At 40.4% G+C, this 72,089-nt stretch overlaps 1 protein-coding gene and 2 non-coding genes across 3 annotated transcripts; all 3 read left to right on the forward strand.

Moving 5' to 3' along the window:
* Positions 1-1,924: 1,924 nt before the first annotated feature.
* LOC127083336 (fasciclin-like arabinogalactan protein 21) lies at positions 1,925-3,410 on the forward strand. Its single transcript, XM_051023643.1, has one exon. The coding sequence runs from the start codon at positions 2,160-2,162 to the stop codon at positions 3,369-3,371; it is 1,212 nt and encodes a 403-aa protein (XP_050879600.1). The 5' UTR covers positions 1,925-2,159; the 3' UTR covers positions 3,372-3,410.
* Positions 3,411-19,293: 15,883 nt separating this feature from the next.
* LOC127088862 (small nucleolar RNA R71) lies at positions 19,294-19,400 on the forward strand. The gene has a single exon (XR_007790674.1). It is a non-coding gene; the product is annotated as a small nucleolar RNA R71 (small nucleolar RNA).
* Positions 19,401-31,173: 11,773 nt separating this feature from the next.
* On the forward strand, positions 31,174-31,280 carry LOC127088863 (small nucleolar RNA R71). The gene has a single exon (XR_007790675.1). It is a non-coding gene; the product is annotated as a small nucleolar RNA R71 (small nucleolar RNA).
* Positions 31,281-72,089: the final 40,809 nt, after the last annotated feature.

The following is a 72,089-nucleotide window of genomic DNA, read 5'->3' on the forward strand; positions in this document are numbered from 1 at the left end:
TTCATCGCTTTCCATTACATTGCTTTACATATTCGTCCAATTAACTTAGAAATAATCAAAAGCGACCTAAAAGTAACCTTTTTCAAAAGAACAAAAATAAAATTCATCCAACGTCAAGTATTTTTTAAATCAAACTTAATTGAATGCAACGAATGTGCTTGATCCAATATCAAGTACCTCTTCCATTTAATTCACACAATCGTCATAGTCAACTTCAAACACTTGACCTAACGTCAAGTCATTTTCAAAACATTTTACAATAAACCAGATGAAAAAGGATGGGGTGTACGTACTTTTCTACACCATTTCTCGAGTACTTGGGTTGTCGTTCGTGCTTAACTTATGGCCCAATACTTGTCTCCCATTCAAAACACTTAAAAATAAATGAGTTTAATTCGGTCTTCATGGGATGAAAAAGAGAGACCATGATATACTTGTCCTTTTAGCTACCGAGTATTCTAATTGCCGACCGTACTTAGATTGTGGTTAGATGTTTGTCTCCCTCTAAGTACGAATGATTAAACTCGTCTAACAATTCATAAAACAAAATTGGGATGAAAAAGAGAGGTCAGGATGCACTTGTCCTTTCAGCTCCCGAGTACTTGAATTGTCAGTTGTACTTAGCTTGTGGTACGATACTTGTCTCCCACTTAAAATCAATCACAACCAATCAAATTCAATTTTTTCTTCTTAGGGCATTCAAAAGATTTTCATAAAGGACATGTTATTTGCATTCTACCGTAATATAAACAACATTTAAACCTCCTACACACGAGTATACAATCAACGTTTAACTACTAGAACGCGAACGCTAACACCGTTCAATCAAAACAACCAACACATACTTATTTTCTACCCCACGAACTACGAAGATCTGATTATCTCATTGCATTATGGGAATACGTAGGCACATGATTTCGAAATCTTGACGAACACACTAATTAAAAATTTATTTTCCCCTTAATGAAAACCAAGCGCAGGAAACCTTTAGATAATAACACCCATCCACGCAAAACAATCAAAACGGTTCTCGTTAAGTATAACGGATGTGAATGGTACTAATACATTCTCATTGCATAATCGACTCCCGAACCTGAATTTGGTTACGATGACCATCGTCTTTTTCTTTTAAGGATTTTATTGATATTTTCGCTTTCCTTTTAAATAAATAAAGTTCGGTGACTATTCTCTTACAACTTTATTTTCATTCCTTGGTGGCATTACGTAAGCACCATAAAATAGGTTTGCACTATTTTGGACCGTTTTAGTCATTGCTAAGATTGATTATGTTGCATATCGTTTAGAAGTACCTCTGGCTGCGAAGATACATCATGTTTTCCATATTTCGCAGTTGAGAGCATTCCATGGACCACTGTCCATGCCATACCTACCATTACAGCTGACTACATCTGAATTTGGTCCTATGATACATCCACAATTTGTGCTTGATTCTAGAATTTTACTTTAAGGCTCCATCACCATTCCCCAGGTTCTCATCTTGTGGGAAGGACCACCTGCTTCAGGTGCCACATAGGAATCTGCAGTTGACATTAAAACTATTTATCCTAACTTCAATCTTCACAACCTTGAGGACAAGGTTCATGCTAATGGGAGAGTATTGCAAGATTATCAATCGTTGGCAAGGCCCCACAAGAATGAATCAACACAAATGGATGAGTCAATGCAAATAGGCATCATAAGGAGTTGAAGAAAGAGATTTCGTAGCACTAGGTTAATAGGATATAGGACAAATTAAGAATGTGTATGAAATTTGTAGTATTCTCTTCCCCTTTTGTGAACCCATTGCTTGGGTAGTTGAGAAACTTCTTTCTGCTATCTTGTTGTGTCTGTGTATTGCATCCTTTACCAAAAGGTTATTGTAGTTTCACCATTTAAATAAAATTGATAACCAATCTTTCTCTCTTTGTGAGTTATAACAGTATGATCGGAAATGTCCATGGTTGAAATGGAAAGGTAAGTATATAAATTAGGCATGTTACTTTCATTCTATTAGGCTAGATAGTAGATTATAGACGATGAAAAACTTTTTTCTAATCTCTCTAAGCCACCATGGCTTTGACCCAACTAAATTCACACATTTATTAAGTTTAATTACAATTTTAATTTGTCTGTTCAAATTAAAAAGAACTTGAGTTCAAATGGTTAGCATTCTTAAAAGGCTACAAATATTATCCAGCCCAAACAAAACACCTCCACCCTGTAAAAGAAAACCCATTTTTTCCTCTCCCTCCAAAACAACCCTTCTTTCTTCCTCCACCTTCTTCCTCCTCATGGCTCCATCATGTTGTTGCTGGTTCCCAATCTACCTCATAGCCTCTGTCACACTAGGCATCATAGCAATCACCTCTGCTATCCACTCAAATTCCAAACCAACCCCTCAAGAAATCCCACCACAAACTCACACTCTCTCCACAAACGCAACACAGGCTCTCAAAAACGCAGGTTTCACTCTCATGGCTGATCTTCTTCACCGTTCACCACCCTTCTTTCTTCCACCACAAAACTCCACTTTCTTTGCCATCAAAGACTCCGCTATCACCAACACTTCACTCCCTCTTTGGTTCCTCAAAAGTCTCCTTCTTTATCACACTTTCACCACCAAACTCACCATGCAAGAGCTTCTAAACAAATCACAAGGAACCTGTATGACAACCCTTTTCCGTCAAAAGAATGCTTCCCTAACAAAAATCGAAACTTTGCAGAAAACTGTAGAGATTAACCGTGTTTCGATATCAAACCCCGATATGTTTCTTGGCCAACAATTCATCATTCATGGTGTTGTTGGACCTTTTTCTTCTCTTCGACGTGAAGATTTACAAGGTGGTTCCGATTTCATTCATTCACCTACTTGTCCTTCATCATCATCATCATCATCATCATCTAATACAAATTCAACATATACGGGTGGCGATTACAAGAAAATCCGTGAATGGAATCGAATTATTCACTTTCTTGGTTCAAAAGGCTATTCATCATTTTCAATTGCATTGCATTCAGTTCTTGAAGCGATTCTGAAAGAGTCAGTGAGTTATGGTTTTGCTTCAGTTACAATCTTTGCTCCACCTGATGTGAATTTACTGAGTTACCCTTCAGCATTGCTTCATAGAGCAGTGAAGATTCATATTCTGCCTCAGAGATTAACTTACAAAGAACTCAGTCTTTTTCCTGTCAGGACTCTGTTGAAGACTCTTATGCCTGATGATCATCTCGAAATTGATGGAGTTCTTGGTTTTATGGCAGGTGTTGTTATCAATGGGATTGAGATTGTGAAACCTGATATGTTTGTTTCTGAGAAATTTGTGGTTCATGGAATTTCTAGAGCTTTTAAGATGGCTGAGAGTAATGCTTGAAGATGTTTGAAATTTGTATAGTCCTTATGTTTTGATGCAATCATGTAAATTTGTATCATTGTTACTTTGATTCTTATAGATGCATTCATAGAACAAGTTAAACCAACTTAATATGTATGTTTAGATTTTCACTTTTGATAGTTTATGATCTTTATTTGGTGTTATTTGATGTTAGAATTTTATGATCTGCAGTTGCATGTTTTTGAGAAGTAGAAATTCCAATTCTCAAAACTGTGATAGGAACCGCAAATTGATTCACGCATACTAGTTTACAGTACTTTTGCAAATTGGATAGTTAATTCATCGAAATTCTTTCCCATAATTTGCAGGTTCCACTAAGAATTGCAAAACTTCACAAAAGGTTCATATGAAAGGTCATTATAACATTGGTAAAAGTGAAACAATAGTGACCACACAAAATCTATCAAGTGTTTCATAATCATTTCATTGTACATCAAATGTCTGAAATACGTGAAAAACTGGGAGGATAACTCAAATTAAAAAAAATGCTTAATTAAATATTTAATTATTTAATTTAATTTATAACTTAATTTATGATTTTAGTTTGGTCGCGTTATTCTAGATTTTAATATAAATCTTTAGAGGGAGTATGATACAAATTTTTTTAAGTTTATTTTAAAAAAAATTTAGCTTTGATATTATTGTATTCAAGGTGACGATTAAGATAAAGAAAGAGAAGAGGAAAGAAGATGAAGAAATGTAAAAAAATATTGATTCGCGGTTGATCTGTTCTCGTCTATCCTCAATATCAATGGAACTTGGGTGTTGATAAGGTGTAAACCATAATCCACCAAAATGGATGATTGATATTGAGGATGACTTGATCCATCCCGTGACCTTTGTGTGGCGTGACTTGCTTGATCCTTGAGTGTGATTGTTGCATCCATGCATTCATGCATTCATATGCATCCATATCATTAACAAGAAAATTTTCAAGGAACTTATGAGGTCTATTTGCAAATTTTCAGACATGGATAAGCAAAAAAGGAATACGAAGAAGTACAGTTTCAGACAACCCGACTTGAAAGAGTTAAGGAGTTTGACATCTTATGTATTAGATCCCTTGGAGTTCAAAGCTCGCCATGGAAAGCTTCTGTCTATTCTTTCTACTCAGGTAGATGAAGGTCTAATGAGTGTGCTAGTGCAGTTCTATGATCCTCTGTACCGTTGCTTCACTTTTCTGGATTTCCAGTTTTTGTCTACACTTGAGGAGTATGCCTATCTTGTGGGTATACCTATCCTAGATCAGTTGTCGTTCAGTGGCTTAGAGAGAGTTCCTTCTTCCCAAGAGATTGTTGATCTGCTTCACATAGATGTATCTGATATTGGTGCTCATATGACTACCAAAGGTGGAATTCAAGGTCTCCCATCTGATTTCCTCATTGCCCAAGCTACTTTGTTTGGGAAGGCCATGAGTGAGGACGCCTTTGAAGCCATATTTGTACTTCTCATTTATGGGCTAGTGTTATTCCCCAACATCGATAATTTTGTGGATGTGAACGCTATTAGGATTTTCTTTACTCTTAATCTCGTTCTGACTCTGTTGGGTGACACTTACTTTTCTTTGCATATGAGGAATGCAAAGGGTGGTGGTACCATTGTGTGTTGTTTGCCTCTGTTGTACAAGTGGTTTATTTCGCACTTGCCTCAGACGTTCACCTTCAAGGAGAACAAAGGATGTCTACGGTGGTCTACGAGACTTATGTCTCTCATTAATGATGATATCTTTTGGTATAACCGTGTGTATGATGGTGTCCAAATTATTGATTCTTGTGGTGAATTCTCCAATGTGCCTCTTCTTGGTACATGTGGTGGGATTAACTACAACCCTATTTTGGCTCGCCGTCAGCTTGGGTTCCCCTTAAAGGATAAACCTAACAACATTCTGTTGGAAGGTGTGTTCTTTCAAGAGGGTAAAGATCCTCAAAACTTGAAGGGTAGGATGGTCCGCGCTTGGCGCAAGATTCATAGGAAGGGAAGGAAAGAGCTTGGTCCGAAGAATTGTATTGCTTTGGAACCCTACACCTCTTGGGTGAGGAGGAGAGCGCTTGAGTACCGCATGCCTTATGATTATCCAAGACCTACCCCTATGGTTATGGTTGGGCCTTCAACCCTCCTTAACCAAGGAGTAGAGGAGTTGAGAGATGAAGACCGTTCGCGTGCTTGGGTCCGTGAGCGAGAGGAACTACTGCAGCAACTCAGAGATAAGGATGTTGTGATAAAATTTCTGGAGCATCAGATTATTGATGAGCCTGATGATGTGGTTACTTCTCTTCTTCCTCAGTCATCCAAGTTTTGGAAGATGAAGTATGATCGGCTCGCCAAGGAGAAGGCATATATGAAGGCAGCCTATGAGAGAGAAGTGAAGAGGCTTCGTGCAGCTTATCTTCCAGTCTCGAGAGCTTTGAATGATTGCTTCTAGGATTCCATAGGATGTTCATTTTCCTTCTCTCTTGTATTGTATTTGGTTACCAAAATTGTACTTCTTCATTGGTGTAAAAAAATTTCCAGATATTATTGCTATGAATATTCCATTATATGTCTAAAAGATCAATATTTCCAAATATTTGTAAATAGATCTCTATAAAGTTCCTCTGATAATAAATATAAATCATATGCACAAACATTGCATGCACCATATGCATAAGCAGGTTTTGTTCAGAGCTTCTTGATCAGTGGTCTAACTCTTTGTTTTTTATTTATTTTGAAGACAAGCTGACGCACCGGTATAACACCACGGAAAATTTTCCAAAGCTGATGGATAATCTTGAACAAGAGAACCGTGAACTGAAAGAGGAAGTAGCTAGGTTGACTGCCATGATGGAGTCAGTGCTGGCTGCTCAGAGCCAGTCTTCTCCAACTCCTGCAACTCCTCCCGCGAGGACGGTTATATTAGAGGTAGCTTCCTCAACTGTGCCAGCCGCCACTGCTCATTTTGCGCCAACTATGCCAGCCGGGTTCCCGTGGGGGATGCCCGCAAATTTTGTGCCTGAAGGTCTTGCTCCTACCTTTGCTTCTCTGTCGGCATCTAGCCCGGTCCTTGTTGTGCCACCTCCTGTTGTGCACATTTTACCTAAAGTCGAAGACACCATCTATCATTCTGAGCCGTCTGAGGGCCCATATGTCTATGAGAAGATGGACGCTATGAACGATCAATTCCTTGAGCTGCGCAAGGAACTGAAGACTCTAAGGGGGAAAGACCTCTTTGGTAAATCTGCTGCTGAGTTATGCCTTGTGCCCAACGTCAAGATCCCTATCAAGTTCAAAGTGCCTGACTTTGAAAAGTATAAGGGAAACACTTACCCTCTCAGCCATCTTGTGATGTACGCTCGCAAGATGTCAACACAGACAGAGAATGATTAACTCCTCATCCATTATTTCCAGGACAGCCTGTCCAGTGCCGCTCTCAGATGGTACATGGTTCTGGACAGCACAAACATCCGCTCCTTCAATGATATTGGCGAAGCTTTCATCAAGCAATACAAATACAATGTTGATATGGCTCCCGATAGGGACCAGCTGAGGGAAATGTCCCAGAAAGAGAAGGAAACATTTAAGGAGTACGCCCAGAGATGGCGTGAGTTGGGCGCTCAGATCGTGCCACCCCTTGAGGAGAAAGAAATGACCAAGATCTTTTTGAAGACCTTGAGTTCATTCTATTATGAGAGGATAATAGCTAGTGCTCCCTCAGACTTCACCGAAATGGTGAACATGGGAATGAGGCTAGAGGAAGGAGTCCGGGAAGGACGTCTATCCAGAGATGAAGGCTCTTCTGCAAAGTGTTATGGGGGTTTTGCAAAGAAGAAGGAGGGAGAGGCACATGTTGTGTTTTCCCATAGTAAATGAAGACCCTCTGTGAAGAGGAAGACTGTTCGCCCTGCCAGTAACCAACACCAGGTGGCTCATATATCACCTGCCTTCAGGGAAGCTCAACATTATCAACATCAACAACAACAACATCCACAATATCAACAACAACATCGTTCGCAACAGCAGACCTACCAGCCTCGAAACAACGACAACACCAGCACCAGCTACGATAGGAAGAGGGTCACTTTTGATCCAATTCCAATGACCTATGTTGAACTCTATCTGTCTTTGATTGATAGAAAATTGATTACTCCACGTGACCCACCCGCTGTACCGACCAACCCTCAGTGGTGGTACAAGCCTGAGCTACATTATGTATATCATTCCGATGCTCCCGGACATGATGTGGAGAATTGCTATCCCCTGAAGACCAAGGTGCAAGACCTTGTTAGAAATGGGATTTTGTTTTTCGAGGACGTAGGTCCTAATGTCAAGAAGAACCCATTGCCTGAGCATGGGAAAGCTGCTGTGAACATGGTCCAGGGTTGCCCTAGCAAATATAAAGTCCTGTATGTTAGTCATATCAGGAAATCTTTGGTTGGGATGCATAGACTGTAATGTGGATACAGTCATTACGAGCATGACCATGACAAATTCCGGGTGTGCACTGTCAATGAGAGAGGATGTGGCCAAGTCAGGAAAGACATCCAAGAGATGCTGGATCAGGGTATGATTGAGATACTTCAAAATCGCAATGAGGATGAAGTGGATGTTATTTCCCCTGTTTTCAGAATACCAGAGCCTGTTGTCGTCAAATATGATGGCAGCAAGAAGAAAGTTTTCCATCTCTTGTAATCAAGCCAGCGGGCCCTGTCCCGTATTCTTCAGATAAAGCTTTTCCATATAGGTACAATGAGATTATGCTCGAAGATGGTAAGGAGGTGTCGTTGCCCTCCACCTCTGTTGTGAGTATATCAGATGTTAGTGGTGTGACCCGCAGTGGTCGTGTTTTCTCGGCATCGCAGAAAACCCATGTAGACATCTTGAGAAGAACTGATGATGTTGATAATTCTGCCAGTCCTGTGGGGACTTCTTCTTCTCCGAATCTGACACTTGTTGTGAAGGGTGTTGACCCTACTGTCGTTGTGAAAGCTCATGTCCCTGTTGGCCAGCATGGCATTCTGAAAGAGGACTATGATGAGATGCTGAGGCTCATCAAAAGGAGCGAGTATAATGTTGTTGATCAGTTGCTTCAAACTCCATCAAAGATATATGTCCTATCTTTGCTGATGAATTCTGAGCCACACCGCGAAGCTTTGCAGAGGGTGTTGGATGTGGCATACGTGGATCACGATGTCACTATTGAACAGTTTGATAGCATTGTTACAAACATAACTGCTTGTAACAATTTGAGCTTTTGCGATGCTGATCTTCCCGAGGAGGGAAAAGACCACAATTTGGCTCTACACGTTTCTATGAACTGCAAGGATGATGCCTTGCCTAATGTGTTGGTAGACACATGGTCATCGCTAAATGTGTTACCAAAATCCACTCTGGCCAAACTTTCTTATCAGGGGCCTCCCATGAGGCAGAGTGGAGTGGTAGTCAAAGCTTTTGATGGATCGAGGAAAACTATGATTGGCGAAGTTGAACTCCCAATCAAGATTGGACCTAGTGATTTCCATATAACTTTCTAGGTCATGGATATTCACCCATCATATAGTTGTTTGCTTGGCAGACCATGGATTCACGAGGCAGGCGCCGTGACATCCACCTTACTCCAGAAGTTAAAATTCGTCAAGAATAAGAAGTTGGTGGTGATAGGGGAGAGAAGGCTCTCTTGGTAAGCCATTTGTCTTCCTTTTCCTATATAGACGCTGAGGACGAGGTTGGGACTCCGTTCCAAGCCTTGTCTATTGTTGAGCCTTCAAGGAAATGACCTTCTTCATTTGCTTCCTACAATGATACGAAGTTGGCCATTGAGCATGGTACAACTACTGGTTTAGGACAAATGATTAAGCTGGAAGATAATAAATCCCGGGCTAGCATAGGGTACTCTTCAGGCATTTCCAACGAGCGTGGTTTGCTCCATAGCGGAGGTTTCATCCACACCGTTGAGGACCAAGAGGCTGCTGCCGTTGTGGAAGATGATGAAGAGGAAGATTCTGGCAACTTTGTCATCCCTGGAGGAATCTGCAATAATTGGGTCGTTGTTGATATTCCAACAGTAATCCATAAGTCTACGTAATGTGTTCACTTTTGTTTAAAAACCCTTCTCCCATGCCAAAAGGAGAAGTGATGACATTGTTGGCACATTAATACAATGATATTCATTCAATAATTACATGTTAAATGTTTATTTTCCCAAATTATTTCCCCTTTTTGTTTTTTGCATGAAATTAGTGATCACTAAAAAACCCTAAAAAGAGATTAAAATCAATCTTTTTATCTGCATAATGATTTGCCTTGCTTGAATTCTGAAATCTCTTTTATATCCAAAATCATTATGCAGGTTGATCAAACATATTGAACATAATGATCCAACGCCATCTCCCAACTTTGAGTTCCCTGTATTTGAGGCCGAAGAAGATGATGTTGAAGAGATTCCTAATGAGATTACCCATCTGCTTGAGCACGAGGAGAAGATCATTCAGCCACATCTTGAGAATTTGGAAACAGTCAACTTGGGGTATGAAGATGGTGTTCGAGAAGTGAAGACTGGGGCACTCCTGGAAGAATCTGCGAAGAAGGGGTTGATTGAGTTGCTACGAGAATATGTCGACGTCTTTGTCTGGTCGTATGAAGACATGATTGGTCTGGATACTGATATCGTGCAACATTTCCTGCCTTTGAAGCCTGAGTGTGTGCTTGTGAAGCAGAAGTTCAAAAGAACTCATCCTGATATGGCAATGAAGATCAAAGAAGAAGTTCAGAAGCAAATTGATGTGGGGTTTCTGGTGACTTCTATATATCCTCAATGGGTGGCCAATATTGTGCCCGTGCCTAAGAAAGATGGAAAAGTCCGAATGTGTGTGGACTATAAAGACTTGAATAAAGCTAGTCCGAAAGATGATTTCCCTCTACCATTCATTGATATGTTGGTAGATAATACGACTAAATTCAATGTCTTCTCATTTATGGACGGATTTTTATGTTATAACCAGATTAAAATGGCACCCGAGGATATGGAGAAGACAACATTCATCACACCTTGGGGAACATTCTGTTATCAAGTGATGCCCTTCGGTTTGAAGACTGTCGGAGCCACGTATCAACGAGTTATGACTACCTTGTTTCATGATATGATGCACAAGGAGATCGAGGTATATGTTGATGATATGATTGCAAAGTCGAGAACGGAAGTTGAACATGTAGAGCACTTGTTGAAGCTTTTTCAACGTTTGAGGAAGTACAAACTCCACCTGAATCCGAACAAGTGTACATTTGAAGTCCGTTCCGGCAAGTTATTGGGCTTTATTGTCAGTGAAAGAGGTATTGAAGTTGATCCCGCCAAGGTCAAAGCAATACAAGAGATGCATGCGCCCAAAATTGAGAAGCAAGTCTGAGGTTTTCTTGGCCGCTTGAATTATATTTCCAAATTTATATCCCACATGACTGCCACATGTGCGCCTATATTCAAGCTCCTCTGGAAAGATCAGCGTCATGATTGGACCAAAGACTGCCAAAAGGCCTTTGACAGTTTCAAAGAGTATTTGTCCGAGCCTTCGATTCTGTCTCCGCCTGTTGAAGGGAGACCATTGATTATGTACTTAATTGTTCTTGATGACTCCATGGGTTGTGTATTGGGCCAGCAAGATGAATCAGGGAAGAAAGAATATGCTATATACTACTTGAGTAAGAAGTTCGCTGATTGTGAGTCTCGATACTCAATGCTTGAGAAGACATGTTGTGCTTTGGCTTGGGCTGCTAAGCGTTTGCGCCAGTATATGTTGAATCATACAACTTGGTTGATATCCAAAATGGATCCAATCAAGTATATCTTTGAAAAGCCTGCCTTAACGGGGAGGATTTCCCGTTGGCAGATGTTGTTGTCTGAGTATGACATTGAGTATCGAGCTCAAAAAGCTATTAAAGGTAGTATCTTGGCTGACCACTTGGCACATCAACCAATTGAGGATTATCAGTCTGTTCAGTACGACTTCCCAGATGAGGAGATTCTGTATTTGAAGATGAAAGATTGCGATGAGCCTACGCTCAATGAAGGGCCAGAGTCTGGTTCCTGATGGGGTATGGTATTCGATGGCGCTGTTAATTAATATGGAAATGGTATTGGGGCAGTGATTATTACTCCTCAGGGCACACATTTTCCTTTTATAGCAAGGCTAACTTTCAAATGCATGAATAATATGGAGAAATATGAGGCCTGTATTATGGGTTTGGAAGAGTGTATTGATCTTAGGATCAAACATCTTGATGTTTATGGTGATTCGGCCCTTGTTGTTAATCAGATTAAGGGTGAATGGGAGAAGAATCAACCTGGCCTCATCCTATATAGAGATTATGCGAGGATGATTTCAAATTTCTTTACTGAGGTTGACTTCCATCATATTCCTCGAGATGAGAATCGGATGGCAGATGCCCTTGCTACGCTTGCTTCGATGATTATGGTGAAATTCTGGAATGAAGTCCCCAATATTACTGTGATGCGCTTGGATAGACCAGCTCATGTATTTGTAGTCGAAGAAGTGAAAGATGATAAGCCATGGTATTATGATATCAAGTGCTTTCTTCAGAGTCAGATCTACCCGCCTGGGGCATCTGTTAAAGATAAGAAGACTTTGAGGAGATTAGCTGGCAGTTTCTACCTCAATGGTGATGTGCTTTATACCCTCCCCATGAGGGATCCCTAACAGACTGGCTAGTTCATCGGTACTGAATTGGTATTCAACAACAAACATTCTAAATTTGACAGTACCGACTGTGCTAGCAGTGTTAGGGTTGACAATATAAATTAAGGAACTTAAAAACTCGATTGTCAATCGCTCACAGGTGGGTTCTTTGATGGTAAAGAAATTATGCAAACCTAAGTTATCTAATAAATGGAAAATGCTATGAAAGATACCTAAAGCGTAAAGACAGTTTTCGTCGACATACCTTGTCGGGAGGATTTCCCGATTTTGCAACCGTTCAATGATTTTTCTTTGTCTCTCCCCCGGTTTCCCTCCTCGAAGAATGAATCCGTTGAACTCCATTTGAATGCTCTTGAAAAATGGATGAAGAAGATGAAGTGGTTGGTGAAAAGGTTGGATTTTTACAAAATCCGGCGGATGAAATCGAAAACGGAAAGTGGATTGTTGATTTGTGTGGTATGATGGTTAGGAAAGTATGAGCTTTTTGTGGGTTCAAGGACTTTTTTCCAAGGTGAAAAAATGGGTTTTGGAGGTTGTGAGTTGCAAAAATGGTGAAGGAAAGTGGTCTGCCCCGACCATTTATAGACGTTGTGGCGGGCGCCACAGGTCCTATGGCGGGCGCCACAAGGCAAAATCTGGCTGGGCCAGATTTTGGACCTTTGGTTTGGGCTTCGCTTGTCTTTTGGCTTTGAGGGGGTCTGGATAGCATTTGTCTTGTGATTCTCCTAGTTTCTTTGACTTGCATAATTTTATAAAAGTAAAAACGAAAATAAAAAGTGAAACTGAAACAAAAACAATAACAGAAATTAAATATAAATATAAATAAATAACTGAAAAAAAATTAAAATGCAAAATAAAATAAATATAAAACATATATAGATTAAAATAGAAGTACTAATGTACGGTAGTAGTTTATATAGTATCCAAATGCGATAATGTAAAATGAGTAATGCAAATACGATAAATATATGAAAGAGAAATAAAGTGAAATGGTGAGATCAGGTATTAGGGTGGTCGTCTTCCTGAGTGGATTCACGGAGCACGGCTATCTCCTGTCTGAGCTCGGCGATCTCCTGATATAGACAATCGGCTTCAGTAGCGTGAGTGAGATCAGACACTCCAATCTGTAAAGTTAGGTCCGCCACTTCCTGTCTAAGCGCTGCAATCTCTCTACGGCACTCAGCAATCTGGGTGCGTATGTCGGGTGTCTGCAATGAATGATTATTATAGAGAACAGTGATTCTAGGAGATGGTGGTGCAAGTGTGTATTCAGCAACTGGGGGCGATCTCGACTCCTCAACGGTCTCTCCTTGGCCCTCTAGAGCATAACTCCAATTCGCTGGATCATGCACACTGGTCATCATAGGGTCTGGAAATGCGAAGTAATGGATGGCCTCACTGTCGACTAGCAATCGGAACTGACATGGGTGGAAAGAGGCTCTCCTCATCAATCCTCTGGTCAAACAGAAATCGATGTCCATGGTAGTATATTCACAGTAGGTCCGAAGATGCAACAACTTGTGAGACAGACCCAAAGCGACAGCAATCTGTGTGACGATTCCACCAACATGGATGACTCCTTCGGTGGATCTAGAGATACCGCTGAGATTATTCAATAAAAAGTTCCCACATGCTACTGGGCGAGACTGGGATGCGCAAAATAATAGGAAGATCTCCTCTTCACTCAGTAGAGTCTCTGCATCCTGTCTTCCCAAGAAGGAATGTGCTAATATCATCTGAAAATATCTGAAGGCTGGGTTATGTATGACATAAGATAACTGTGTAGATGGATCCTGGCTTCCGCCGCCTGATATATCACTCCAAAACTTCTCCACTTCCTTACCCAGGAAATATCCCAAAGGTGTCTCCGGGATAGCATCAGGAGTAGTCTGGAAACCTAATAAGTCGCCGAACTCTTTCTGGCTGAAGGAGTACTCAACTCCAAAGAGCCTGAAAGCAGCATACCCATCTGGTCCAGAATATGGGTCGTAGTCAAATGAACTCAGGAACTCCAAAGTCAGGTTCCTATATGTGTTGCTCAAGTCATCAGCAAATTCGTCCCAATGGAGATGGTGGCTAAGGAATTGGATACTAGGTTCGATACCCAGTGCCTCCATACAATGCTGATCAGGGTAACGTGTGGGTGCCATAGGGCGCTGGTATAAAGCAATGTAGTGCTCCCTCTGAGCATTGTCTCTATAGGCAACATGCATGTCATCAAAACCCTGCATCCTGTAAAAGTTAGGAAAGTGATCCTGAAAATACAAACCATTCAAACTTTAGTCTCAATGCAAAATAGGATAAAATAAAATAAAAATAAAAATAAATGTAAATAAATGCGAAAAAAAGTAAAATGAAAAGAAAAACCATGGGTTGCCTCCCACGCAGCGCTTGTTTAACGTCATTAGCTTGACGGTTAGAATTTATACACCTGTAGTAATGGTAATTGGTGGATCAGTCAGGGTGTGGCTCGAGTAGTATGTTGGAATGTCTCCTCCTTCGTAGAGCTTCAGTCTTTGTCCATTTACAAGGAATGGACTACAGGTATCGTTCTTGATTTCTACGGCTCCGGATCTCAGAATCTTGGATACTTCGAAGGGACCAGTCCATCTTGAACGTAGCTTTCCAGGGAAAAGTCGTAACCTAGTGTTGAAAAGGAGAACAGAATCGCCTACATTGAAGTTTTTCTTTACTATTCTTTTGTCATGAAAGGCTTTTGTCCTCTCTTTATTATTTTTGCATTTTCGTAGGCAGATTGCCTAAGTTCTTCTAATTTATGAATGTCCAGGATACGCTTTTCTCCAGCGGCTAAGTAGTCTAAATTCAAAGTTTTAATGGCCCAATAGGCCTTATGCTCTAACTCGAACGGTAAGTGACAAGATTTTCCATAAACTAGTTGGTAAGGAGTAGTTCCTATAGGGGTTTTGAAAGCGGTTCTATAGGCCCATAATGCTTCTTGAAGCTTCTGAGACCAGTCTCTCCTAGAAATAGAAACAGTTTTCTCTAGGATCTGTTTTATCTCCCTATTAGATACTTCTACTTGGCCACTAGTTTGTGGGTGGTATGGTGTTGCTACTCTATGCCTAAATCCATATTTTCTTAAAAGTTTGTCAAATATTCTCGATATAAAGTGTGATCCTCCATCGCTTATGACTAAACGTGGTGTTCCAAATCTAGGGAATATATAGTTCTTAAATAATTTGATTACTACCCTAGTGTCGTTTGTGGGTGCAGCTATAGCTTCAATCCACTTAGACACATAGTCTGCAGCTACTAAGATATACCTATTTCCTAAGGATGGTGGAAAAGGTCCCATGAAATCTATACCCCATACTTCGAAGAGTTCTACTTCCTGAATGTTTCTTAGAGGCATTTCATCACGTCTTGAAATGTTTCCAGTGCGTTGGCATCTGTCGCATTTGACAATGTAAGCATAGACATCGCGCCACATGGTAGGCCAGAATAGGCCAGCTTGAAGAATCTTGGCGTATGTCTTAGAGGTGCTCGCATGTCCACCATAAGGTGCAGAATGACAATGCTCGATAATATTTTTTACTTCTTCTTCTGGGACGCAACGGCGAAAGATGCCATCTTTACCCCTTTTGAAAAGGAGCGGTTCGTCCCAATAGAAGTTTCTCACATCGTGGAAGAATTTCTTCTTGCGGTAGTAGTCAAGATCAGGGGGTACTATATCAGCAGCTAGGTAATTAACGAAATCTGCATACCAGGGTACGTTATTTATTGCTAAGGAATTTTGGGAATGCTCATAAGGATCTAGGTTATTTGCTTCAATGGTTTCTACTTTAGCTATCAGTCTATCATAGGCGAAATCGTCATTTATGGGTATTAGTTCAGGTTTTAGATGTTCTAGCCTAGAAAGGTGATCGGCCACTACATTTTCAGTGCCTTTTTTATCTCTTATATCTAAATCAAACTCTTGTAGTAATAGAATCCATCGGAGTAACCTGGGCTTGGCATCTTTTTTACTTAATAGGTAACGAATGGCAGCATGATCGGTGTAAACAATAATTTTTGCTCCTACTAGATAAGATCTAAATTTGTCTATAGCGAAAACTACAGCGAGTAATTCTTTTTCGGTTGTTGCGTAATTAAGTTGGGCAACATCTAGGGTTCTACTGGCATAATAGATGGCATGTAACTTTTTATCTTTTCTTTGTCCTAGAACGGCTCCAACTGCATAATCACTAGCATCGCACATTATCTCAAAAGGTTCCGACCAATCGGGCGGTTTCATAATGGGTGCTGAGATTAATGCTTGCTTTAAAAGATTAAATGCATCATTACATTTTTCATCAAAAATGAATTCAGCATCTTTCATTAAAAGTCCGGTTAACGGTTTAGTTATTTTGGAGAAGTCCTTAATAAAACGCCGGTAGAATCCAGCGTGTCCAAGAAAGCTTCGGACTTCTCTGATTGTTTTTGGTGGTTTTAGGTTTTCTATTACTTCTATTTTAGCTTTATCTACCTCTATACCTTTTTCGGAAACTATATGTCCTAAAACTATTCCTTCGGTCACCATGAAATGACATTTTTCCCAATTTAGCACGAGGTTCACCTCCACGCATCTCTCCAGGATTTTCTCAAGGTTAGCAAGGCAATTGTGGAAATTGAATCCGCAGACCGAGAAATCGTCCATAAACACTTCCATGATACCATCAAGGTAATCTGCGAAGATTGACATCATGCAGCGTTAGAAAGTAGCTGGGGCGTTACAGAGACCGAAAGGCATTCGTCTGTAGGCAAAAGTTCCATAGGGGCATGTAAAGGTAGTTTTTTCTTGATCTTCGGGGTGAATAGGTATTTGGAAGAATCCAGAGTATCCATCTAGATAGCAGAAGTAAGAGTGTCTGGCTAGACGCTCCAACATCTGGTCTATAAATGGTAAAGGGAAATGATCCTTCCTAGTTGCTTTATTTAATTTTCTATAATCTATACACATCCGCCATCTTCCTTCTAAATGTTTTGCTACATGTTCGCCTTTATCATTTTGCACGACTGTGATGCCTCCCTTTTTAGGTACTACATGCACAGGGCTCACCCACTTACTATCCGAGATCTGGTAGATTATACCTGCCTCAAGCAACTTAAGAACTTCCTTCTTAACAACATCACTCATTATAGGGTTTATTCTTCTCTGATGCTCCCTAGAGGGTTTTGAATCTTCTTCGAGCGAGATCCGATGCATGCATACGGATGGGCTTATACCTTTCAGGTCAGAAATATTATATCCTAAGGCTGAGGGATATCTTTGTAAAACGTCTAAAAGTTGGTTCGTTTCCTCTTGGCTCAAGGTAGCACTGACTATAACTGGACGGTTCATCTTTTCATCGAGGAACTCATATCTCAGGTTCTTAGGCAGCTCCTTAAGTTCTAAGGTTGGTTTCTTAGGGCATGGTATAGGATCTGGAGTAAGGGATAAACATTCATGAAGGTTATCATCGATGTAAGATTCTTTAAAGTCATCATCTTCCTTTATGGGGGTTGATGGTAACTTGATAATTTCTTTTTGTTCTAATTCTCTAACACATTCATCAATGATATCTAAGGCATAACACGAGTCTCCCATCACAGGTGCCATAAGAAATTTCGAAAGTATAAATTCTATTTTCTCGTCACCTACCTCAAATGTCAACTTTCCTTTCTTGACATCTATTATGGCTCCTGCAGTTGATAAGAATGGTCTACCTAGAAGAATTGGTATATCATTGTCCTCTTTGATGTCCATGACGACAAAATCAGTAGGGATAAATAGTTGACCTATCCTAACAGGAACATCTTCTAAAATGCCTATCGGATATTTGACAGATCTATCGGCTAACTGAAGTGACATCTTAGTGGGTTGTAATTCTCCTAAATTTAATCTCTCACAAACTGCTAGAGGCATTAAGCTCACACTAGCTCCTAAATCTAGAAAAGCTTTTTCGATGACATGATTACCCAAAAGGCAAGGAATGGAGAAATTTCCAGGATCTTTATCTTTCTTTGCTAATTTGTCCTCGGAAATAGAATTACATTCCAAAGGCTTCGGATCGTCAAGTCTACGTTTGTTGGTAAGGATGTCTTTCAGAAACTTTGCATAAGAAGGTATTTGGATGATGGCTTCTATGAAAGGGATTTCTACATGAAGTTTTTCTATAACTTTAATAAATTTTTGGTACTGTTTATTGATCTGGGTTTGTTTGAGTCTTTGGGGATATGGTATAGGTGGTTTATATGACGAGGGTGGTACGTAAATTTTATCTTTAGGTTCTTCTCCTTTCTCTCGACCTTCCTGGTTTTCAGATTCCTCTGGTTCCTTTACTTTGTCCGGGGGTTTGGTACATTCCTTAGAAGTTTCGGGTTCACTTAATCTTGGGTTTGGTGGCTCATCATAAGCGTTCCCACTTTGTAGGGTAATGGCATTAGCTTGTCCTCTCGGATTTTGTTGAGGTTGTCCAGGGAATTTTCCTCCAGGTGTAGTCTGAGGGGCTTGGTTTAAAGCTACCTGAGAGATCTGGGTTTCAAGCATCTTGGTATGAGTAACTATTTGGTCAACCTTGGTTCCTAACTGAGTAATCAATTCGTTAACATGAATGTTTTGGTTCATGAACTCCTTGTTTTGTTGGGTTTGAGCGGTGATAAAATTTTCCATAATTTTCTCAAGGCTCGGCTTTGGTGGTACAGGTTGCATAGGTTGATTTGATCTAGGGGCTTGATAACTAGGTCTCGGAGGTGCATTATTTTGAATAGGGTTATTGTTTTTATAGGAGAAGTTAGGGTGATTCCTCCATCCAGGGTTATAGGTATTCGAATATGGGTTCCCTTGGGTGTAATTCACTTGCTCGGAGTGGGTTTCGTTTAATAGACTGCATTCTGCGGATTGGTGTCCTTGGGTTCCACATATCTCACAATCCGACGAAACTGCGGCTACAGTATTCGGGTTTATGCACATATGCTCGACCTTAAGGGCTAATGCGTCCATTTTAGCTTGCATCATGTCTATAGAGCTTAGTTCATGCACTCCTCCTTGGGCTTCCTTCTTCTCAACTGTCGCTCGTTCGACTCCCCATGATTGATGGTTTTGAGCCATTTCTTCGATGAGGGCACTAGCTTCAAGGTAAGGTTTGTTCATCAGGGCACCGCCTGCGGCAGCGTCGATGGTCATCTTTGTGTTGTAATGGAGTCCATTATAGAAGGTTTGAATGATTAACCAGTTTTCTAAGCCATGATGTGGGCATGTTCGTAACAACTCTTTATATCTTTCCCAAGCTTCGAACAACGATTCTCCTTGGTTTTGGGTAAATCTAGTTATATGGTTTCGAAGAACGACGGTCTTACTCGGGGGAAAATATCTAGCAAGAAAAACTCTTCTAAGGTTATCCCAAGTCGTAATGGAATTGGGTGGAAGGGAATCTAACCATGATAGAGCTTTATCTCTGAGGGAAAAAGGAAATAATCTTAAACGTATTGCCTCAGGAGAAGCTCCATTGGTTTTAAAAGTATCTGCTAATTGAAGAAATATTTTTAAATGTTGGTTTGGGTTCTCGGTAGCGAGACCCGCGAATTGTCTCTGTTGCACTAGTTGCAACAGGGACGGTTTAAGTTCAAAATTATTGGCTGGGATGATTGGGTTTACTATACTAGAACTAGGTTCTTCGTTAGATGGTTGAGCGAAATCCTTAAGAGGTCTTTGGTTTTGATCTTCGGCCATAGCTCTCTTAATTCTATGAAAGAATAAACGTGCGCGAGCGTAACGTTCAGGTTTCGCCAGAGGGTTTACTAAACTTAAACTTTCGGTGCTGCGAGTTCTTTGCATCGACCGGCGGGAAATAACCTAAGTCTAAACGGTATAACAACAGGAAAATGAAATTTGACGAAATTGGTCCCCGGCAACGGTGCCAAAAACTTGATGCATTGTAAATCTTGATGTTCGCAAGTGTACGAACGCGTCAGAGTAATATAAAAGATTATCGAACCACAGAGACCAAGTGTCAATCTATCGTTATCTATTGTTATGGTGTTTATCAGAGGCAATTAAAATAGGTGTTTTTGTAGTGTGCAATTGAAAAGTAAAGTTTTAAAATAAATTTAATTAATAAAGACAGGGTCGAATGTAATTCACATAATTAAATGATAATCCAAGTACTTGCTAATAGAACTACTTATGGGCAATGTTTCCTACTTTGAAAAGAACTAATTTAACAGGAACTGTCGCTTTCGTGTATTCAGAACCGAGTTGTACTCCCTAATCAAACCCTCTTATTGTCACTTATAAAAAGGCGCGCATTGCGTTAGAGTAGTAAACCTATTTTTAAGAAATATAGTATCTTGACTAAGTTGAAAAGTATTATAACCTGGATTTCTTAACCAAAAGAGGTTCTCACGAACCAGACTCTAAACTTATAAACGCGTCCGAAAATAGTTTCAAAATATCTTTTCTTCTTGATGTTAAAAACTCCTAATGAACTAGACAAAGCGCTTTCGCTGTTTTTAAAATAGTTAAAAACAATTAAGTTTAAAAAGACGTTGGACGACTTTCGATCTTACCCAACGGAATTGAAGTGCGGGAAAACTTAATTTGAAAGTTAAAATAGCCCTTTAAGTGTTTCTACGAACAATTGTACGGATTACTGGTTTAATTACGATCCTTACATTCTAGCCTTATAAATTTAGCTAGACATGGTAAAGTAAAAGTGCATTAAAATAAATAAAAGTAGTGCGAGTGCGGAAAGTAAATAATTTAAAGCGAGTGCGGAAAATAAATGAAAGTAGTGCGAGTGCGGAAAATAAATAATTTAAAGCGAGTGCGGGAAATAAATAATTTAAAGCGAGTGCGGAAAATAAATAAAGTAAAAGCGAGTGCGGGAAATAAATAAAGTAAAAGCGAGTGCGGAAAATAAATAAAGTAAAGGCGAGTGCGGGAAATAAATAAAGTAAAGCGAGTAATAAAAACCTGCTCCAATCGGAGGGCTGAGTAAATTGCAATGCGGAAAAGAAAATGGCGGCAGGATTAACTTCCTTCCAAAGTGCTCCAAACTCGAGTACAGACTCTATCACAGACTCAATTACACAATTGTGGTAACACTCCAATGCGAAGCGATTACCACTTTATAAAACTGAATATATGCCTAAGTGAAACAAAGTTGCTTCTGATTTCGCCTTGTTCCAACGTTCGGATCTTCGTCTGCTCTAAGTTTGGGTGATTGTAAAACTGAATTCGCGTTTCTATTTATAAGCAAATAAAAAAGGTGGAATTTACTTGGATGCCGTTCAACTTGAAAATAGAGGAAACTGTTTTCCTCTTGTGGCGCCCGCCACAAGGCCATGGCGCCCGACACAAGCACAAAGTGGGGCGCCTTAGTGGAAGTGGTGGGAAAATGTGGGAGTTGATGGAAGTTTGAATTGGACACGTCATGGCTTGGACTGTGGTGCCCGCCATTGGGTAGGCCATAAGAGCAAAATGCTGATTTTTAGGGTTTTTGGCTCTTTTTCGCTCCTTTTCTCTATCGGGGCTCCTATTAAGGTAAAAACCTGAAAACAAAGGAAAACACAGTAATAACACAACAAAACGATAATAAAATAACTAGAATGCATGCGAAATTGGAGTCGAAAATACGTAAATTTTAGTGTGATCAAACTCTCCCACACTTAAACCTTTGCTTAACCTCAAGCAAAACATTGAAAAGCTTATAAAAGAAAATTTGTGAAAACGAGTGCTTCAGGTGAAAATTCTAAGTTCAAGTCAGGATGCAGTGATAGGTACTAACTGAGTGAACTAAGGGTATCATGATGGCACTAATCCGCAAATACGGACATAAACTTCATTCCTATATTAACCAACCCATATTATCCCACAATACCTAGGCCTGCCTCTTCATCTCTTTTCTGTCCTTTTCATTCAGGCGCAATCACATTAAGCCCGTTATCCGTACATACTTCATAATAGAGTGGCCTGTTAGTGATTATGATCAGAGCATGGGATTTCTGGCACATAAATATGTGTAAATCCTTTTCTGGACCCAACTGTAGTTGTGGGGGATCGGATCGTAATCCGTCCTACCGAGTTCAGTGCCAGATACCTCTGAACCAACTAACAGTGAGTATTGCTTTTCTTTTTCTTTTTCTTTTTATTTTTGTAGCAATTTTTTACAATTCTTTGGTTTAAATGACTTTGTGAGGGTCACCTATACCGGAGTTGCCTTTTTGCTTTTTTTTTTTTTTTTGTTTTTCTGGATCATTCACTTATTTGCATCGGTCCCCTACGTAGAGGATACGTAGGCCGGAGCTGACTGCTGAGATAAACTACTAAGGACTTATACGGAGATGATGATTAAGGCCATGGTATATGGGGTTTCGAGAATGATTCCTATATTTACGAAGTCTATGGTGCTAAAACAGATACTGATGTTTCGCAAAATTCTCCCAAGTCACCGCATCCTTACTCAAAGCATGTCCTTAAAACCTGAAAACTTTCGAAATAACACTATTTTCTTTTTGCAAAATTTTTTTGGTGGGGCTAAAGGTATGGGGAGGTAAGATTGTACTAAGGATCTACTATATTTGGTGACTCGTCAGACTCATGCATTATACTAAAAAGCAAAATAAACAACTGAAAGGGAAAAACAACTAAAAGGAAATAAACAATCTAAAAAACAGCAAATAAACTGAAAATAAAAGGAAAACGATAAATGCTCCTCCCACACTTAAATCGAACATTGTCCCCAATGTTTCGAAATAAGATAAGGGAAGAGTTACCTGGCAACCTATTGCTGACCACTAGTGCCCTCGCCATCCTGAGGTGGACGACGGGAACGGGTACGACGACGGTCTCTCTGATCCATCCTCGCCTGCAGGGCATCCTGAGCGGTCCTCACCTCTCGAAGGTGACCTAAAATGGTACCCTGAGTGTTTTCGACGAGTGCCATGTGTTGCTGGTGGTATTGTTGTTGACGGGCTTGTGTATTTGTTATCGTAAGCATAGACTGTAGAACAGTCTCGTAGGACCTGTCTGTCCTCCGCTGCGACTCTTGCATAAAGCTCATGTTGTTCGCCATTTGTTGCTGGATGGTAGAGAGTAGGTCATCTCCCCTCTGCTCTCTAGCCATGTGGTCTCGCCACATCTCCTCTGTAATATAGAAGCCAGGAGTGGTACCTGCAGAAGAAGAAGATGGTGTGGTGTGTGGTGGTGAAGGATGATGGGGGGACACATGTGGTACGGGAGATCTCTCTCTCCGATCATATTCATCATCAGTGTCTGGTCCCGCCTCATCAGGAATGTTAGGAGGAAGAGGACCCAAAACAGGTGGAGCATCTAAATCGTAGGTCCAATTCCTCTCATCACGTATATCTGTACGTCTAGTGCAAGGTAGAATAACAGATGGGATGGCTACACCATGAATCATAAGTGTATAACCTCCTTCTCTCCTTGAGCGACACAATTTCATGTCTCTCAGAAATTTTAAATTAATTGTGCGAGGAGGTAAGGGGTTTAGGGTAGCCATCTCATTGTTCAAGTTAAGTGCCCCGAGCAATAGACGTAATCAAGCCACCAAAAGAAGTCGGTCCCGCCTTATTCAGAGTTAACATCATATGGGCGAGCATAAACGGAACCGAATTAATTTTCCTATTTGTGAGGCTTCCTTGCAAATATAGAAGCTCTCTAGCGTTAACCTTATTTGGATTCTCCCGGCCAAAAATAGTGCATGCCAACAGATATCTAAAAACTCTGATGGCCGGGTTATGGATGGTTGAGGCAAGAACTCCTTCAAAAGAGTTAATGGAAGTGTTTGATAAACGCTCCCAGAAGGAAAATACCTCAACAACCCATTCGGAATCCAAAGGGGCCTCACAAATAGCACCCTCCCCATGAGGGATCCCTAACAGACTGGCTAGTTCATCGGTACTGAATTGGTATTCAACAACAAACATTCTAAATTTGACAGTACCGACTGTGCTAGCAGTGTTAGGGTTGACAATATAAATTAAGGAACTTAAAAACTCGATTGTCAATCGCTCATAGGTGGGTTCTTTGATGGTAAAGAAATTATGCAAACCTAAGTTATCTAATAAATGGAAAATGCTATGAAAGATACCTAAAGCGTAAAGACAGTTTTCGTCGACATACCTTGTCGGGAGGATTTCCCGATTTTGCAACCGTTCAATGATTTTTCTTTGTCTCTCCCCCGGTTTCCCTCCTCGAAGAATGAATCCGTTGAACTCCATTTGAATGCTCTTGAAAAATGGATGAAGAAGATGAAGTGGTTGGTGAAAAGGTTGGATTTTTACAAAATCCGGCGGATGAAATCGAAAACGGAAAGTGGATTGTTGATTTGTGTGGTATGATGGTTAGGAAAGTATGAGCTTTTTGTGGGTTCAAGGACTTTTTTCCAAGGTGAAAAAATGGGTTTTGGAGGTTGTGAGTTGCAAAAATGGTGAAGGAAAGTGGTCTGCCCCGACCATTTATAGACGTTGTGGCGGGCGCCACAGGTCCTATGGCGGGCGCCACAAGGCAAAATCTGGCTGGGCCAGATTTTGGACCTTTGGTTTGGGCTTCGCTTGTCTTTTGGCTTTGAGGGGGTCTGGATAGCATTTGTCTTGTGATTCTCCTAGTTTCTTTGACTTGCATAATTTTATAAAAGTAAAAACGAAAATAAAAAGTGAAACTGAAACAAAAACAATAACAGAAATTAAATATAAATATAAATAAATAACTGAAAAAAAATTAAAATGCAAAATAAAATAAATATAAAACATATATAGATTAAAATAGAAGTACTAATGTACGGTAGTAGTTTATATAGTATCCAAATGCGATAATGTAAAATGAGTAATGCAAATACGATAAATATATGAAAGAGAAATAAAGTGAAATGGTGAGATCAGGTATTAGGGTGGTCGTCTTCCTGAGTGGATTCACGGAGCACGGCTATCTCCTGTCTGAGCTCGGCGATCTCCTGATATAGACAATCGGCTTCAGTAGCGTGAGTGAGATCAGACACTCCAATCTGTAAAGTTAGGTCCGCCACTTCCTGTCTAAGCGCTGCAATCTCTCTACGGCACTCAGCAATCTGGGTGCGTATGTCGGGTGTCTGCAATGAATGATTATTATAGAGAACAGTGATTCTAGGAGATGGTGGTGCAAGTGTGTATTCAGCAACTGGGGGCGATCTCGACTCCTCAACGGTCTCTCCTTGGCCCTCTAGAGCATAACTCCAATTCGCTGGATCATGCACACTGGTCATCATAGGGTCTGGAAATGCGAAGTAATGGATGGCCTCACTGTCGACTAGCAATCGGAACTGACATGGGTGGAAAGAGGCTCTCCTCATCAATCCTCTGGTCAAACAGAAATCGATGTCCATGGTAGTATATTCACAGTAGGTCCGAAGATGCAACAACTTGTGAGACAGACCCAAAGCGACAGCAATCTGTGTGACGATTCCACCAACATGGATGACTCCTTCGGTGGATCTAGAGATACCGCTGAGATTATTCAATAAAAAGTTCCCACATGCTACTGGGCGAGACTGGGATGCGCAAAATAATAGGAAGATCTCCTCTTCACTCAGTAGAGTCTCTGCATCCTGTCTTTCCAAGAAGGAATGTGCTAATATCATCTGAAAATATCTGAAGGCTGGGTTATGTATGACATAAGATAACTGTGTAGATGGATCCTGGCTTCCGCCGCCTGATATATCACTCCAAAACTTCTCCACTTCCTTACCCAGGAAATATCCCAAAGGTGTCTCCGGGATAGCATCAGGAGTAGTCTGGAAACCTAATAAGTCGCCGAACTCTTTCTGGCTGAAGGAGTACTCAACTCCAAAGAGCCTGAAAGCAGCATACCCATCTGGTCCAGAATATGGGTCGTAGTCAAATGAACTCAGGAACTCCAAAGTCAGGTTCCTATATGTGTTGCTCAAGTCATCAGCAAATTCGTCCCAATGGAGATGGTGGCTAAGGAATTGGATACTAGGTTCGATACCCAGTGCCTCCATACAATGCTGATCAGGGTAACGTGTGGGTGCCATAGGGCGCTGGTATAAAGCAATGTAGTGCTCCCTCTGAGCATTGTCTCTATAGGCAACACGCATGTCATCAAAACCCTGCATCCTGTAAAAGTTAGGAAAGTGATCCTGAAAATACAAACCATTCAAACTTTAGTCTCAATGCAAAATAGGATAAAATAAAATAAAAATAAAAATAAATGTAAATAAATGCGAAAAAAAGTAAAATGAAAAGAAAAACCATGGGTTGCCTCCCACGCAGCGCTTGTTTAACGTCATTAGCTTGACGGTTAGAATTTATACACCTGTAGTAATGGTAATTGGTGGATCAGTCAGGGTGTGGCTCGAGTAGTATGTTGGAATGTCTCCTCCTTCGTAGAGCTTCAGTCTTTGTCCATTTACAAGGAATGGACTACAGGTATCGTTCTTGATTTCTACGGCTCCGGATCTCAGAATCTTGGATACTTCGAAGGGACCAGTCCATCTTGAACGTAGCTTTCCAGGGAAAAGTCGTAACCTAGTGTTGAAAAGGAGAACAGAATCGCCTACATTGAAGTTTTTCTTTACTATTCTTTTGTCATGAAAGGCTTTTGTCCTCTCTTTATTATTTTTGCATTTTCGTAGGCAGATTGCCTAAGTTCTTCTAATTTATGAATGTCCAGGATACGCTTTTCTCCAACGGCTAAGTAGTCTAAATTCAAAGTTTTAATGGCCCAATAGGCCTTATGCTCTAACTCGAACGGCAAGTGACAAGATTTTCCATAAACTAGTTGGTAAGGAGTAGTTCCTATAGGGGTTTTGAAAGCGGTTCTATAGGCCCATAATGCTTCTTGAAGCTTCTGAGACCAGTCTCTCCTAGAAATAGAAACAGTTTTCTCTAGGATCTGTTTTATCTCCCTATTAGATACTTCTACTTGGCCACTAGTTTGTGGGTGGTATGGTGTTGCTACTCTATGCCTAAATCCATATTTTCTTAAAAGTTTGTCAAATATTCTCGATATAAAGTGTGATCCTCCATCGCTTATGACTAAACGTGGTGTTCCAAATCTAGGGAATATATAGTTCTTAAATAATTTGATTACTACCCTAGTGTCGTTTGTGGGTGCAGCTATAGCTTCAATCCACTTAGACACATAGTCTGCAGCTACTAAGATATACCTATTTCCTAAGGATGGTGGAAAAGGTCCCATGAAATCTATACCCCATACTTCGAAGAGTTCTACTTCCTGAATGTTTCTTAGAGGCATTTCATCACGTCTTGAAATGTTTCCAGTGCGTTGGCATCTGTCGCATTTGACAATGTAAGCATAGACATCGCGCCACATGGTAGGCCAGAATAGGCCAGCTTGAAGAATCTTGGCGTATGTCTTAGAGGTGCTCGCATGTCCACCATAAGGTGCAGAATGACAATGCTCGATAATATTTTTTACTTCTTCTTCTGGGACGCAACGGCGAAAGATGCCATCTTTACCCCTTTTGAAAAGGAGCGGTTCGTCCCAATAGAAGTTTCTCACATCGTGGAAGAATTTCTTCTTGCGGTAGTAGTCAAGATCAGGGGGTACTATATCAGCAGCTAGGTAATTAACGAAATCTGCATACCAGGGTACGTTATTTATTGCTAAGGAATTTTGGGAATGCTCATAAGGATCTAGGTTATTTGCTTCAATGGTTTCTACTTTAGCTATCAGTCTATCATAGGCGAAATCGTCATTTATGGGTATTAGTTCAGGTTTTAGATGTTCTAGCCTAGAAAGGTGATCGGCCACTACATTTTCAGTGCCTTTTTTATCTCTTATATCTAAATCAAACTCTTGTAGTAATAGAATCCATCGGAGTAACCTGGGCTTGGCATCTTTTTTACTTAATAGGTAACGAATGGCAGCATGATCGGTGTAAACAATAATTTTTGCTCCTACTAGATAAGATCTAAATTTGTCTATAGCGAAAACTACAGCGAGTAATTCTTTTTCGGTTGTTGCGTAATTAAGTTGGGCAACATCTAGGGTTCTACTGGCATAATAGATGGCATGTAACTTTTTATCTTTTCTTTGTCCTAGAACGGCTCCAACTGCATAATCACTAGCATCGCACATTATCTCAAAAGGTTCCGACTAATCGGGCGGTTTCATAATGGGTGCTGAGATTAATGCTTGCTTTAAAAGATTAATTGCATCATTACATTTTTCATCAAAAATGAATTCAGCATCTTTCATTAAAAGTCCGGTTAACGGTTTAGTTATTTTGGAGAAGTCCTTAATAAAACGCCGGTAGAATCCAGCGTGTCCAAGAAAGCTTCGGACTTCTCTGATTGTTTTTGGTGGTTTTAGGTTTTCTATTACTTCTATTTTAGCTTTATCTACCTCTATACCTTTTTCGGAAACTATATGTCCTAAAACTATTCCTTCGGTCACCATGAAATGACATTTTTCCCAATTTAGCACGAGGTTCACCTCCACGCATCTCTCCAGGATTTTCTCAAGGTTAGCAAGGCAATTGTGGAAATTGAATCCGCAGACCGAGAAATCGTCCATAAACACTTCCATGATACCATCAAGGTAATCTGCGAAGATTGACATCATGCAGCGTTAGAAAGTAGCTGGGGCGTTACAGAGACCGAAAGGCATTCGTCTGTAGGCAAAAGTTCCATAGGGGCATGTAAAGGTAGTTTTTTCTTGATCTTCGGGGTGAATAGGTATTTGGAAGAATCCAGAGTATCCATCTAGATAGCAGAAGTAAGAGTGTCTGGCTAGACGCTCCAACATCTGGTCTATAAATGGTAAAGGGAAATGATCCTTCCTAGTTGCTTTATTTAATTTTCTATAATCTATACACATCCGCCATCTTCCTTCTAAATGTTTTGCTACATGTTCGCCTTTATCATTTTGCACGACTGTGATGCCTCCCTTTTTAGGTACTACATGCACAGGGCTCACCCACTTACTATCCGAGATCTGGTAGATTATACCTGCCTCAAGCAACTTAAGAACTTCCTTCTTAACAACATCACTCATTATAGGGTTTATTCTTCTCTGATGCTCCCTAGAGGGTTTTGAATCTTCTTCGAGCGAGATCCGATGCATGCATACGGATGGGCTTATACCTTTCAGGTCAGAAATATTATATCCTAAGGCTGAGGGATATCTTTGTAAAACGTCTAAAAGTTGGTTCGTTTCCTCTTGGCTCAAGGTAGCACTGACTATAACTGGACGGTTCATCTTTTCATCGAGGAACTCATATCTCAGGTTCTTAGGCAGCTCCTTAAGTTCTAAGGTTGGTTTCTTAGGGCATGGTATAGGATCTGGAGTAAGGGATAAACATTCATGAAGGTTATCATCGATGTAAGATTCTTTAAAGTCATCATCTTCCTTTATGGGGGTTGATGGTAACTTGATAATTTCTTTTTGTTCTAATTCTCTAACACATTCATCAATGATATCTAAGGCATAACACGAGTCTCCCATCACAGGTGCCATAAGAAATTTCGAAAGTATAAATTCTATTTTCTCGTCACCTACCTCAAATGTCAACTTTCCTTTCTTGACATCTATTATGGCTCCTGCAGTTGATAAGAATGGTCTACCTAGAAGAATTGGTATATCATTGTCCTCTTTGATGTCCATGACGACAAAATCAGTAGGGATAAATAGTTGACCTATCCTAACAGGAACATCTTCTAAAATGCCTATCGGATATTTGACAGATCTATCGGCTAACTGAAGTGACATCTTAGTGGGTTGTAATTCTCCTAAATTTAATCTCTCACAAACTGCTAGAGGCATTAAGCTCACACTAGCTCCTAAATCTAGAAAAGCTTTTTCGATGACATGATTACCCAAAAGGCAAGGAATGGAGAAATTTCCAGGATCTTTATCTTTCTTTGCTAATTTGTCCTCGGAAATAGAATTACATTCCAAAGGCTTCGGATCGTCAAGTCTACGTTTGTTGGTAAGGATGTCTTTCAGAAACTTTGCATAAGAAGGTATTTGGATGATGGCTTCTATGAAAGGGATTTCTACATGAAGTTTTTCTATAACTTTAATAAATTTTTGGTACTGTTTATTGATCTGGGTTTGTTTGAGTCTTTGGGGATATGGTATAGGTGGTTTATATGGCGAGGGTGGTACGTAAATTTTATCTTTAGGTTCTTCTCCTTTCTCTCGACCTTCCTGGTTTTCAGATTCCTCTGGTTCCTTTACTTTGTCCGGGGGTTTGGTACATTCCTTAGAAGTTTCGGGTTCACTTAATCTTGGGTTTGGTGGCTCATCATAAGCGTTCCCACTTTGTAGGGTAATGGCATTAGCTTGTCCTCTCGGATTTTGTTGAGGTTGTCCAGGGAATTTTCCTCCAGGTGTAGTCTGAGGGGCTTGGTTTAAAGCTACCTGAGAGATCTGGGTTTCAAGCATCTTGGTATGAGTAACTATTTGGTCAACCTTGGTTCCTAACTGAGTAATCAATTCGTTAACATGAATGTTTTGGTTCATGAACTCCTTGTTTTGTTGGGTTTGAGCGGTGATAAAATTTTCCATAATTTTCTCAAGGCTCGGCTTTGGTGGTACAGGTTGCATAGGTTGATTTGATCTAGGGGCTTGATAACTAGGTCTCGGAGGTGCATTATTTTGAATAGGGTTATTGTTTTTATAGGAGAAGTTAGGGTGATTCCTCCATCCAGGGTTATAGGTATTCGAATATGGGTTCCCTTGGGTGTAGTTCACTTGCTCGGAGTGGGTTTCGTTTAATAGACTGCATTCTGCGGATTGGTGTCCTTGGGTTCCACATATCTCACAATCCGACGAAACTGCGGCTACAGTATTCGGGTTTATGCACATATGCTCGACCTTAAGGGCTAATGCGTCCATTTTAGCTTGCATCATGTCTATAGAGCTTAGTTCATGCACTCCTCCTTGGGCTTCCTTCTTCTCAACTGTCGCTCGTTCGACTCCCCATGATTGATGGTTTTGAGCCATTTCTTCGATGAGGGCACTAGCTTCAAGGTAAGGTTTGTTCATCAGGGCACCGCCTGCGGCAGCGTCGATGGTCATCTTTGTGTTGTAATGGAGTCCATTATAGAAGGTTTGAATGATTAACCAGTTTTCTAAGCCATGATGTGGGCATGTTCGTAACAACTCTTTATATCTTTCCCAAGCTTCGAACAACGATTCTCCTTGGTTTTGGGTAAATCTAGTTATATGGTTTCGAAGAACGACGGTCTTACTCGGGGGAAAATATCTAGCAAGAAAAACTCTTCTAAGGTTATCCCAAGTCGTAATGGAATTGGGTGGAAGGGAATCTAACCATGATAGAGCTTTATCTCTGAGGGAAAAAGGAAATAATCTTAAACGTATTGCCTCAGGAGAAGCTCCATTGGTTTTAAAAGTATCTGCTAATTGAAGAAATATTTTTAAATGTTGGTTTGGGTTCTCGGTAGCGAGACCCGCGAATTGTCTCTGTTGCACTAGTTGCAACAGGGACGGTTTAAGTTCAAAATTATTGGCTGGGATGATTGGGTTTACTATACTAGAACTAGGTTCTTCGTTAGATGGTTGAGCGAAATCCTTAAGAGGTCTTTGGTTTTGATCTTCGGCCATAGCTCTCTTAATTCTATGAAAGAATAAACGTGCGCGAGCGTAACGTTCAGGTTTCGCCAGAGGGTTTACTAAACTTAAACTTTCGGTGCTGCGAGTTCTTTGCATCGACCGGCGGGAAATAACCTAAGTCTAAACGGTATAACAACAGGAAAATGAAATTTGACGAAATTGGTCCCCGGCAACGGTGCCAAAAACTTGATGCGTTGTAAATCTTGATGTTCGCAAGTGTACGAACGCGTCAGAGTAATATAAAAGATTATCGAACCACAGAGACCAAGTGTCAATCTATCGTTATCTATTGTTATGGTGTTTATCAGAGGCAATTAAAATAGGTGTTTTTGTAGTGTGCAATTGAAAAGTAAAGTTTTAAAATAAATTTAATTAATAAAGACAGGGTCGAATGTAATTCACATAATTAAATGATAATCCAAGTACTTGCTAATAGAACTACTTATGGGCAATGTTTCCTACTTTGAAAAGAACTAATTTAACAGGAACTGTCGCTTTCGTGTATTCAGAACCGAGTTGTACTCCCTAATCAAACCCTCTTATTGTCACTTATAAAAAGGCGCGCATTGCGTTAGAGTAGTAAACCTATTTTTAAGAAATATAGTATCTTGACTAAGTTGAAAAGTATTATAACCTGGATTTCTTAACCAAAAGAGGTTCTCACGAACTAGACTCTAAACTTATAAACGCGTCCGAAAATAGTTTCAAAATATCTTTTCTTCTTGATGTTAAAAACTCCTAATGAACTAGACAAAGCGCTTTCGCTGTTTTTAAAATAGTTAAAAACAATTAAGTTTAAAAAGACGTTGGACGACTTTCGATCTTACCCAACGGAATTGAAGTGCGGGAAAACTTAATTTGAAAGTTAAAATAGCCCTTTAAGTGTTTCTACGAACAATTGTACGGATTACTGGTTTAATTACGATCCTTACATTCTAGCCTTATAAATTTAGCTAGACATGGTAAAGTAAAAGTGCATTAAAATAAATAAAAGTAGTGCGAGTGCGGAAAGTAAATAATTTAAAGCGAGTGCGGAAAATAAATGAAAGTAGTGCGAGTGCGGAAAATAAATAATTTAAAGCGAGTGCGGGAAATAAATAATTTAAAGCGAGTGCGGAAAATAAATAAAGTAAAAGCGAGTGCGGGAAATAAATAAAGTAAAAGCGAGTGCGGAAAATAAATAAAGTAAAGGCGAGTGCGGGAAATAAATAAAGTAAAGCGAGTAATAAAAACCTGCTCCAATCGGAGGGCTGAGTAAATTGCAATGCGGAAAAGAAAATGGCGGCAGGATTAACTTCCTTCCAAAGTGCTCCAAACTCGAGTACAGACTCTATCACAGACTCAATTACACAATTGTGGTAACACTCCAATGCGAAGCGATTACCACTTTATAAAACTGAATATATGCCTAAGTGAAACAAAGTTGCTTCTGATTTCGCCTTGTTCCAACGTTCGGATCTTCGTCTGCTCTAAGTTTGGGTGATTGTAAAACTGAATTCGCGTTTCTATTTATAAGCAAATAAAAAAGGTGGAATTTACTTGGATGCCGTTCAACTTGAAAATAGAGGAAACCGTTTTCCTCTTGTGGCGCCCGCCACAAGGCCATGGCGCCCGACACAAGCACAAAGTGGGGCGCCTTAGTGGAAGTGGTGGGAAAATGTGGGAGTTGATGGAAGTTTGAATTGGACACGTCATGGCTTGGACTGTGGCGCCCGCCATTGGGTAGGCCATAAGAGCAAAATGCTGATTTTTAGGGTTTTTGGCTCTTTTTCGCTCCTTTTCTCTATCGGGGCTCCTATTAAGGTAAAAACCTGAAAACAAAGGAAAACACAGTAATAACACAACAAAACGATAATAAAATAACTAGAATGCATGCGAAATTGGAGTCGAAAATACGTAAATTTTAGTGTGATCAAACTCTCCCACACTTAAACCTTTGCTTAACCTCAAGCAAAACATTGAAAAGCTTATAAAAGAAAATTTGTGAAAACGAGTGCTTCAGGTGAAAATTCTAAGTTCAAGTCAGGATGCAGTGATAGGTACTAACTGAGTGAACTAAGGGTATCATGATGGCACTAATCCGCAAATACGGACATAAACTTCATTCCTATATTAACCAACCCATATTATCCCACAATACCTAGGCCTGCCTCTTCATCTCTTTTCTGTCCTTTTCATTCAGGCGCAATCACATTAAGCCCGTTATCCGTACATACTTCATAATAGAGTGGCCTGTTAGTGATTATGATCAGAGCATGGGATTTCTGGCACATAAATATGTGTAAATCCTTTTCTGGACCCAACTGTAGTTGTGGGGGATCGGATCGTAATCCGTCCTACCGAGTTCAGTGCCAGATACCTCTGAACCAACTAACAGTGAGTATTGCTTTTCTTTTTCTTTTTCTTTTTATTTTTGTAGCAATTTTTTACAATTCTTTGGTTTAAATGACTTTGTGAGGGTCACCTATACCGGAGTTGCCTTTTTGCTTTTTTTTTTTTTTTTTTTTTTTTTCTGGATCATTCACTTATTTGCATCGGTCCCCTACGTAGAGGATACGTAGGCCGGAGCTGACTGCTGAGATAAACTACTAAGGACTTATACGGAGATGATGATTAAGGCCATGGTATATGGGGTTTCGGGAATGATTCCTATATTTACGAAGTCTATGGTGCTAAAACAGATACTGATGTTTCGCAAAATTCTCCCAAGTCACCGCATCCTTACTCAAAGCATGTCCTTAAAACCTGAAAACTTTGGAAATAACACTATTTTCTTTTTGCAAAATTTTTTTGGTGGGGCTAAAGGTATGGGGAGGTAAGATTGTACTAAGGATCTACTATATTTGGTGACTCGTCAGACTCATGCATTATACTAAAAAGCAAAATAAACAACTGAAAGGGAAAAACAACTAAAAGGAAATAAACAATCTAAAAAACAGCAAATAAACTGAAAATAAAAGGAAAACGATAAATGCTCCTCCCACACTTAAATCGAACATTGTCCCTAATGTTTCGAAATAAGATAAGGGAAGAGTTACCTGGCAACCTATTGCTGACCACTAGTGCCCTCGCCATCCTGAGGTGGACGACGGGAACGGGTACGACGATGGTCTCTCTGATCCATCCTCGCCTGCAGGGCATCCTGAGCGGTCCTCACCTCTCGAAGGTGACCTAAAATGGTACCCTGAGTGTTTTCGACGAGTGCCATGTGTTGCTGGTGGTATTGTTGTTGACGGGCTTGTGTATTTGTTATCGTAAGCATAGACTGTAGAACAGTCTCGTAGGACCTGTCTGTCCTCCGCTGCGACTCTTGCATAAAGCTCATGTTGTTCGCCATTTGTTGCTGGATGGTAGAGAGTAGGTCATCTCCCCTCTGCTCTCTAGCCATGTGGTCTCGCCACATCTCCTCTGTAATATAGAAGCCAGGAGTGGTACCTGCAGAAGAAGAAGATGGTATGGTGTGTGGTGGTGAAGGATGATGGGGGGACACATGTGGTACGGGAGATCTCTCTCTCCGATCATATTCATCATCAGTGTCTGGTCCCGCCTCATCAGGAATGTTAGGAGGAAGAGGACCCAAAACAGGTGGAGCATCTAAATCGTAGGTCCAATTCCTCTCATCACGTATATCTGTACGTCTAGTGCAAGGTAGAATAACAGATGGGATGGCTACACCATGAATCATAAGTGTATAACCTCCTTCTCTCCTTGAGCGACACAATTTCATGTCTCTCAGAAATTTTAAATTAATTGTGCGAGGAGGTAAGGGGTTTAGGGTAGCCATCTCATTGTTCAAGTTAAGTGCCCCGAGCAATAGACGTAATCAAGCCACCAAAAGAAGTCGGTCCCGCCTTATTCAGAGTTAACATCATATGGGCGAGCATAAACGGAACCAAATTAATTTTCCTATTTGTGAGGCTTCCTTGCAAATATAGAAGCTCTCTAGCGTTAACCTTATTTGGATTCTCCCGGCCAAAAATAGTGCATGCCAACTCTATTTGGAAGTATGTACGGATAACGGGCTTAATGTGATTGCGCCTGAATGAAAAGGACACAAAAGAGATGAAGAGGCAGGCCTAGGTATTGTGGGATAATATGGGTTGGTTAATATAGGAATGAAGTTTATGTCCGTATTTGCGGATTAGTGCCATCATGATACCCTTAGTTCACTCAGTTAGTACCTATCACTGCATCCTGACTTGAACTTAGAATTTTCACCTAAAGCACTCGTTTTCACAAATTTTCTTTTATAAGCTTTTCAATGTTTTGCTTGAGGTTAAGCAAAGGTTTAAGTGTGGGAGAGTTTGATCACACTAAAATTTACGTATAAGCTTTTCTATTTGGAATCACAAAAATATGAGACCAATTGCAAAATGTTTCTTTTAAAATCTAGTTTCATAATCTGATTTTTAATTATTTTTGTGATTCGATTTAATATTTTTTGTGAATTATTTTGTTTCTATTAGTTTTTAATTCATTTTAATTACTTTTTGATATCCAAAAATTCCAAAAATATTTTCTTAACACATATGGATGATGATAAATCTATGAAAAATATTCTCATCAATTTCTTAATTGATTTGAGATTTATTTGAGATTTTAGTTCATTTGTGTTATTTTTCTTGATTTTTAATGGTTTTAAAATAATTTCTATTTTCCAAAAATGTTGAGAAAATTTGTCAAACTTTGTTTGACCATGTTAGACTTATGATGATTCAATTGGATTTATTCAAGTTGATTTGAATTGAATTTGAAGTTTGACCATACTTTGTTCATTTTATTTTATGTATTATTTTAATTCCAAAAAATACCAAAAATATGTTTGACCTTTATTGACTTCTAATCTTCATTTCACTTCTGTTTACCATTGGTTGATGTTGATTTCATTCACATTTGATCATTGTGTTTTAATTATGTTATTTGAATTCTCATTTTGTTCATTTCATCTTCATCTCTTTTCTTTTTCTTTTTCTTTTGGCCAATGAGTTAATGATTTGTGGTTAGTATTGACATATGAGAGGCTTAACCTTCTTTGGTCCAAATCAAATTCAACTTGATCAAAGATCAAGTGAATTGCTTTGTGTCCAAGATAGGTTGCTTCTTGGTTAAGCAAAAAACCTAAAATCCATACAAGGTCTTTCTGCCTTTCTTTTGGCATGGCAAGTTATAGGAGTTTGGCTTACTAGTCATGATCTCTAACTTGTGTTTATTTGCCTATAGTTTTATTGACCGGCCTCAGATAGGTGTGACTAATATATTAGTCCATTTAAGATTGCTTAACATAGCGCTAAATTGTCTTATGACACACTAACACTAACTACTAATTACTAACTTTAATTCAAGCATTTAATTCTTGCAATTTGCTTTAATGCAATTTAATTTCTTGCTCATTTATTCATATTGCCTTTTTCCTTTGCTTACTTGAGCTCATATTTTATGTTTATGCTATTTTCCTTTTGCTCACTTGAGCTCATTATTGTGAATAAATATATTGTGGCTTTGTGTTTGTTTTGTGATTGTTTGTGTGAACCCAATGCAAAAAGGAGAAAGGACTTAGAATTAGGACCTTACCTATGCTTAAAGGAGTTCAAGAGCAACTAGGCCTCATGCCTTTAGAATGCTAAAATTGATTGAAGAGCAACTAGGCCTCATGCCTTTAGAATGCTTAATCTTGAAATTGACTTGAAATGACCCCTAATCTAAACTCACTTATTGTCCATTTCCTCTTATTGTATTGTGAACTTTTTGATTGTTTGTTCTTGTGTGATAGGCCATCTTGAGATAGTAAGAAGAACCATTGTCATGAGTAGCCAAGTTAAGAAAGACAAGCCAATTGGAAGATCATAGGAGCTTGATTGAATATTTGTTTGATTGCTTGAGTTAATTGCTAAGTCCAAAGGAAAGGAGCATCTTGAATCATCTTTATGATCTCAAGAAAAGAACTCCAAAGGTTTTATCTCTTCTCTCATCTTTGCATGTTTAGGACTAGCCCTTCTCTTCTTCTCTCCACTCTAACCCAAGCCAAACTCATTTTTGTGCAAACATTGACATTGTTTTCAAATTAGAAACCTAGGCCATATGCCTTTGATTTTTCAAACTCTTTTCACTAATACTCATTGTAAATGAACCTTAAGTCAAATTTGACCTTATTTTGTGAATACTTCTAATTTGTAAATACAACTCACTTCAAGTTGTTTTTGTGGTTCCAATGGCCACCTTTGTTAAAACCTTTTACATAAACATTAGTCATTAGGTTTGAGTTATCATAGTGGTTGATGTAAACCTCACCTTATCCTTAGTGATTGGACTATAAGTCTTTCATACTTATTATAGGGTGGATCCCTCACTAGTATGTTGAAGCTCTCCTCACATGGTGGATTGTTGCTTTAGGTTGAGTTTTCTCCCTTTGATAACAAACGGCCTTAAGGCTTTTGATCAAATCAATTCACCCATATTTTGAGATTTTTACCCCGAACTACGAGGTTTTGATCCTACCTTTGTGATGGTACGTAGGCATTGGGTTTATCCATTCAAACAACAAAATTGTAAATAATTTGTATATTCTTTTCTCATCTCCCCAATCATGTTTGCACAAATATTTTCACAAATACCAACCTACAATACACTTTGCAAAAAGGGCTCCCTTAGAGTATTAAGGATGTTTTGGGTGCTTAAAACCTTCCCATTGCATAACCAACCCCCTTACCCAGATCTCTGACATTTTTATTAGTTTTTGATTTGATAAAACTTCTTGGTTTTTGTTCGCTTTCTAACCTTTCCTTTGGATAAATAGAAGTGTGGTGGTGTTTACCATGGAAATTGGTAAACAACCGCTGGTCCTCCCTAGGCTTAAAACAAAGGGTTACTTGCAGGATCGACCAGTTGATCCTAAGACATGTGCTAGTGCAAGTGAAGCTTGTCCAAACTTCGACAGAATGACTTTGTGAGGAACGTCTCCCAACAAAGTGTCGAACAAGCGTAGGGTTTTCCACACAAACGGTTTTAGAAAATGTTATCGCCTATAGGTGACTCGTGACCGACAATTCTATAACATTCAAAAGATGTATACTACAAACACGCTTTTGGTGAACTCTATGATCGTGATAGAGTCAGTGTCGACAGCATAAACGACAACGTAAAATAATAACTCAAAAGCAAAAGAAATTAAGATAAAATGTTCAACGGGAACAATTGAAAATTAGGGAAGTTGCATTGAAATAAATGTGGTGATTCACGTACATAACACTCTCAGAAAAACTCTTGCTTCCTCGTGCTGGGAATGGGAAGTTTTCTTACAAGTGATTTCGTAGTACAAAGTGAACACCCCGAGCCCCTTGTGGGATACTCCTATTTATACTAAACTAGAGGAAACTACTCATAAGCTAAACTCCTAGAAACTAGCAGATGTTATGTCACACGATCTGCACAACCGCCGCACCCATGTCTTGCTAACTGCTCCACCTTATGGCGCTTTTATTCCTTTTGAAACCGCTGTTTATTTTAAATTTCAAATTTCTCCCGCCCAGGCGTTAGGGCGATGTTGTCTTCTACATATTGACGCCAATTCTCTAAGTCCCAAACCTTGCGTTGGTCGACAGAATGGTCTATCGACGAGGCCAACTTTCCCCGTCGGCTTCGTCCTTTGATTTGATTTTTTCCTTCTTATATCTTTTGGTAAGGTATGACCCCCACATTCACAGGACTCTTTCATTAATTGTGCTTTCAACATGCCTTAGAAATATTGCATGGTAACAAAATGCCCCCCAGAGATGCCATTTTCGACTGTCGATGTTGATGAGATGATGGCATCTCTGAAACTGTCGATTATCCCTCATTGTTTCTGCTTCTACTTAGTGGGACCTCAGTTTACCCCACGTCGGTGACGTCATATAATCATGATGAACATTTTTGTTTCTCCTCGAGCCGCACAAAATCAAGTCTACGTCATTTCACGTCTTCACGATTGAACGTGTTTGCCTTTTCGCTTACCTTTTCCCTTCCACGTGTCCGTAGGCATGGGAACATGGGTATACGTGTCGGCCATGGAAGTTTAACCGCTCCCTCTTCTTTGCTCAGGGTTTAAGGGCTATAAAAACCTCGTTCTTTCTTCTTCTTCTCTTTTTTGCTCTTCTTGATTCATAATTCACTCGTTTTTTCTGCTTTTTGTGAAATCTCTTCTACTCCAAGACGCGAAAATCCTCTATTCTCTCCATGAAAAGCTCTACCAAACCTTCAGCTGCTACCCTCACACGTCCCATCAACATTGATGGTAGGGAGTATGTCTCTGAGCCTCCATTGGCAGAAGAAAAGGAGAAGATATGGCGTTCTCAGGTATTAATTCCTCTCTCTCTGGCTAATGAACCCTTAGCGTTCCTAGGTCCTCTCCCAGAAAACCGACACCTAGAGGTTACCAAAAATAACTCTTCCCTTTTTCCCGCCAGTCACATTTCTGAACCTGTGATTTCTGCTCAACAACCTTTCTCCATTCGATACGTCGACAAGAACTTCAGGACCGCTCCTCCTAGGAATTGTCCTAAGTTTTGTGCTTGGATGGACCGGTTGGAAACGGAAAAAATCGACCACTGGAAACGGACAGGCACTTATACCCTCTTATAGATTGCCCGCTGTGGCCCTCCCCAGTCTTGTGGCATGTTATTAGCCGCCCTTCAATTCTGGGAGAGTTCGACCAACTCCTTTCATACTAAGTGTGGCATGATCACGCCGACACTTCTAGACATTGCTGCCATCACTGGCTTGAGACCGATTGGCGAAGTCTTTGACTGCGAAGCTGTAGCGCCGGTTTCCCTGAGGTTCGACGTTGGTGACTCTCGCAAACCAACGTACAACAACTTCATTGATCATCACGCCACTTCTGTAGGCCCTGTGACCGACGAGGAACACGTGGCTTTCTTGACCCTTTGGCTGTCCCGCTTTGTCTTCTGTTCAAGGTCTATGCAGGTAGCCAAGCATTTTGCTCTCCTGACAACTCAATTGCACCAAGAACGTGACGTTGCTTTGGGCCAACTGATATTAGCCTCTCTCTACGAGTCTCTATCTGAGGTTGTCTGCCAGATTAGACTCTTCGACCCTGAGAACTCCAGAAAGAAGAACGTATTGGTCCATGGTCCTTTCTGGTTTCTGCAATTGTGGTTCAATGCCACTTTCTCCAAAGATGTAGCCCCCTATGGGATAAGGAGGGTTGCGTGTCCCCCAGAGGAACGGCATGTTATCTGGAAACGGTTGATCCCCTTGACGCCCATCGACAAGAACTTTCCAGACCTTCGAGTGTTTCGCCCCATCTTCGACATCATGTTGACTCGTGTCGATTTCCTACCCTCCATGGCTCCTTTTAGCCGTCGAACTGAGGGTCCTGAGTGGCTCACCAGACCTTTCCCTCCTGTCGACGGGGAACATAGGACTGAATCCTTCCTCATTTGGAGGCGTTTTTTAGTCCCTCGCTTCTTGTCGGCGGAGACTGCCAGTAGCAATCCTGGCCTAGTGGCTTACCAGCCTAACCTTGTGGCCAGGCAATTTGGCCTTTGCCAATTCATCTCCAAATCCCTGTTTTCCTCTCAAGAGTTGCTTGCCAATATCCTCTGTGGCCAACCTTGGAGTGAGGTCGAAGAAAAACTTGAAAATATTTGGAAAAACCAACCACGTCTTCCTTCCCTTTTGTTTCGACCAGCCTACTACTGTACTAAATAATTCCATGATTGGTGGCAGTTCTATTTTACCCTTTATGTTGGCGATCCTGATGCCAAACTTTCTGAATTAACTGAGGCTTTTGTTTGTTTGCAGGCGAAGTTGACAAAATGTAAGGCTCTCCATGTCAAACAAATTTGTGCTTTCAAGAATTACTTCCAAGTTGTGTATCGACCAGATAATCTTCGTGGGACCATCTGGGAGGTTGCGGTTGAACTAAAAGCGAAAATAACCGACCAACTTCCAAAACTCAAAATCCCTGATCATGTGAAAGATAAATATTTTTACACCCTTCACTTTGGAAAGCTTATGTTTCCTCCTCTGCCATCTAGTCCACTGGCTTTGGCCTTTGGTCCTTTGGTTCTAGTGTCGTTCTATTGTCCCATTTCGTACATAACGAATGCCTCTAAAAAGAAAAAAGCCGACAGAGTGGTCCCAACGAAGTATTATCTGCCTGAGTACTCAGGACCGCTTCATATTGATCCTCAATATGTTAGCGTGTTTGAAACCACGCAACTTGGTAACATTTCTCTGGAAATTTTAACACTCCTGTTTAGCCGAATCTTGTTACTTACTTGCGTTTCCTTTATTTATTTGCAGCGCTCCCGCTAAATCCCGCAGGTTCTGTATCTGTTGACCAACCTGCTCCCTCGACACAAAAGGCTCAGGTTCGACTCTGGCTGCCTCACTATTTCTTTTGACTTTTACTTTTATTCTTAGCCATCCTTTCCTTTCTTGCAGGCTGCTCCTGAGCAATCTTCTGACGATGATGGGCGTCCCATATCTCAAGTCTTAAAGAAACCCAGCTCTTCAGTATGCTCCTCTCTGAAGCATCTCCATTCGCTTTTGGTTTTCTAAAGGGGAACATTATGTGGTTGCTAATGTTTCAGTTATGTGCAGGGTCAACCACATTCGACAGAACCTACTGTCTCTTCCGCCTCCAAAAAATCCAAAAAACACAAACGCTCTGCTCTCGCGGGCACTGAGGTATTTCTTGTCGGCTTGTCCGCTCTTTTGGCTAAACTATTTGCTTATAACCTCTCTTCGTGTCTCCAGCATACCTCCCACAATAAATCTAAAAGCCATCATGGCCAAAAAAGGAAGAAACATGACTCTCCTTCCAAGAGTGGCGACAATAAAAAGAAGAGGCCATATACAACGCCTCCTTCAGAGGTTTCTGTCGAAGATGCCGACACTCCTGTAGTCGATGCTTCCACCCTTGGTGCGGTCCCTGCTCCAGTCGTGGGAGCTTCACCGTCGATTGGTCCCTCCCCCGCTACTTCCTTGGGGAACACAAATCAGGATGCAGTCTCCCCTGCATTGACACAGGTATTTACCCGTATTCCTATTTATTCCTTTGGATTTTTTTTGTTGCGTTTCTCTTACACAATTTTCTTTCTACAGGCTGATGCTTCTACTGAGCCGACTCAGCCTGTTGCTGACTATACTCCCGCGTCGCCGGTTCCTTCTCTAGCTCACCCCTTTCAATTTGTCGACACCGCTGGTGAGTCCATTGAATTTCCCCTCCAGATTAGTGACAGTGACTCTGATTCAATCACTAGTCCTGCGACGCATCTGGACTCCAGTTCGACTAGTTCTGACTCGAGAATCTCTTCAGCTTCCTTGCAGGATCCATGGGAGCCAGTCGGTGTCGACACCAACAAACAACAATCCTTCCAGGCTACTCCTTTGTCGACTGCTTCTCCCCCTCAAACTACTCCGTCAACAGCTTCTCCTTTGACCTTCCCGGGGCTAGCGATCAAACCTTCTTCTTTGGAAGCAATTGCCAGGCTACACAATCTGGTGAAATCGCGTGATGTCTCCTCAGACTCTGATCAACTCCATTCTGGCAAAGTGGGCCCTAAGGCGACGAAGACTAAAGTTCTCATGGACAAAATTCGCGTTCACGCCTTAAATGCTGACCTTCCCTTCGTGCTCATGCATGAACCTGCTGTCGGTCCAGAGGTCCTGAGCGCACTTGCCCAACTAAAGGATCTCCAACTCTCTGATTATGCAAAATGTGCAATGGCGACTCTAGAACAAATCCTGGTGCCTATGTTGTGCCATATTGACAATGTTCGGAACACTGAGCGCCAGATTGCTGATACTGAGGCCTCTGTGAAGGAGAAATGGGAGTTGGTAATGCATGCCGACGCGGAAGTCACCAGTATGTTGAGGACTGTAGAGGAGCGGCAGAAGGAATTGGCTTCCAAACAAGCAAAGGCCACTGAACTACGTCAACAAATTGATGCCCTTCGGCGTCAAATTTCCACTTTGGATAATGAGTTGGAATCGATTGTTAAAGAGGAGTCCTATTTTGTCGACGAAGTCCTGAAACCTGCTCAGGCCACTATGGAACAAACTACCGGTGATGCCTTAGCGGTCGGTGAAGAACTCATGGCCGTCGAAGGGAAGCTTGAAGAGCTTAAAGCCTACGCCGACACTTTGGAGCCTGCATCTCTGCACTATAATTTTGAACTTAAATCCTTCCAATCCAAGTTCGGCCAGATTTGACCGTAAAAGAATTATTTTTTGTAATGTTTAAACAATGGCTTCTTGCCACATTAATGTTATCTTCCTTACTTTCAGCACTGTATATTTATTTTCTGTGCCTTTGCAGCTGGTATCTAACATAACTATCTCCAACTTTATTCTTTCGACATTTATTTTAGGCTGCCAAAATTTTGACCTCTTGAAGGAGAGGCCTATATTTTTTCGAATACTTTCCATTTACTCTTAAAATCCGCCTGTCTGGTGCCAGCTCTTCGACCTCATAGGCGTTGTTAGAAAATACCTGCAGAACCTTAAATGGTCCTTCCCAATTTGGGGACCATTTACCCAGAACTCTATCATTTCTGTCCATAGGAAGGATCATCCTCCAAACCAGGTCGTCGACAGCAAACACTTTCCCTTTCACTTTTTTATTGTAGGCACGAGCGACTTTCTCTTTCTGTCTTTGTAGAGAGTCTAATGCTAGCATTCTTTCTTCGTCTACGTCGACTAATTCGTCTATCATCATACTCCAGTAATCTTCAGAAGGTATTTCATACTGCCTTTGGGTCTTGACTGCCTGTACCTGAATTTCTATTGGCAATACTGCGTCATGCCCATAAGTCAGTCAAAATGGGGTTGTTCCAGTAGCTTCTTTTGGTGACGTTCGACACACCCACAAGGCTTGGTCTAATGTCTTATGCCAATTCCTTGGCTTCTTTCCTATATGTTTCTTTATTAGGCTAATGATAACCTTATTAGCAGCTTCGACTTGGCCATTCGCCTGTGCATAATAGGGAGTAGATGTCAGTAACTTGATGCCCATTCCCTTTGCAAATTCTTGCAATTTTCGACCAGTGAAAACTGACCCCTGGTCGGTTGTGATAGTTTCTGGGATGCCAAATCTGCAAATGATGTAACTCTGGATAAAGTCTATCACAGCTTCTTGGTCCACATTTGTTAATGCTACGGCTTCGACCCATTTTGTGAAATAGTCGATACCGACTAACACATACCTTTGTTGTTTTGACGAGGTTGGCTTTATTTCTCCTATAACGTCCAAAGCCCATCCTCGAAATGGCCAGGGTTTCACAATTGTGTGTAACTCGCTTACAGGAACATGCTGTATGCCCCCATGCAATTGGAATTCTTGACAACCTTTAGAAAATTCAATGCAATCTTTCAGCATTGAAGGCCAATAAACTCCTGAACGCATCAAAAGCCACTTCATCTTCAAACCTGCTTGATGTGCCCCACACGCCCCACTATGTATGCTCGACACGACCATGTATGCCTCACTTTCCCCCATGCATTTTAATAATACTCCTTTGACTGTCTTTTTGAATAATTCATCATTTATCAAGACGTAGCTAAGGGCCCTATACTTTATCTTTCGATCTGTCGACCCCACAGGATTATGTAAGAAATCGACTAGCGGTTTACACCAATCACTCCTTCTCTCATCGTCGACAGCCAGAATTTCAAAATGCTTTTTATCTACTGCCCCCAACTTCACGATTGCTAAATCTGACGGTGACAACACTATTGCTCGTACTTTCTCTCTTACTTGGATCTCTTCGCCCTGGTCTTTCGACATTTTATACCCTGAAGCCTCCTGCGTCAAATCGTTTGCTCTTTGGTTTTCTTGCCGTGGTATGTGTTGGAGATTGACTTGCTCAAACCTCTTGAGCAGTCTGATGGTAACCACGAAGTACATGATCAGATTTTCTTTAAGACACCTATACTCTTTTGATACTTGTTTAATCACTAACTCCGAATCTCCCATAATTTCGACATTCGTTGCTCCCAATTCCAGCAGTAGTTCAAGTCCGGTGATCAGTGACTCATACTCTGCTTCATTATTGGTGCATATCCCTTCAACTTTGTATTTGAACTCTGCTGGAATTCCATCTGGAGAAATTATGACTCCTCCTATCCCAGATCCCAGGTTATGTCTTTACCTATCGAAGTATAGCCTCCATGGTGCTAAATCTACGTAATTCTGCGCCATTTCGACCATTGAATGGTCGACAAGAAAGTCTGCTACTACCTGCCCTTTCATTGCTTTCAAGGGTACGTATGTTAGGGAATATTCTGTTAACGCTAAAGCCCATTTTCCAATTCGACTATGCAAAATTGGTTTAGATAACATGTGTTTAATAATATCAAAGTGGGAAGATACATACACATCAACAGGCTTGATATATTGCTTTAATTTCGTACAAGAGAAATACAGGCATAAACATAGTTTTTCTATATCACTATACCTAGTTTCAGGATCATTAAGCATTCGACTAAGGTAATACACAGGTCTTTCAACGCATTTTTCATCCTCTTGGACTAACATACTCCCTATAGTCGATTTTGAGGTTGCAATATACAGTCTCATTGGCCTATTCCTAACATGAGGGGTCAATACTAGAGGCCTAGTCAAATACTCTTTGATTTTATCGAACGCTTCTTGGTGTGCATCCTGCCATTTGAACTCTTCATTCTTCAGTCGAAGTAGTGGGGATAACGCTTTTGTTTTGCCACTTAGATTTGATATGAATCTTCTAAGAAATTTTATTTTTCCCAAAAAGGATTGTAGCTCCTTTTTGGTCGACGGAGGCTTGACGTTCATAATGGCTTTTATTTTGCTTTGGTTTACTTCAATACCCTTTTTATGCACCACAAAACCAAGGAAGTCGCCTGCCTGCACACAAAAAGCGCATTTTAATGGATTCATTTTTAATCCACATTTCCTCATCCTCAGGAAGGCTTTTCAGAGATGGTCGATGTGAGTATGCTGACCATTGGATTTTATCACAATGTCATCAATATAGACTTGCATGAAATATTCAATGAAGTCATGGAACATTGAGTTCATTACCCTCTGGTATGTTGCTCCGGCATTTTTCAGACCGAATGGCATGACAACCCACTCATATGTCCGTAAGGCTCCTGGACATCGAAACGCCGTCTTCGACACATCTTCTTGTGCAATAAAAATTTGGTTATATCCAACATAACCATCTAACATGCTTAAATATTCAAAACCAGCGGCCGAGTCGACCAACATCTCGGCCACGGGCATGGCATATTCATCTTTTGGGGTGGCAGCATTTAGATCCCTAAAATCAATGCATACTCTTAAAGACCCATTTTTCTTTATGACTGGCACAATGTTGGCCAACCATTAGACATACCTTGCAGTTTGAATAAACTTGCTTTTCAGGAGTCTTTCTACTTCTGTTTTTATCTTCGCCATGATCTCTGGGGCGAAACGCCTGGGCGTCTGCTTCACTGGCTTTCTTCTAGCTTTTATGGGCAGCTTTAACTCGACCGAATCTCTACTTAAACCAGGCATTTCATTATAATCCCAAGAAAAACAATCTTTAAATTCCTTAAGTATGGATATTACCTCAGACTTTAGTTCGTTGTCGATGTTGGCGCTTATATATGTTGGCCTTTTCTCGCCATTTTCGCTAAGGTCGACTTCTTCCAAGGGGTCTTTTGGTCAAATCTTCTCAGGTGCCTTTGGGTCTTTTTCGAACCCTAAAGGTTCACTGTCGTAAATGCAGTCCAGACACTGCATGTCGACGTTCCTTTTGGCCAAAATTGGTTTGTCTGGAGGTTTTGGCTCAATAGCCATCTGCCCCTCTTTATTCAACATACAGGCTTTAGCAGCCATGTTTTCTTTAGCCTCTAAAGCCAACTTTATTTTGTTCTCGGCAACGTACACCGAAATCTTTCTTAGAGCTTCTAACTCAGACATCATCACTGACGTCCTTCCAGCCTGTCGGCCGGATACCTGTGTATGGTGGATCATCTAGGCGTTCCACGTCCCAAATGAAGCCGTGAGTCTCATGTAGAGTTAGAGAGACAAACGCTTCGCTTAGATTCGCATATACATCCTCAGTTGGGAAGCAAGGAGAGATGTTGGCCAGCTTTCTTTCAAACTCCTTCATGCCGACATTATTCACATCGGCCATAAAATATCCTTGGTCGGCCTCGATATTTTCGGCCACCCCATCCTCTCTCTAAATCACCAGCCTTTGGTGTGCTGAAGATGGTACAACTCCGACGCCATGTAGCCACTCTCTGCCAAGTAGCAAGTTGTAACTTGGCTTAGCGTCTATCACCATGAATAGTGTCGGTCTGGTCACTGAACCTACTGTGATATTCACCATAATCACTCCCATGATGCTTTTCGTCTTTCCTCCATAGTCCGACAAGACCACGTTATTAGACCTGATGTCGGTATCATATTTGCCAATCTTCCTCAGAATATGGTGTGGCATGATGTTGACTGTAGCACCACAATCGACCAAAATTTTGTTGACAGCCGCGCCTTCCACTTTTGCCCTGATCAACAGTGGTTTCAAATGGTTTTTCATGCTCATCGTTGGTCTTTTGAATACTGCCTCTTGGCTTTCAGCAGAACCATCGTTCAACACAAAATAGCATCTTGGTTGGTGCAAAGCCATTTCTTCAGCGTCAACATTGTCCATTGACCCTTCGACTTCAGTCACACACTGGTATTCTTGTGGTAGGATTGACACCACGTTGACCAGGATGTCCAGGCTTGCTTCAGATTCTGAATTGAAGTCATCAGTCACTTTATCAAAACATTTTTCAGCTAGTCGACGGACGTACTCTCTTATCTGTTCCTTCACCGTTGTGTCGACTTTCACAACCATTTTCTTCCCAGTATTCACCTCACTGCTCATGCCTCTTGCAGCGTCTCTTTCCGCTTGTTTTCGTCTCTGAAAACGTCTCCATTGAGTCCTTGTCATGAGATTCTTTCCCAAATCGTTTTCAGAGATATGAGTCCTCTTTTCAGACTTAAATTCGCGCCTGTAATTAACTGCTAGACCTCCTCTAGCATCAGCAGCAACCCCTTGTGGGGTGTCTTGTCTTCCCTGAGGCTTGATCCAAGTACCTCTAGGAGCACTGGCCGATAACACGTAGCTTTTAGGCCTTGTTGGGTTATTTCCCATAACCTTTTTTGAGCCTCTTTCATTCTGGTAACCCCTGGTTGGCATGTTCCTTTTGATTTTACCCAGTTGCAGCTTCTGGAAATTCTCTGCTGCTATTTTGTCGGTGACAGCACCACACCTTGGGCACAGGTACACCTATGAACCCTTGTTTTTGCAGCGATACAGAAAATCCACCAAGTCTTCATCGGCCCTTGGGTAAACTTCAGTTATATTGACGTCTGGGCTTTCCCCAGTTTGATCCAGCATGTTGGCCTCATCATATTCGCTGATCTCGACCATGTTGATCTCGACTGGCTCCACGAACAGGGACTCTTCCTGGTGAAGCGGATCAGCGTCGATCTTCATTCTGCGGCCAGCAAATTTCAGCCTGCCTTCTTGAATCGCTTTCTGAACCAAATCCCTAAAAAGGTAACAATTAGAGGTGTTATGACCAAGATAGTTATGATACTTACAAAACCCTCTTTTCTGTCTTTGTTCTAACGGTGGTATTTTAGTACTAGGAGGTACCACCATTTGCCCATCTTTGACCAATAAGTCAAAAATTTCCTCACATTTCGACACGTCGAAAGTATAGGTTTTCGAAGGGAATTTTGGGTTGTTTTCGACAGGATTCTTTCCTTGCGCAGGCAGTAATGAGCGACACTCATAGGCGGACCCTGGCTTTAGTTCAGCCACGTCGATTTCTAATTCGGTCGATGAAGCATAATCGGCCTCACGCATTGGGTCTGTCGCGTCGTATTCGACAAATGCCACCTTTTCTTTCTTAGACTTATTGTGCCTAACTTTTTCTAGCCTTAATCATTCTAGATGTCGGACTCTATCAGCCAGTTGTGACATACTTTTCACAAAAGTTGGATCTATCATCTTCCTGATGGAATAATCTAAACCCCCTGCGGCCATTTGAACTAGTTCATGTTCTGGCACTTGCGTAAAGAACCTAGCTTTTAAGGACCTAAAACGATTCAGATAATCATCTATACTTTCAGCAAACCTTCTCTTAATACTAGACAATTCTGCCAAACTAATTTTGGAGTGTCCTTCGTAAAATTGTTCATGGAACTTCTTTTCTAATTTGGCCCATGAGTCGATGGAACTTGGGGCCAACGAAGTAAACCATGTGAAGACAACCTTGGTCAGAGAGGAAGGGAAGTTTTTTACTCTTAAACATTCATTATGAGCTAGATCCCCTGACTCTGTTAAGTATCTGGCGACATGCTCTATTGTCGATTCACTAGACTCTCCCCCAAATTTAGTGTACTTAGGCACTTTCATCCCCCTGGGCGCCTCGGCTTGGAGAATAAATTCAGCTAACGGGGAAATGTATAATGGCCTTTGTAATGTAGCACCCATGCCATTTCTAGCCATAATCCTTTCGACAATAGTTGTCAAATTATTTTCCACCGCCAAGTCTTCTTGTCGGTATTGGTCGATGATTTGATCAGCATCCTGCTGTCGGTTGACCATTACCATCTGGTTACGTCCCGCGACTCCTGATTCGACGCCTTGATGTTGAAGGGGTCTAACGATTTGGCCTTCATGGACTGTCTCCTCCTCCGCTGCCCCTATCTCTATCTGCACAAGAACAGTCGGTCTAATCATTGGCGTCATCTGTCGGGCCGGTGCCCCCAGAAAATTGCACAAGCGTGTCAATTGATTCGCCACCTGCCTGTTCGTTTCAGCAGATTCTTGTATTAGTGGATTGAAGACTGTGCCCATCTGGTTGGTCAACATGTTAACCAATTCATGGTTACTATCGTCCATCTGCTGTCTGAACACCGCTATTGAAGTGTTCGACAATGGTATGGTTCTATTTTGAGTAGTGTTCCTTATGCTGCCCCCTTGTGCTGATCCTTGCAAGGGAGGATTTGTATCTGAAAATAGTGTTGCACTGGATGTCGATTGATATCCTGACATTAAGGACTACGACATTCCATAAAGCGGATCTGTGGTGCCAAAGCGAGGCACATAAGGTCTGAACGTCGTTATCATTGATCCTGAACCCCCAGGTGGAGGCTGAGGAATTGATGTTCCAACTGCACCCGTAGTCGACATGGTTAGGGCTGCACTTGTCATCGGTGGCAAAGTGGCAACCTGTAAGACTACTGTTTCCGTATTGGGTAAAGTTCCTCGTGGAACTTCATCAGTGTTAGTTTTTGACATTTTCACACTACTTCGTGGCTTACTATATAGCTTGCCACTTCTAAGTTTCATGCAATTTCGAATTGTATGATTTACTTTTGATTTAGGCAATAACAAGTCCTTAAGTGCGAAACATTAGAGGTTCCCCAAGCAGTTAACCTTTCGGGCATCCCTAGACGTTTGTGTTGATTCAGTTCCTCGACGGAGTGTTTGATCCTCAGTGGAATTTCTTTCCTTGTCCCCAGTTGATTTGGTTGATTCAAATACCCTGCGGCGTGTTGTTTTCCCTGACAGAATTTCGGCCTTTCCCAGCGAAGTTCGTATTTCCTCAGCAGGGTTGATCTTCAGAGATGGTTGATCTTCTCTAGTGGATCGCTTTGGTGTCCCCACCAATCGTTATTCAACTTGCTCCCAGTCAGAGTTTCCTCCTGGTTTATGAGCAACTTTTGTTATGATTATTCTCTGTAGGGTTGTCTCCCATTTTTATGGTGTTGACCTAAAATTCCCCACATATTGGATGTTCTATCCTCAGCAGATCTCCTCCTTCCCCAGTTAGAGTTGAACCTTTGGGATGTTGCTCTCTCTGTTCTCCAGCAGTTGTCTTCATATTTTGTGGATTGACCGATGATTGTACCGGTGGTTCAATTTCTTTGCGACACCTTTGTATCATTTGTGATCGTTTTGTCAGCATAACCATCATATATACATATACATTCATAATTTTCATATCTCGCATCTTCATATTTGATTAGTTCGAGATTCTTATGGCGGTATTTTATCCCCATATCAAATCTGGTGTCTATCTTCCTTCAATTGTAGAGTGTCAGGCCCTTAAGCAGAAAGACTTTAACCTTTCTTCGTTTCCCCATTGAGTTTATTTCCTCGTGGATGGTTGTTATTTCAGTTTCCTCTCCAGTAGATTATCTGGATGGAAATACTCCCCCTTGAGTTATGTCCTCATTGGGTTGAGTTTTGATTGGCCGTTTTCTTTCTAGCTCTTACCTAGATGGATACTTTGGTCCCCTAAGAGACTATTACCCAGTAACTGGTAATATTCTTCTTAGTTTGCAGTTTGTTACTTCTTGCCCAATACCCGGCAAAAGTACCCTTATTTTTCTCCTCATTGGAGTCCCCAGGAAGTATATCCTTGATATGTTCATCCTAACCGGTGACGAATATCTTTCTTTCCCCTGCCAGAGTCTATCCTTGATATGTTCACTTTAACTAGTGATGGATATTCTCATTCTTGGTATTCTACCCAGTAAAAAGGTAGTTGTAATCCCTATTTTGTTCCTCAGAGAGTTAATCCTTGACATGTTCATCTTAACTGATGACGGGTTTTCTTCTCCTTGTGGTTTTCTACCCAGTAACCGGTAGTTGTAAATCCCACTTTATCCTCTTTTCAGAGTCTATCCTTGATATTTTCACCTTAACCGGTGACGGATTTTCTCTTTGGTTGGTTTTCTACCCAGTAACCGGTAGTTGTAAATCCTGCTTTGTCCCCTCGCAGAGTTAATCCTTTATATGTTCATCCTAACCGGTGATGGATCTTCTCTCTGACGGTTTTCTATCCAGCTTTTGATAGATGTAATTCCTACCCTTTTTGTTCAGTTGGTATATCCTTGATATGTTCATCCTAGCCGATGAAGGGTATCCTCCTTGACATTTCCAGGCAAGTCTATCCTTGATATGTTCATCTTAACCGGTGACGGATTTTCTTCCCTGTCGAGTTTATCATTGATATGTTCATCCTAACCGATGAAGGATACTCTCACTCTTGGTCTTCTGCCCAGTAACTGGTAGTTGTAAATCCTATTTTCTGCAGTTTTTCCCCCAGCAAGGCTATTCTTACCCAGTAACCGGTAATGAATTTCCTTTCCGGGCGGTTCCCAGCGAGTCATCCTTGATATGTTCATCCTAATCGATGACGAATCTTCTCTCTGTCAGATCTTTATTACCTCCTTACCCAGTAACAGGTAGTAGATAATAGATTTCTGCTCCTCTTGTGTTGAAGTTTATCTTCCCTAGTTGAGTTGAGTGCGCATTTCCTTAGTGAAATCGCTTTTCCTGCATGAGGCAAGTATTTCAGTTTTATCCTGACTTACTCGTATCCCCTGCAGGTGTTGTTTCCCCGGCTGAGTCTTTTCCACATTTGTGTGGAATCCCTCTAGTCCCCCAGTAGTTTTAAAGTCGTAGCCTGGCCTACGCATAACTCCTTTCTCCCTAGAGTCTCTGTCTCCCCAGTGAGTTTTCCTTACGAAATGCATTGTGCTCTTGCGGATTTTCGGTCTCTCTGATTTCTTTTTCCTTTGTGGAAATATTTCTCCACAGAGTATTAACTTTTACATTCATATCATATGCATCATGATGTCTCTTAGGGACCAAAATTTGTTTCTATGTGTTGTTATTTAAGCCCATTCTACTGAGTCGAGCCGAAGATTTTAACCTTCACCTCCTCAATTAGAATGTCCTTAAATAGGGGAAGCTGTAAGACCCTAATTTTGACCCTAAGATCCCTCATGTAATTCCCTCATGTAAATAGGTTAAAATCAACTCATTCACTTTGGAATTGTTACCATGAACTACGAGGTTTTGATCCCTCATTTTATGTTGGTACATAGGCACAAGTCCGAAGGTCTTGTCAAACACAAAAATATAATTAATAATTTCTTTTCTCATCCCCACACTCTATTTATTTACAAACATCATTTTATACCAAAACACATACACACAAGAAAGGGCTCCCTAGGAGTACCTATGACACTTTGGGTGCTAACACCTTCCCTCTGTGTAACCAACCCCCTTACCTGTAATATTTGGAATTTTATTAGTTTTGATTTGAAAACTTCTTATCTTTGGGCTTTGTTCATACTTTTCCCTTTTCCTTTGGAAACAATAAAAGCACTGTGGCGACTCTGGTTTAATTGACGTCAAGTTTATCCATAGCTTAATGGTCATGAGTTTACCGCTACAGTTACTAGAACCACGATAGAAAACCTTCAAGCCACCTACGAGTGTGCCAAAAGACAAGTGGGTGAAACCTACTAACCAAAAGGGGCAAGTCACCCAAAGTGGAAAGAGGTCAATCCCAAACCGGGGATGCCAAGCGACAAAACCCATGTGCCTCTGACCTATAAAGGAAACAACCCTATGACACACACTCAGTGGAGGCATTATCGAAGGAAGAAAAAAAGTGAAAGAGAGGCTCAGGGAATTGAGAATGGTGTGCTAGTAGGAAAGCGAAATTCGGTCATAGTAAAGCCTGATCACAAACCTTACTCTAAGAAAGTTAACAAAGGCGAGAAATAACGCTTAGTGCCAAACACAAAACAAGGTCCCCTCATCGTAGGAGGACTCAGAAGTGAGGGAGAAAACCATTGAATACTCTCCCCAGTTAGAAGACAAGATCGCAGAATATACTACTCATCCAGAAGAGGAGTACCCTCATTACCATGATCCTGAGTACCCCATTGAGGAAAAGGATGCTTATGTACCCTTTCACTCCCCTCGACCAAGGCATAAGGAGGCTGAATACACCCCTGGGTCGGATTATGAGATGGTCGAGGACAATTTCAATAAAGAGTCAGAGGGTGACCTTCAAACTAACTATGGAATTGTCTCGGTGTTGCTGGTAGAATATGATCGAGTGTTAGAAGTTTCCGAGGTTGATGAGGACTTTATTCTAGACAAGGTAATTAATCAAAAGCCTTTATGCTATTAGGTCATAAACAATGGCGTGGATGAGGAGTAACAACCAGTCTTTGAGAGACCTGACCCCTGTATGATGTATCACTTAAATACGCTATTCATTAGGGCGAAATTTGAGTCTAAAGCAGTTAACAAGGTGTTTGTAGATGGCGGTGCAACGATCAATCTGATGCCATACTCGATGTTCAAGAAATTGGGGAAGCTCGATGACGACCTCAGGCCCCACATCATGGTGTTATCCAACTATGAGGGTAAGACCAGCAATATACTAGGTGTGATCCAAGTCGATTTGTCCGTAGGGTCGACATCCAGGCGAGTTTGTTTATGCTTATCAAATCAAATGCAAACTATAAATTGTTTTTAGGACGCGAATGGATACATGGTATTGGAGCTGTGCCATCAACCTTGCATTAGAGGACAACCATCTAGAGAGAGGATGGAATTGTAGAGAATATTGAAGTTGATCAAAGCTATTACAAGGCTGACATAGGCAAGGTCGGGAAAAAGGACTTTGATAGGAATTTGGAAAAAATACCGCCATGTTATGCAGCAGAGGAGGTATACACCTTTGAGAAGGACTCAACTTACTATTTAAATATGCACCCAAATTATGGATTCATCTGGGACCAGGAGCAAGTGGGAAGTGACCCTGTCGAAGAGGGAAGTCCACCTCCCACATGGTGGACAATGGTAGACGAAGATGTATGTTAAGTCACAAGTGTTGGCTCAGATTTAGGCCTATATGGATGAAAATAGGATAAAATCAGCCCTAGAGGATGAGATTTCTCATAATATGGCTTTTGAAACCAATGTCGAAAGCTCTGGAAATTTTGGAGATGGCGCTATGGGCCAGACAACAGCTTTAGAAATCCGCAAGCTCGATTCCATCTATGATAATGAGCCTTTGGGGTTTGAAAAAGACCCACTTGGAACTAACATAAAAATGCAGGCCCAAGATCCTCTAAAAGAGATAAATTTGGGTGAAGCAACAAAGAGGCGACCAACATACATCAGCATAAAAATTGATCCAAGTATGAAGCAAAACCTGGTCGAGCTCCTGAAGGAATACAAAGACTGCTTTATGTGGGACTACAATGAGATGCTAATTTTAAGTCAAACATCATGCAAACAACCAAAATCCTTTTCCCTCAAGAACACTAGAGGCAGGCCAGTGAAAAAAATTGCCTCATACTAGAGAGATAAATTCTCACACGAAGAACCTGCCTAAGAGAAAAATAAATTCTCTTTAGTCAGGATGTTAGGACATTGTTCCTGGAATTACTAACATCATTAGCCCATTCGTAACATCACAAAAAAAACGACCCCCCTGAGTAGAAGATCCAGGGGCAAGAGCTACTCCCCCTCCATACATGATTCCACTCAGTGGGCAAGAGTCAGGACCGACTAACGAAAACATTGAATACATAGAACTAATCAGATCAATACTGAAAATAATCAATCACCATCACACAACTATAGACTCCCCCTTTTTAGCCATAGAGTTGACAAGAATAACCAAACATCAGTGTTAATAGATCAATCAAAAGAGAGTTTACAAACCAAACACAACCAAGAGAACTTTAAAGTACAAAAATATTCCGGGCATATCCCACAAAAAAGAAGAAGAACAAACAACACATAAAAGAACCAAAGTGCTTCAGTCTTTATCACTGTTGGTAGTCTCTTCATCATCACTTGCATTAGAACCTTCTTCATTTGCCTCTTCTTCACCTGTTACATCACCTTTTAAACTTCCTTCTTCTTTAGACAAGGCTTTTATTAACATTTCAATCTTGCTTTACTTTTGATAGTTTCATCCAAGGTCTTGCAGGTATCTTTTAGCTCAGAAAGGATGCATGTTCTAGTAATAGGCCTTGAAGATGTCTGTCCATATGTCATGACAATGTTTAGAACATGTTTCCTAGTGAACAACCTATAATGTAATGATAAAGGATGGTCCCTTTTGCATATACTGTCAGGACTGATTAAGATACTTGGGTGTTGACTCAGAATAACACCACATATCAATGAGGGAAAAGCTATTCGCATCTTCACATCATAAGAGGCAACATGCTTCATAGTTTGATCAAAGAAATAGGATCCAAAGTCAAAATTTGACTTGGTCCCTACAATATAAATAAACTTACCTAATTTTGTAGTAATGTTGGAAGTGTGACTGGTTGGAACCCAATTAGCATCTCAAATTTTGTGAAGTACAACATACTTCACACTCAAGGAACTTGCGGACAACTTTCCTTTCCTTGGCCATTCCTTTACTTGTTTAGTAGTAATCTCTCTGCAGATAACATTTTTAAAGACTTTTACTTCAACTTGTTCTTCTTCATTTCTGCCTAAAAACTTATTTATTATTTCATGAGAAAAATCCACACATCTTCCTCTAACATGCACTTTTCTAAACTCCTTGCTCATCTTGTTATCACATTCCTTAGAGATGTTCATAATAAATTCTTTAACAAGAATTTCATAACACTTGCCAAATCCAGTTACAATTTTCATTAATCCAACCTCTTGAATCAGACTCATCACCTCTTTGCATTCAAAAGCATCTTTGCCCAGTTCCCTTTCCATTGCTAATCTTCTTTGGTAAACAAATTTCAATTTTTTAACATTCTCCACAGAGTGAAATTTCAATTAAAACTTCAGGAATATTTACTGGAATCTTCTTCCCAGATGCTTTCTTTCTGGAAATAGAAACGGTGTGCTGAACATTGTGTTCGACATCATGGTCAAAATCACTAGACTTAGAAGGAACTTCCTTCCTCGTAAGGGATTTCTTCTTAGAAACAGGAGTAACAACCGTGCTCCATCTTTTTGTAGGGCCAACACTAGCTCTTTTCCTGAGAGATTTGGAGGGCGTGCTGGAGGATTCAATAGCTTGACCTTTTCTATTCTTCAATCTTTTAGCTATTCCTGGAGCCAGTCTTTAGCCGATGGGTACATCATCAGATTCCAGATCCTCTATATTTACTATGTCAGTGGATTGATCCTTTTTCTCAATAGCGTTTTCATCTTTCTCATCCAGATCACCAGTTGTCATACCCTTAAATTTTCCCTACCCGTATCATCCTCTTGAGCCTTAAATCCTAAGCATACATCTCATACACATCACCTCATATGCATTTATACTTGATGACCACAATAATCCACAAGCCCAAGGCATGAGATTCATCTACAAAGACCCAAGATCCTCTAATCATGTTAATGTGTACCCAAGCCACCTTAACCCTAATATTATCCTCAAGTATCACACAAAGCTTGGATGACCACTTAATACATCTCACTCACTTCCCAAGTCCAATTTGGGTGGTGAGTCCCCCTTGAAGAAGCTTCAAGATTCATCTGGTTACCCAATGATCAAACCCTAGATCTTGACCCTTCCTTTGTCTTGTAAAAGTCTTGATTCACCATGGATCTCGACCATGCCATTAAGGACCCCTCAAATCCAAAGTTTGTCCATGCCTCATGTCCTTTAAACACCTCAATTTGGCCCTTACATCTAAACCCTAATTCATCTCACCATGGTTCTTGACGAAACGTGTGGCTCAAGAAACCCTAATTTGGGGACCTCTTAGCCATTGATATTGATGATTTTTGGCCATCTAATCACCGTACCACTCACTTAACATCATTTCATGACCATTAGAATCAAAATCAACCACTTAAGCATCCATTCAATCCATGTTACAAGTGTTTGGTTCATGCATGATTTTTCAACTTTCCATGACTTGATCCACCCACCAATTTGACCTAAAGTCATTCCACAAAGGTCCAAACTTAATTTACCATCATTATATGATCATATGAACTCAAAATATCCATCATTGTGCCTTGAAAAGCAATAAATCCCAAAACCCTAAAACTAGGCCATGTTGGTTGGTCACATTTTGGAAAGAATGTCTTATGGGAAGTTCCAAAGACCATAACTCTCTCATTTTTCAAGATTTTTAAATTTCACTTCGATCCAAATATCCTAAATAACTTCTTCTCCAACTTGTTTTCAAGGTCTAAGACCTAATTCATTGAGGAATGACTTCAATTTTACTATTCGCCAAGCTGGTCCAACATGCCCACCATGCCCTAAAATCATGTCATGACCTCTACTTTGACACATTTCCTTTTCCAAACCATAAACACTTTTGACCTGATTATTTTTGCATTCAATCAATTTCATAGCAAAAAACAAATTGCCCAAAATTGAAACAAAATGCACGAGCCAATTTTAGTTGGGCTTGGTTCAAAGTTGGTGCCTTTCCATGATGCACATGCCATATGCACATCAGTCAGAATTTGCAATTCAACATACCAATTCCTCTAACTCATTCCTTTTGGTCCCAATGGTCCACAAACATCTTGCAAATTATATTGAGATGTGATTGAAGGTTAGCTTGCATGTCAAAACATCTCCAAACAAAGAACCTGATGCCATGTGCAAAATTCAACCTTTTGCCCAAAATGGCAAAAAGAAGATTCTGCAGAAGGGTTTCTCAATGCCTTTGGTTGTTCCAAAACCATGCTATGTGTAAGGGCAAACTGTCATACAACATACGATCATAGGTTTCGATGATGACAAATGACCACCATGGATGAATCGGCATTGTCGATTCCACCTCTACAAAACAAATGCAACATATCACCTATCATATCATTTTCTATGCTCATCTAAACTGTTATATTTCATACAAGATATGTGGATAAAATGTGGTCATGACAAAATGCATGAAAACCACAAAAATATGAATTTTTGCAGATTTACAGGGTTTGGGTCGACCACAGGGTCGGCGCATAACATAGTGCATTTCCCACGGGTCAGCGCTTAACATAGTGCATTTCCCACGGGTCAGCGCACAAAAGGCTTGAGTCGACCGCAGGGGTCAGCGCATGAACCACGGGTCAGCGCACGTCGACCTATGGTCGACGCATACTGTTGTGCTTTTCAGACTGTCCAAAACTGCAGGTTATGCGTCGATGCATAGACCTGCTATGGTCGACCGTTCATGCGCAAATTCAGTTTTTAAGTATTTCCCACTCTGTTTGAAAAGCTGTTAAGTGGGTTGGTTGGTTTGTTACTATAAATAGAAGTTTAGTTACTTGTATCAACTAACATTTTGATAATTTGATTCAAGTGTTCAAAGAACAAGAAAAAGTGAAATAGGTGTCCAAGATTCTTCATCTTCATCTTCAACATCTCACAACACATCAACTACACACAACCATTTTTGAAGTGCTTTGTGATTGGTTAAAGGTGATAACGTTCGAAGCCGAGATTGGGGAATCCGGTTCGGGTTGAAGCTTACGACAGGTTTTTTCTTGAATAAAACCTTTAGGGTTTTGTCCTCCAAGACTGGTTCGTTTTTGGGGGTTTTTGGACGAATTCTTCATCAATTTTCAGCTGAGCGAAGGTGATTGAGAAGAGGAAGTCTTCATCAATCTAGTAGCGGATTCAGTGATATTGAAGGGAAGATTTCGGGTTCGATTTGTTGTAGTTGAGATCAGCCGGGCTGAGGGTTTGAAAAACTGAGGGTTATTCAACAAAGGGGATGGAATCGGAGGTCTATCAACAACAATCGAAGGACTTGATTCACCTTGAATCAAGGAACAAGGAGTGGAAGCAACATTCAACGTCTTGAGAGTTCTGTTGTATATTTGCTTTGCAATCCTTGTATAAACGGTTAAACTCAACAGGTGATATCTATTAAAGCAATCTCAATTCTAGTTTTAAAATTGAGGGCAGACGTACCCCGAAGCGAGGACGATGGGGGAACTGCCTCATCAAATCTTTGTCTTCTCTATTTTTCAGCATATCTGTTTTAGCTTAAAAATTAAGTGATTTTTGTATAAGCACTTTTATCAAACCTTGATATTAATTGAGTAAGAAGTTAAAACTCTGTTTTTGCATCCAAAGTACAATAAGATACTGTACTAGACTAATTGGAATCACTTACTCAACATAAATATCACTTGGAGTGTTTCTACAAACCAAGTGTTTGATAATTTGCCTAAACCAAAATTATCTTAGTTGCGTATCTAGTTTGGTTTGCTCTTTGAATCATTGGAACTAGGAATCCTAGCAAGTGAAACAAATCATTGATAGTGTGACGAGTGTAGTGATTCGTATTCTACATTATCACTAATCCATAGGCTTGACGCATATCCGGTTTTCCAATAACAGTTTGTTTTAGACTATATTTTCCTCGGCCGCTTCCGCACTTAAAACAAATTTTCAAAACCAATTTTTAATTGGTAGCGCCGACTCAATTTTTAATTGGGATCTATTCAACCCTCCCCCCCCCCCCTTCTAGATCCGTGCCATAGTCTAACAAGTGGTATCAGGAGCTCCGGTTCACTCTGTGCTTCAAAATATAACTTTGATAGAAAATGGCTAACGAACCTAAAGGGGCTTATAATAGAGCTCCCGTTTTCAATGGTGAAAATTATAGTTATTCGAAAGAATGTGTGCGGGTGCACATAAATTCCATAGATAGAAAAATATGGAACGTTATTCTCAATGGTCCAATTGAAATAACCATGGCCAATGAGAATGATGAATTAGTGCCAAAGCCCGAAGCACAATGGACTGATGATGATGAAAAGAAATACAATTATGATTGGAAAGCCAAAAATATCCTAATCTCCTCATTAGGTGTAGATGAATACTATCGTGTATCCCATTGTCCTACTGCTAAGGCCATGTGGGATTCACTACAAATCGCCCATGTGGGGATGAACGATGTTAAGTTGGCAAGAATCAACACATTAACACAAGAGTTTGATCTCTTTTTCATGGAGCAAGGGGAAACCATTGCTGACATGGAAAAGAGATTTACTCATCTCATCAATCGATTACATTCATTAGGTAGGCCGGTTTCCAATGATGTTGTTACTAATAAGATCTTGAGATGTCTTAATAGGGAATGGCAGCTGAAAGTGACCGCCATCAAAGAAGCATATGATCTCACCGTATTAGACTTGACAACATTATTTGACAAACTACAAGAGCACGAACAAGTACTCTTGAGCCTAGAACAACACGAAAAGAAAGAAAAGAAGGACAAAACAAAGGTGAGTGAACAGAAATCAATAGCTCTTAAGACTTCCTCCTCGAAGTCTCAAGCAAAAGAGAAAAGTGATTATTCCTCGAGCGATGAAGAAGAAGAGGACAAGAGCGAAGATATGGGGTTGTTCGTTAAACGTTACAATCGTTACGTGAGAAAGAACGACATCCAACATTCCGAGAAGAACTTGGTAAACTTCCGGAAACAATCGAGGTATTCTAAAGATGATGACTCAAAAGGTAAAAAGACTAGAGGGTCGTGCTACACTTGTGGGAAGCCCGGTCATTACAAACCGGACTGTCCGATGAACAAGAAGACAAAGGAAAAGGAATCATACAAATCACACAAGAAATCATCAAAGCCAAGGAGAGCATACATAGCTTGGGAAAGCGATAACGACTCCTCCGATGATGAAAGTTCTAGTGATGAAGATGAAGCTGCAAACCTATGCCTCTCTGCTCATCAAAAGAACAAAAAGAAACAGGTACGACATGCTAAATATGAAAAATCCTCTAGTATGTCTCATCATGAATTACAAGCTGCATTTGATACTTTACACCGTGAAGCTAAAGAGGCCTTTAAAAGGCTTGCCTCAAATAACCAAATTTTTATCCATTTGGAACAAAAAATTCGAGAATCCGAAAGGAAACTTGAGGCACTCAAAGCTTCTATGGTAGAAAGCACAAAAGCAGGTTGTGAGGACCTTAGAAATAGAATAATCAACTTTGGGTGTGATACTTGTTATATTTGGCAATGTGAAGTAAGAAACCTAAAGGCCAAACTTGACAAGGCTCTTGAGCCCAAGATTACCTTTGCAATCGATAAATCAAACTTTCGAAAAAGTATGGTTAATCCATATCAAAAATATAAATATGTTATAAAAAATGAAGATAGCAAAGGCAATCAAAATGTAAATTTCTCTTGTTTGTATTATTGCAAGAAAGGCCACTCCATTGCTAAATGCAGGTTTAGGAGATTCTTAGTTCCTAAAGGCATTTATCAATGGCTGCCCAAATGCAACCATTTCGTTACTCACCATTCAGGACCCAATAAGCCATTGGGTACCTTCTCGTGTTAATTGCATTTCCATAGGTACAATGCCTCGAGACCACCGAGAGAAGATGGGTTCTCGACAGTGGATGCTCAAGGCACATGTCAGGAGACATATCACTCTTCATTGACTTCGTGGCTAAGAAGAAAGGATATGTAACCTATGGTGACAACAACCGTGGAGCAATACTAGGTAAAGGTAGTGTAGGTAACCCTTCTTCCACTACTATTTCTGATGTATTGCTTGTCGAAGGTCTTAAACACAATCTACTTAGCATCAGTCAATTATGTGACAAAGGATACAATATATCGTTTTTAAAAGATTGTTGCAAAATTGTACATAATGATGATAAGAAGAGTATGTTTAATGGTCTGCGGGTGAATAATGTCTATATGTTAGACTTGAACGAAGTATCGTTAACAAGTGACAAATGCCTTGTAACAATGAGTGAAGATTCATGGTTATGGCATAGGCGTTTAGCACATGTTAACTTTGACTTACTAAACAAAGTAGTCTCAAAAGATCTAGTCCTAGGTCTCCCCAAAATAAAGTTCACCAAGGATCACCTTTGTGATGCTTGTTAAAAAGGGAAGCAAACGAGGATCTCATTTAAATCCAAAAATATCGTTTCAACAACGAGACCTCTCGAACTTCTTCATATGGACTTATTTGGGTCGTCTAGGATTAAAAGTCTAGGAGGAAATTATTACGGTTTCGTAATAGTGGACGATTTTTCTAGACTTTGTTGGACTATATTTTTAGGAAGCAAGAGCGATACGTTCGGCGCCTTTGAAAGATTTGCTAAGCTTTCCCAAAATAAATTAAATACAAACATTGTTTCAATTAGAAGCGACCATGGGGGTGAGTTCGAAAACCACTCATTTAAAGAATATTGCGGTAACCATGGTATCGATCATAACTTCTCCGCTCCATGTACTCCTCAACAAAATGGGGTTGTATAGCGTAAAAATCGAATTTTGGAAGAATTGGGAAGAACAATGATTAACGAAAGTGGTTTACCGAAATATTTTTGGGCCGACGCCATTAGTACATCGTGTTATGTTTTGAATAGGGTGCTCATTCGCCCCATTCTAAATAAAACACCGTATGAGCTTTTAAAAGGGAGAAAGCCAAATGTTTCTCACTTACATGTCTTCGGTTGCAAATGTTTTGTATTAAATAATGGAAAGGAAAACTTGGGCAAATTCGATTCCAAGGCCGACGAAGGTATCTTCCTCGGATACTCTCAATCGAGTAAAGCATATAGAATATATAATAAACGATTACTTGCTGTGGAAGAGTCTGTACATGTCACTTTTGACGAATCCTATCCGAGAAATGTCGGAAAGGGTAGTGTTGTTCATGGTGCAGGTACATCTACGGAAGACATACTCAAGGGTGGCGAGCCGGGGATTGATCAACCCGAAAAAGTCAAAGTTGAGGAGGATAAAGATGTACACCATGAGGATATCGAGGTAGCTCATCCGCCTTCAAACGATGATCTCCCTCAAGCTTGGAAGTCTCCCAAAGACCATCCAATTGACAACATTCTCGGAGATATCTCAAAGGGTGTTACAAATCGATCGAAGCTAAGTAATTTATGTTATCACTTCGCTTTCGTTTCACAAATGGAACCTAAAAATCCTAAAGAAGCCCTACCCGATGAACGCTGATTTTTGTCAATGCAGGAGGAACTAAATCAGTTCACTAGAAATGAGGTTTGGGACCTTGTCCCTCCTCCGCGAGATCATCGAGTAATCGGCACCCGATGGGTGTTTAGGAACAAGTTGGACGAAAACGGGGTAATAACCCGTAACAAGGCGCGTTTAGTCGCGCAAGGGTATAATCAAGAGGAAGGCATCGACTATGAGGAAACTTATGCGCCGGTTGCCCGACTCGAGGCTATACGCCTTCTCCTTGCCTTCGCTTGTGCGAAAGACTTTAAACTATTCCAAATGGATGTTAAGAGTGCGTTCCTTAACGGTTACATAAATGAAGAGGTCTACGTCGCACAACCTCCGGGTTTTGAATCTCATGAGTATCCCGATCATGTTTACAAACTAAAAAGGGCTTTATATGGTCTCAAACAAGCTCCTAGAGCTTGGTATGAGCGACTAAGTAAATTTTTACTTGATCAAGGTTACTCAAGAGGAAAGGTTGACACAACTCTCTTCATTCAACATCAAGGAAAGCACTTGATATTAGTACAAATTTATGTTGACGATATTATATTTGGGTCTACTAACATGAATCTCGTGAGAGAGTTTTCGGATCTTATGCGAGGTGAATTCGAGATGAGTATGATGGGGGAGCTCACGTACTTTCTCGGTTTGCAAATTAAACAACTCAAAGAAGGAACATTCGTGAGTCAAACAAAGTACTGTTTGGACCTTATCAAGAGATTTGACATGGCAAAAGCCAAGGCCATTGACACCCCCATGCCAACATGTACAAACTTGAATAAAGATGAAAACGGTAAGGACGTAGAGGTAAAAAGGTATATAGGTATGATTGGATCACTTCTCTATCTTACTGCTTCTCATCCCGACATTATGTCTAGCGTGTGTATGTGCGCAAGATATCAATCATGTCCCAAGGAATCCCATCTAAAAGCTGTCAAACGAATACTTCGATACCTATCCGGTACTCCGAAGTATGGACTATGGTATTCCAAAGGTAATGATTGCTCATTGGTAGGTTTCTCCGATTCTGATTTTTCCGGTTGCAAATCGGATAGGAAAAGCACTAGTGGCACTTGTCACTTATTTTCAAATTCCTTGGTCAGTTGGCATAGCAAGAAACAAGTTTCAGTTGCTTTGTCAACCGCCGAAGCGGAATACATTGCCGCCGGTAGTTGTTGTGCTCAAATCCTATGGGTTAAGCAACAATTATTGGATTTTAATCTCAAACTCGAACGTATTCCCATTTTCTGTGACAATACAAGTGCCATTAATCTTTCCAAAAATCCTGTGTTGCATTCTCGCACCAAACATATCGAAATTCGACACCACTTTCTTCGGGATCATGTAGAGAAAGGTGATGTTGTATTTGAACATGTTAATACTGAAAATCAACTAGCGGACATTTTCACAAAGCCGCTAGCTACTGAGCCTTTCTTTCACATTCGCCGAGAACTTGGTATTCTCGACATTTCTGAACGAGCGTTATAAATTGTTTGCTTTATCTTATTTCATTTAACACTATAATCTTGTACTTCTAACAAGTTAATGTTGTTGCAAGCACAATTATATAGTTCATCAAGTTATTCCGGCATCGAGGTGATATTATTCCTTTACCCTTCTCTCTCTCCCAAACTTCATGGCTAAATAGTTGTATTACATGATAATATTGTATATATATATGACTTGTTTCTTATACCATATCTGTTTGGATGTTTATTGTTGTGTGGCATTCTATTTATGCATCAAACATGTCAGCATATGTGCATAACAGTGAAAAACTGCAAAATTTGCCTGTATGAGTCGACCATAACAGGGCAATGATCGACACACACCTAAAAAATTTTCTCTTTTTCAAAATTCAAACAATACGCGTCGACGCATGCAGAGGGTATGGTCGACGCATCGCACGAAAACTCAGTTTTTCTCTGCAGAAAACGTTCAAACTTCCCATGCATTTACATTTCAAATTCTCATTAAGTGTGCATTCAACCCACTACATTGTGAGTTGCATCTACCTAGTGCCTATTGTCCCTTGGCCTCTCCTCTTCCCAAAACCCTAAATCTTCATCTATAAAAAGGGTAAACCTCTTTCTTGCAAATCATTCTCAAAAACCTTCACCAAGCTTCACTCTCTACCCTCACAAAAAGCTTCAAAATCATTACCAATGACTTCCTCATCCCGCAGACCTACCGGTAAGAGATCAAGGGAATCATCCTCTGCCTCTTTACCCATTACTGTTGTATCATTAGTTCCACCGGCTCTTGTCGACACCTTCAACAAAGACATTGGTAAAAGAGGAGTTATAAGGAAACATGCCTTCTACAAACTCACAACAGAACGCATGCATCTCGTAGAAATCATGTCTCTGCTACAGTATCACGACATTGCTAAATTCCTGGAATGCAATGCCAAATATAGCGAAGACCTGGTCCGTGTGTTCTACACTTGCCTTCATGACAAATTTCGTGGGCAAAAGTTTCACTCCAGGATCGGCACAAGAAAGGTATCGTTTAAGTCTAATGTTTGGAATAAATATTTTGATATGACATTGACTGCTGATGAAAATCCTCTTGCTGAGGTGACTGATTCTCACACAATAGAAGGATATGAGTTTAAGAGCGCTTTGAACGCTATGCTGAAACGACCCTACCCAAACCACATTGTGAACAGTGATGCGTTCCCACGAACTGTCACTGCCGGTAAGCTAAAAACAGGTGAGCGCATTCTCTAGTGGATTATGTCACGCATCCTGCGACCTAAGAAGGGTGGCCTTTCCCGAGTTGAACAGGCTGAGGTTCATCTCATATACATTCTGAAAAATCAGCGCAAAATTAACTGGCCCAACTACATTTCTAGTAGGATGTTCAGTTTACGAGACTCCAGACGAGGAACGACTCTTGCCTATGGATCTTTTATTCAAGAGGTTCTTACTGCAACCGACGTTGATTATCCGTCCTTTCCGTATACCTCTATTTCCTCAGATAAAGAATTCAGCCCAAAAACTTTGTCTATGATGGGATATTTTTGGTGTGATAAGCGGAGAATATACAAATTTGTTCGCAGAGGGTATATTCCTACGACTGTTGAAGAAGATGATGAAAGTGATGAAAGTGAAGAAGAAGACCAAGAGGAAAACGAAGAAGAAGAAGCAGGACAAGCATTTGAGCAACATGATAGTCCTCCACAAGCAGACACTCACGACCACACAAACACCGCTTGGGTTCAGACTACATATTCAACTGAAGAAGATGCCCCAACCATGGTGGCTGGGGTGAATGGCAACATATGGGCTGGTCAACACAACGCCAATTCTATCAGCCGTATCAATATGGTGCTGAAGAATCTCCATCGTCTCTTCTGCAGCAAGAAAACTCTTCTGAACTTTTAGATATGATGCGAAATATGCAGCTGGCTCAATAATCATTCATACAAACTCAGGATGAACGCTATGCTCATATCTGCAGCCAACTTCAAGCACAAAATGAGAGGATCGATAACCTCTCTACCAGCATGAATGAACGGTATGCAGCATTCACTGAAACATTTGAACGACAAGAGCGGTCCGTCGATGTGGGTCTTAAGTATCTAAGTAGTGTTGCTGACCAAATGACTTCTTTGGCAGATCCTGACAGAAACCCGGATATTGGTTACCATCGAGGACGAGGCCATTAGGGCATAGAACTGCATATGCATCTGTACTTTTGTTGTTTGACTGAACCTATTATCTGTTATGCTTGTTTGTTAATCTAGTTTAATGTTATCTCATTTTCAATTTGTTCAGTAGTAATATTTGGTGTGGTATTATTATATGATTCGTTATCTCCTGTTGAATATCATCTTATGTTGAATAATAGTTCTCTTTCTCTTTTTGATGTTGTCAAAGGGGGAGAGAAGAGCATGTACCAAACCAAAGCCAAGCCAAGATATTCACAACAACTAACAGTTTGTTTTGCAGCCAACCTTAGATTACAAAAGAAAGGGGGAGTGTGTGTAAATATTGCATGTTGTTTCTCTTTGGTTTCACACAGGTTGTCATCATCAAAAAGGTGTAGTATGTAAGGGCAAACTGTCATACAACATACGATCATAGGTTTCGATGATGACAAATGACCACCATGGATGAATCGGCATTGTCGATTCCACCTCTACAAAACAAATGCAACATATCACCTATCATATCCTTTTCTATGCTCATCTAAACTGTTATATTTCATACAACATATGTGGATAAAATGTGGTCATGACAAAATGCATGAAAACCACAAAAATATGAATTTTTGCAGATTTGCAGGGTTTGGGTCGACCACAGGGTCGGCGCATAACATAGTGCATTTCTCACGGGTCAGCGCATAACATAGTGCATTTCCCACGGGTCAGCGTACAAAAGGCTTGAGTCGACCGCAGGGGTCAGCGCATGAACCACAATTCAGCGTACGCCGACCTATGGTCGACGCATACTGTTGTGCTTTTCAGACTGTCCAAAACTGCAGGCTATGCATCGACGCATAGACCTGCTATGGTCGACCGTTCGTGCGCAAATTCAGTTTTTAAGTATTTCCCACTCTGTTTGAAAAGTTGTTAAGTGGGTTGGTTGGTTTGTTACTATAAATAGAAGTTTAGTTACTTGTATCAACTAACATTTTGATAATTTGATTCAAGTGTTCAAAGAACAAGAAAAAGTGAAATAGGTGTCCAAGATTCTTCATCTTCATCTTCAACATCTCACAACACATCAACTACATACAACCATTTTTGAAGTGCTTTGTGATTGGTTAAAGGTGATAACGTTCGAAGCCGAGATTGGGAAATCCGGTTCGGGTTGAAGCTTACGACAGGTGTTTTCTTGAATAAAACCTTTAGGGTTTTGTCCTCCAAGACTGGTTTGTTTTTGGGGGTTTTGGGACGAATTCTTCATCAATTTTCAGCTGAGCGAAGGTGATTGAGAAGAGGAAGTCTTCATCAATCTAGTAGCGGATTCAGTGATATTGAAGGGAAGATTTCGGGTTCGATTTGTTGTAGTTGAGATCAGTCGGGCCGAGGGTTTGAAGAACTGAGGGTTATTCAACAAAGGGGCTGGAATCGGAGGTTTATCAACAACAATCGAAGGACTTGATTCACCTTGAATCAAGGAACGAGGAGTGGAAGCAACATTCAACGTCTTGAGAGTTCTGTTGTATATTTGCTTTGCAATCCTTGTATAAACGGTTAAACTCAACAGGTGATATCTATTAAAGCAATCTCAATGCTAGTTTTAGAATTGAGGGATGACGTACCCCGAAGCGAGGACGACGGGGGAACTGCCTCATCAAATCTTTGTCTTCTCTATTTTTCAGCATATGTATTTTAGCTTAAAAATTAAGTGATTTTTGTATAAGAACTTTTATCGAACCTTGATATTAATTGAGTAAGTTAAAACTCTATTTTTGAATCCAAAGTACAATAAGATACTGTACTAGACTAATTGGAATCACTTACTCAACATAAATATCACTTGGAGTGTTTCTACACACCAAGTGTTTGATAATTTGCCTAAACCAAAATTATCTTAGTTGCGTATCTAGTTTGGTTTGCTCTTTGAATCATTGGAACTAGGAATCCTAGCAAGTGAAACAAATCATTGATAGTGTGACGAGTGTAGTGATTCGTATTCTACATTATCACTAATCCATAGGCTTGACGCATATCCGGTTTTCCAATAACAGTTCGTTTTAGACTATATTTTCCTCGGCCGCTTCCGCACTTAAAACAAATTTTCAAAACCAATTTTTAATTGGTAGCGCCGACTCAATTTTTAATTGGGATCTATTCAACCCCCCCCCCCCCCCCTTCTAGATCCGTGCCATAGTCTAACACTATGGACCAAGAAAAACTTTCTTGTAGTGCAAATGGCCACAGAAGCTAGTCGTTTCAGTGTTCCCCAAGTCAACATCAAGCATGCTTCCACTCACATGCCAATTTTTCTCAAACCTTCAAGAACTCCATCCAAAACCATCCACACAGCTTCCCTATAAATAGGTGAAATTGTCCCATTGCAAATATATGCTGAAAAAGGCCATATCACACTCTGAACATTTGAGTTGAACCACTATTAACAAAACATCAGGTTTTTAGTTCCTGAGCTTTTCAACCCCAAACCACCACCCAGAAACACACATCACTCAAGCTTTCCAAGCACTTAAACCCCTTCCCTGAGCTTCATCTGACCTGATCCCAACCATCAAAAAACTCCCCTAAGTAACTTCTGATCAGGTAGTTCCACCTGTCCCCATCTTTGAAACAAGTTACCACTTGACTCGAAATTCATTTCTGATCATTAACCCTAACATTGTAGCTTTAATTATGCCATTCCTAACATTTTATTTTTAAATTAGGTTAAATTTGTTCATCTGGTTTGTGCATAAGAACTCCACACTCAGAGCCAATCAATGGCTCATAAGTGTGGAGGTTAGTTTGTTTTTGATTGAGGAAGTTGATTCCATGAAAAATATGGTTAAAAACACGTTTTCAGAAGTTTTGGATTTTTTAAGTTTTGAGGTTGAAGACGACTCTGACTTGTTACCTCGCATGTGGTTTTGAATTCTTTTTCTATTTTATTATCCTTTTGATTGATCAACACGTCATTGCTTCACCATACTAATGTCGGATCAAGAAGCAAACGACCATTGATCGCTCAAAGGAAAACAATCATTAAGTGTTTGAATGAATGAAACAGGAACAATATATCATATATACCGTATTTTGCATCAGGATTACTTATATCATATATAAAACTTGATCGATCTCGATTTAATTACTCGTTTATTCTTTGATTCATTCTGTCTTTAATTGTATTATTACAGAAAAAAACAGTTATCAGATTCATGGTTTCGTAAGTGGCTCTGATGCCACTGAAGGAGAATTGCGATCCAAAACGCAGCGGAATTTAAAAATTTCTCCTTTAATGATCCTTACGAATGGGCATGATCGGTGATAGAATTGTTACCTCTTGTGGCGATCACGAACGTTGAACGATGACAACGCCTCTACTCAGTCCACGCGAACGGATTCCTTCAATCTCAGTGCTAGTTGCTACGAATGAAGGCTTTGAGTGAGAGAGAGAGAAAAACGAAATTGCAAGAGTGACAATGCTTCTACCTAAGGGTTCTATTTATAGAACCACTTGTGTGGGCTGCAAGCTAAAAAGCCCACTCAAGTGTATATGGCCCATATCTTATAATATGCCATATACACTTAAGGGCACCGTACATTACGGTATTCCTTAATTACTCTATCTCTCATCAATCCGTCCTTTGTGTGTGACCCTATAGGTTTTCGTGGTATTGGCAATTATATTAAATCATGTATTTAACATAATAAATAGTGAGTGGTATCTAGCAACACAACACTGTTACCCAAGACACGAAAATGTCATGTGATATGACAAATCCTTCTGTGATAATAATTATGTGTATAATTACCCTTTTTCCCTTATGTCTATATTAAACACAAGGCATAGACCGTGTCATCCTTGTCCAGTTCAATATTGGGCCCATAGACATTTATCCTGTTACGCAGGATGGGCAAATTCCATCTAGGTCACTCATGTCCC

This window comes from Lathyrus oleraceus, chromosome 5 (genome assembly GCF_024323335.1).
Source record: "Lathyrus oleraceus cultivar Zhongwan6 chromosome 5, CAAS_Psat_ZW6_1.0, whole genome shotgun sequence".
Classification (NCBI taxonomy): domain Eukaryota; kingdom Viridiplantae; phylum Streptophyta; class Magnoliopsida; order Fabales; family Fabaceae; genus Lathyrus; species Lathyrus oleraceus.

Bases quoted from the DNA above. Each gene is read 5' to 3' on its own strand.
- LOC127083336 (XM_051023643.1), top strand. From the start codon at position 2,160: ATGGTTAGCATTCTTAAAAGGCTACAAATATTATCCAGCCCAAACAAA.